The 72,089-nt window shown below is 35.8% G+C and overlaps 2 protein-coding genes across 4 annotated transcripts; both read left to right on the forward strand.

Moving 5' to 3' along the window:
• Window positions 1-27,170: 27,170 nt before the first annotated feature.
• LOC145630884 (uncharacterized) lies at window positions 27,171-46,519 on the forward strand. 3 transcript variants are annotated; one of them, XM_081683008.1, is made up of 15 exons: window positions 27,171-27,340; window positions 28,098-28,198; window positions 30,938-31,039; window positions 31,139-31,277; window positions 31,459-31,716; window positions 31,840-32,099; window positions 34,143-34,296; window positions 40,496-40,605; window positions 40,687-40,774; window positions 42,873-43,211; window positions 43,286-43,360; window positions 43,488-44,065; window positions 45,268-45,376; window positions 45,459-45,638; window positions 46,034-46,519. In XM_081683008.1, the coding sequence occupies exons 5-15, from the start codon at window positions 31,549-31,551 to the stop codon at window positions 46,211-46,213; spliced, it is 2,241 nt and encodes a 746-aa protein (XP_081539134.1). In that variant the 5' UTR covers window positions 27,171-27,340; window positions 28,098-28,198; window positions 30,938-31,039; window positions 31,139-31,277; window positions 31,459-31,548; the 3' UTR covers window positions 46,214-46,519. The 3 variants fall into 3 exon arrangements, with proteins under 3 accessions (XP_081539134.1, XP_081539135.1, XP_081539136.1); XM_081683009.1 differs by having other exon boundaries at window positions 28,104-28,198; XM_081683010.1 differs by having other exon boundaries at window positions 28,121-28,198.
• A 2,346-nt stretch (window positions 46,520-48,865) lies between these two features.
• On the forward strand, window positions 48,866-49,657 carry LOC145633038 (protein FAR-RED ELONGATED HYPOCOTYL 3-like). The gene has a single exon (XM_081685345.1). The coding sequence runs from the start codon at window positions 48,866-48,868 to the stop codon at window positions 49,655-49,657; it is 792 nt and encodes a 263-aa protein (XP_081541471.1).
• Window positions 49,658-72,089: the final 22,432 nt, after the last annotated feature.

A 72,089-nucleotide genomic window follows, 5' to 3' on the forward strand; every position in this document is an offset into this window, starting at 1 on the left:
CGTTTTTCGTCGAGTAGAATCAATTCTCCGTATCTTGCCATAGTCCATTCAACTTCATCGAGTTTACTCTCTAACGCGATGCGTAGAGACGGTATTTCTAGTTCGACAGGTTGTACGGCATCCATTCCATATACCAAGGAAAAAGGCGTATTTCCTGTTGATGTACGGATTGACGTGCGATAACCCCACAATGCGAAGTGAAGTTTGTCAGGACAATCCTTATAATTTTCCGTCATTTTCTCGATGATAGTCTTTAGATTTTTATTAGCTGCCTCGACTGCTCCGTTTGCTTGAGGTCTATAAGGGGAAGAATGATGATGTTGAATGCCATATTTTTGTAGCAATTCTTCACATTCGGCTTGAAAGTGAGTTTCATTGTCACTTATCATTTCATGTGGGACTCCATATCGACAAATAATATTTCTCTTGATAAAGAGTGCTACATGTTTTGCAGTGAGTTTAGCGTACGATTGCGCTTCGACCCACTTTGTAAAGTAATCGATTGCTACTAGGATAAATTCGTGGCCTCCTGTTCCTGGGGGAGTGATTTTGCCAATGATGTCAGTTCCCCATGTAGAGAATGGTCATGGCGATGTGTAGGTGTAGAGCAAAGATGGAGGGACATGTTGTAAATTGGCGTAAATTTGGCACTTAGGGCATCTTTTTACGTATTGATGGCAATCTCTATTCATTGTAGTCCAATAATATCCTTCTCGTATTATTTTCTGGACTAACATTTTGCCATTTATATGTGTCCCACAGATTCCTTCGTGGACTATTTGCATTGCTCTTTGTGCATCCTTCTTTCCTACGCATAGGAGAGCTCGACCTTTAGGTACCCTTTTATGTAGCTCGTTGTCTATGAGTACATATTGAGAAGCCAAAAGTCTCAACGCTCGCTTTGCTCTTTTGTCAGCATGAGGAGGGTATTCTCCATTGGTGACATAATTGAGTACATCCGTGTACCACGGTTCTTCTTCTTCTTCTTCTTCTTGGACTAAGTCGTCGTCTTCTATAGCTTGGATGTATGCTGGTTTATGCCTTTTTTCGATAGTTAGAGGCATTTGCTCGATTTCCGTGGGAATCCTAACCATTGAGGCTAATCTTGCCAAGGCATCAGCAAATTGGTTTTCTTCTCTAGGTAGATATGTGTATTCTACCTTCTCTAACTGATCGGTAAGAGTTTCCAGATAGGTTTGGTAAGGGGCTAGGCTTTCGCTCCTTACTTTTCATCTTTTAGATATCTGATTGATGATCAAAGAAGAGTCTCCGAATATCCTTAACTTTTTCACTCCCAATGCCAAAGCTGTTTCAAGGCCTACCATGCATGCTTCATATTCAACAGCAATGTTGGTAACGTCGAAATCAAGCTTTATGGAGATTGGAACATGCTCCTCTTTAGGTGATACTAGTAGTACTCCGACGCCACAACCCTTTTGGTTTGAGGCTCCGTCGAAATACAAGGTCCAAGTATCATCTTCAGTGACCATTAGGTCTTCATCTGGAAATTCATTGTCCTGTATTGGCGTCGAGTCTTCAATTGGAAAGTCTGCTAGAAAGTCTGACACCACAGATCCTTTAATAGCTTTTTGTGGCATAAACCTTACATCGAACTGGGCTAGATTGACTATCCATCTTGAAATGCGTCCATTGAGTGTAGATTTCTCGAATAGATACTTGAGTGGATCTAATCGGGAAACTACGAAAACGGTATGCACCAACATGTAATGTCTTAACTTAATTGTGGCCCACACCAAGGCGAGACACAATTTCTCAAGCGGTGTATAGCGTGTTTCGTATTCGAGCATCTTTTTACTTAGGTAATAAATTGCGTTCTCTTTGCTTTCTACCTCTTGTGCTAGCATGGCTCCCATTGTTTCTTTGGTAACCGTCAAATATAACCTAAGAGGTATTCCGGGAAGTGCTGGCGCTAATACGGGAGGATTTGCGAGATAGGCTTTATCTTTTCAAAGGCTTTTTGACACTCGTCATCCCATATTACTGGTACATTCTTCTTGAGCTTCTTGAAGATTGGTTCACATATCGTCGTCAGTTTTGATATGAACCTACTTATGTATTGCAACCGGCCAATGAATCCTCGAATCTGTTTCTAAGTCTTGGGCGGTGGCATTGACATGATTACTTTAATCTTGGCTGGATCTACCTCTATTCCTCTAGAGCTTATGACGTATCCCAAGAGCTTGCCTGAGGTGACTCCAAAAGCACATTTTGATGGATTCAACGTCATGTTATACTTTCTTAGCCTTTTGAAAAATTTCCTTAAGGCTACTTGATGGCCTGGACGGTCTTTTGATTTTACAATCATGTCGTCGACGTATACCTTGACTTCTTTGTGCATCATGTCATGGAGTAAGGCAGTTGCCGCAAGTTGGTAAGTAGCACCCGCGTTTTTCAACCCGAATGGCATTACCGTGTAGCAGTAAGTGCCCCATGGTGTTATAAAGGTTGTTTTCTCCATGTCTTCTTCTGCCATGAGAATCTGGTTGTAACCCGCGTATCCATCCATAAACGAAAGAAGTGCGTGATTTGCCGTGTTATCTACCAGAATATCGATGTGTGGCAAAGGGAAGTCGTCCTTTGGACTTGCCTTATTTAGATCTCGATAGTCGACACACATCCTTACCCTTCCGTCTTTCTTTGGAACTGGGACGACGTTGGCGACCCATTTGGGGTATTTGGATACCTTGATGAAACCTGCATTTATTTGTTTTTGAACTTCTTCTTTTATTTTAAGTGCTACGTCGGGTTTCATTCGACACAACTTTTTTTTTAAAGGTTTCATTCCTGGAATTAGTGGTATAGTGTGTTGAGCTATTTCTCTATTAATGCCTGGCATATCTTCATATGACCAAGCAAATACATCAATAAATTCTTTAAGTAAGTTAATTAAATCGGTTCTTTCTTGTTTATTCAATGTTAATCCGATTTTAACTTCTCTTTTATGAGTTGAATCATTCGAGATGTCAACTGTTTCAGTTTCTTCAATTACCGGTGTTTTCTTTACGACTGTTTCCATTGCTTTAATAATTTCTTTGTCTTTTTCATCGTTAGCTAAGCAATGCTCGTCATCTTGGGTTAGAGAAGAACACAAGAAGTAAAGAGAATGAGAAATATTATTGTACTCTGAGATCATTACATCAAAGAGTGATATGTCCTCAGGGACTGGATCACTAACTAGGAGAAGAAATAGGAGGGGGAGGTGTTACTAATAAAGACTTAGAAGACTCTAAAGGGAAAGACTCTGACTCAGACGACTCCTCAAACATCGGTCCTTGCCCTGTCGTGATTGATATCTTCCTTCTGCTTGGAGTAGTCACTTTGATAGTCTTGCGCCACCCTTGCAGTGATCCTTCGGCTGGAGTAATTAGCTTTGAGGGGTCGAAGCTTTCACTTTGTAGGACTGTTTGAATTAGCGAGGAGTTATCTTCTTCATAAGTTGGCTCATTCTTTTCTCGCCCAAACAGTAATCCCATGACGTTAAAGTCAAAGCATGGAGGTGCTTTCTCCTTGTAGACGGGAGTTGGGATTTCGTCAGTGAAGTAGCAGTCCAAGAAAATCTCGAATCCCGGTTGTCTTATGCCGTTTACAACAAATGGTTTGGGAAATTCATGGCATGGATAGTCCTCTCCTTCTTTTATAAACTGACCATTAAGCGTAAGAGGGTACTGATCCATTGGAATTGCTTTCTTTTGAATGCGAGCGTCCCTACGTGCTTTCAACTTTTCCTGGGCTCGCTTGAGATCCTTCCGAGTCGGTTCAAAACCAAGTCCGAAAGTGTCTAACTTAGGGAGGCCATGTAAATCCAGCGGTTCTGCCATTCCTTTCTTCTTCCCTAAGGTCATCCCAGGAAAGTGTCCTTGTTTCTTCAGCATGGTGTTGACAATCATGTTGGAATGGGGGTCATGGCAAAGAGGGGTCCTCTCATCTTCCTGGATTAAGGAGACTTATTCGTTAAAGCCCCATAAATCTTCATCATCCTCGTCGTGCTCTACGTTAATGATTGGATTCTCTATGGATTTAATTCTCATCGGCGAAGCATCGATGGTGATTGGAATTCCTCCAACTATAGCTTTTACTTGTTGGTGGAGAGATGAAGGGACGGCCTTTAGATCATGAAGCCAAGGGCGTCCCAACAATAATTTGAATGAGGCTTTGATGTCCACTACTTGGAAAGTAGTAGCATGTTCTATTGCTCCTGTCGTTACATTTAGGGTAATTTTTCCAAGAGTTTGACGACGAGTATTATCGTAGGCTCTTATTCCTTGTTTGGACGGAGTTAAGTCTTCATCCCTTATGCCGAGCATCCTCGCGGTTCTAAGTGGACAGACATTGATAGCCGATCCATTGTCTACAAAAGTCATAGGAACATTCATCCTTTTGCAAACTACCGTGAGTTTTAATGCCTTGTAATGTTTGTTACCTTCTGGGGGTAAATCTTTGTCAGAAAAGGTGATCAAATTAATCAGACTAGGAAGGTCACTTGTGAGGAAATTGGCTAGTCCCTCAGGATTAGTGTCAGAATCTATCCCGATTTTATCCAAGGCATTCATTACAGCCAACCTATGTTCTCGAGATGTTGCCAGAAGTTTCCACACATTCATCTCAACTTTTGTGTTCTTAAACTGTTTAACAATGTCATTGTCTTCGATGATAGGTATGGGAACTTGGTGTACGGTTGGCATAGGTTGTGTTGAAACAGGAGGTTACATTCTCCCAGATCTTGTGAGGACGTCTATTGATGAATCTTCTTCACCCCAAATGGCATATGTGGTGTATGACACAGAAGGTGAAGGTCCTACTATGTCCTTTAGATAGACATCTTCTTCATCACTGTCCCAAACTCCATTATTGGTTGTATCCTCTTCTTGTTGAACTTGGACTAGTTTCTTTTCATCAATCATTTTCTGTACCAAATCCTTGAATTTGAAACAGTTTTCTATAGTGTGACCCCCTGATTGATGATACTGACAGTAATATCTATCTGTCCTTTTTAATGACTCAAATGGTCTCGGTTCGAGAGGTTTGACCTCACCACTCTCGGAGAGCATTTTGAACATTTGCGCGTATGGGATCCCAATCGGAGTGTAGATTCTATTGCTCTTCTTGGGTTTTTCAGTGACTTGTAAGGGAAAGTGCTTTGCCTCATAAGTCGTTCTCACTGGTGTGAATTCTCTTTTAGGTTCTTCTTTTGGAAGTGGAAGCTCATCATATTTCTTATGGAGTCCGTTCATAACTTTGAGAGCTTCGCGTAGTAGTTGCGATGCCTCCTTCATAAACAGTGTGAGCAATTGTATATCATCTTTATTTGCCGGTTCTGGAAGGTTATCCTCGACATCGAAAAAGATCTCCTCTTCTTTTTCTATGGCATTGATTTCTTCGACGGGTCTAATGAGAGAGGAGGGGTCAACCTCGTTTTCCTCATCGGAGATAGCCAGGGTATGAGCTAGAGGTGCATTGTCGATACTTGGCTTCTTACTGGCAGGGGGCAATGGCAGTTTGTTGTTGTCGATTAGGTCTTGGATAGCTTCCTTAAGCTTCCAACAGCTTTCAGTGGAATGGCCCCTACTTTGGTGATACTTGCAGTGTGCATTGGGATTCCAGTTAACCGACCTCTTCTCAACTGGTGGGTCCCCAAATGGTCCAATGGGAGTTATAAGACCTTTTGCATTTAATCGATCAAATGCGGTGTCATAGCTCATGCCAATAGGAGTGAAGTTCCTCCTAAATGGTTTCTTCTGTCCTTGGTTGTTCATGGCAAGAACTTCTCCTAAATTAAAGGTGCTAACATTATTTGAGTGGGCAGTTTTGGAAGAAGAAGGATTGTCGTTCTTCTTTCCTTTCCAGCCACTTTTGGAGTTATTGTTGGTAGCTTTTGACTTAGCCAAGGCATCTTCAATATTGATCCCAATGTCATAAACGGCCTTGAAAGTATGGAGATTATTTTGATATTTAAGATGCTTGGAATATTTTTCTTGGAGATTCTTGATAAACAGTCTCACGGACTCTTTCTCACTTGGCACCTCAATCATCTTAGCTGAGGTTTCTCTCCACTTGTTAAAGAAAGAGGTGAAGCCTTCATTCTCTTTCTGCTTGAGGATTTCAAGTTCTCTATGGTCAGTCTCGACTTGAATTTTGCACTTGTACCTATCAACGAAAGCGTTTGCTATTGACTCCCAGGTGGAGGTCTTTTCTTTCTCGAGAGAAAAGAACCATTGTTGGCAAACGGTCTCGAGAGATAGTGAGAACAGAGAAGGGAAGACCTTCTTATCGATACCCTTGATACTCATTATGGTTTCGAATGCTCTTAAATAGAAGTAAGGGTTGTCAATTGCTCTGAACTTTGGGATGTCGTTGGCGTTGAACTTCTGCGGAAGAAGATCCTTGTCCACCGAGACCCCTTGTGATGTAAGCTCTTGAAACTTGTAGTCGCTAGACAACTTGCTTAGGCTCTCTTGCATGAGGTCCATTTGTTGTTGCTTCACGGGATCGTCGATCCTAAGTGCAAAAAGCTTCAGTGTCTCAGTCACAGTAGCCAGTTGGTTCTTAAGATCATTGACTTCTTCTTGTGTTGCCATTATAGTCTTAGCTTTTTTCTTGCGAGCTATGGGTTTGTCGAAAAGCTGGACTTGTACGAAGAGGTTATCTTTGATTAATCGTCCTTCCTTTCTTGACCACGCGCTGTAAATTAAACCATTTTGCGTTTTAATTGCTTGAATCGAATCAACTTGACTTTATGATTTATTTTAAGGGAAAAAGAAAAAGAAAAGGGTGCATATTTTTGGCAAAAATAATGTACATATTTTTAGGGAACTAAGTATTATTATTTTTATATTGGAGGATTAATATCCGACTTACCCCCCCTAAAAAAAATGACGAAAAAACACGCACACAAGACTCTCTTAAACATGGTCAAAGTATGTGTATTGGTGTGTGCGTTGAGTGTAAGTGACATGCTTGGACTCTTGTGTAAGACCATGGGACTTAGTGCCTAAACTCGATCATTGATTCAATTAAATATTATTGACAGCAAAATTAACCGAATTAAACAGGAGACTGATTAATTAGACCCTAGGTGATGACTCGACCAATAATCCGAACTGTCGGCCAAGCGACAGGACTGGCGTCACACTGTGGAGCTTGGCGCCAGGAAACATAGCTGTCGTCAGGCGCTACACTCCATAGTGTGGCGCTACAGCTCAGACCTTGGCGCCAATATTGGAGCTTCGGTCTGGGACTGTTTTCGGTGTTATTAGTCAACTAGGGTATGCCTAAAGTCGTAATAGGTCAATTCCGATTAAAATATTAGACTTTATTGACTCAAATTAATTAATTAGGCAAAGTTATTTAAGTCATTAGTTTATTTAGTCTCAACACAAGTCAACAAACGGTTAAGAGAAACATAGAATATATATGCACAACAAATAATGCACAATTAGTCAAGTAGGCACAATATGATGTAATGCGTTTGCAACCTAACCATGGCTCTAGTTCTCTAAAGTTCGGGATATGGTTTAGTTAAAGAGGGTCCATGGTTAATTGTCCGGATGCACCGCGCGGAAGCCTAACCGTGAAGGGTTGGCGCGAGTGAATGGGACACCGCGAGTTTTAGAAAAAACTCGCTTCCATGGTTTGGTGAATTCAACATCTCGGATGTACCCTTTGTTGCACGAAGCGTTCAATCGGGTAGATGGAGCATGAATTCCCAGAGGGTTATGTCCATATGTAGAACACATATGGGTTTCAGAAAAGTGAGAAAAAATTCAATCAGGAAGTAGGATCGAGCAAACAATACGAAAAACCGGTCGAAATTAGAACGCATATTTCTAGCTCGGTATTGGGGGAAATTTGCGCCAGCAATCAGAGACTAGCGCCAGTTTTTAACTGTAGCGCCTAGCGCCAATACTGGTGTCTGGCGCTACGGCTAAAAGTCTGGCGCCAAGCTCTGGCCCCTGACGCTACTTCTCACATGCCTCAGCAGCTTTCTGTGCTCGATAAAATTTTCCAGTTTCGCGCGGTGTTATTTCAGTCCTAGTTGTGAAAGATATTTCTCAAATTTCCTACGTGTAAAATCCTATGTTTTTAAATCATTACGAATGGTCTTTCCAATGAGATCTTTTTTATGCATATGACAATAATGTTAATCAAAATTACGCACATGAAATACTTAGAACTTTTCGAGTCTCATCCACTCATTCTAAATCATTGCCGAAACAAATTCAGGAATTAAAATAGAAATCCTCCCCAGTGAAGTCGCCAAAAACAGTAGGGAATATTTTCAAGACTTTAAAATCCCACTAGCTTGAACCCCACTGTGATCATACACTAAAGTACGGTGGCATCCAAAAGGGAAGAAGATAGAGCAAAAGAGTCGCCAACAAGTTTTTAAGGAACTTGTAAACCGTTCACGAGGTGAAGGTTACACCCCTTAACGATCCAAGAGATCGTCAACTCCATAAGGTCTAGAACCAAATAAGGGTTCGGGGATGAAGGTACAAATCCAACCTAAAAGAGATTGAACCTGCCCTAATAATAGGCCTCTACTTTATTCTGATCGTATTCATGTGCGCTTTCTGACTAACATGCAATCAATAGGATTACCCTAAACCTGTTTAATCTATGTTGGTTGAATATTAATGCATAAATAAACTATTATTGGCGATCACTTGAATTATAATCACAATTAACCCTAACAAGATTATTAATTATCTTATTAAGCGTGATTACAAGTACAAATTCCCTTTAAAAATGCAATAAAAGGTGTGATCAAGCAATAAATAATAAATAAGCATCAAGCAACATAATAATAAATAATATCATGAATAATAATTATAACAATATAATCATAAATAAAATAATCATCATAAATAAAATAATATTCATAATCATCATAATCATAAATTATAATAATTATAATCATAATCATGTTCATGTTAATATTAAAGCATAATAATAATAGCAAGATTCTAGGCATGATACTAACAAGATTAATAACAAACCCTAGCATGTCACTAAGCAATAAAAATCAAATCTTTAACCCTAACATGATACTAACATGAATAAATATTAGGAAGAACATAGAAAGCATCATAGCAATCATATTTAATATTAAAAATACCCTAGACATGATACTAGGAATATCATAAGAACAATGTAAACATGATTTCTACATCATAATATCAATAAAAAAAACCATTAAAGCACTTACTTTGATGTCTCGTACCTCTTTCTAATTACAAAATACACACGTTAGTAACTTCAAAGAAAATAATAAACAAAACAATTAAATTAAATAATTGAAATAGAGATTTGGGACCAAACCCTCAGAAATTAAACCTTTCACGTCTAGGGCGAAGGCAACTTCGAATATAGCTAGGTGTTTCTAGATCTTGTGAATGCGGAATTTTGTATTAAAAGCAAAGTTTGAAGAAAGAATTGAATTATTAAGAGAATGCTAAAGAATTAATACTGATTGTAGAACTTGTGAATGATGAGAATTGGTGAATGATTAGTGAGAATAGGTGAGAATTGGTGATGAATGAATAAATAAAACGGAGTATTTAATACGATATTTATAAAGAAAATCAACCAAAAAGATAAATTAGACAAAACAGAGTCAGACGCACAAAAAACAGAGCTGGCGCCAACCCTGGCTAGCTGGCGCCAGGCACCAACGCCAGCGCCAGGCGCCAATGGCTAGCGCCAGGCGCCAGGCCTGGTTCCAGGCGCCAAGGCCTGGGGTTAGGCGCCAAGCTTAATTTAACGCTTTTTCGAAAATCCGATAAGTTTACCGTACTGGAGGATAAAATCATATAATTTCCTCAAAAATGCTATTTGATTTTGATTAAAACTCTGAAAAGTCAACAAAAGTCAATTTATCAATGCTAATTGAATTAGGAATGAAAAGAACCTTCTAGAAGAATCTAGAAGACTAAAACCATTCCTAATTGCATTAGGAATGATAAATCATATTAGGCCCTCCCCAAGATCATTGGGCCGTATATAAAGCTCAAACCGGGCCCAGTTTAGTTAATTTGCCATAACTTCCTCAATATTCATCAGAATTGGGCTTATAATATATCGTTGGAAAGGTCTTTGCAAGCCCCATCCAACTACACTATTATTGGACCCATATCATGGACCAACCAAACTGGATTGGCTGTTTTCTTAAAATAAGTTTTCAAAAACAGAGATAAGAGAAAAGAATTAAAACTTTCCGCAACACTAGACTTTCCACACTTTCGCTTCATTCGATTATGATTCGACGTGAAAGGTACTCATCACTGGGTTTGGTTTTGGGTAGACACAAATGGGTGTCTACAAACGCGTTTATTGTTTTATAGTTGCAAGCAAAAGCAATCAAAGTAAGGAATTATTTTTCTAACGATTTTTATTGTGTCTGTCATATATTAATCGTTATTATGGCTAATTTGCTTTCCAATGTTAATGATGATTTTATTGTTATTGTATTAATCACCATATTACATGTTTAAAAGGAATATTTAATTGAATATAATGACTAATAAGATAATTTGGATGACCGGTTTAGGTTCCTTTTTAATCTTGTTGTTAATTTAAGTGATCACGATATTTCGGAATTATATGTGTTTCATTAATATTCAACTAATTTAGCCTAATTTAGTTTGGAGCAAATTGAATCTTTGTTTGGGTGCCTTTGAGATCGTAGGAATTACTTTTCACGATAAGAATCGTATAGAGGCCAATACGGGTGATTATGACTCCTTGACTCACTTCGTACCATCATCCCCGATCCTCCTTTCGTAGTTATGAACCAGATAAAGTTAGTAATCTCATGGATAATAAAAGGGGTGTAACCTTCACTAGTCAATCGTTGTTGTCTATCGTTGTCCCTTATTCGTGGTTGCCTTATAATGATTCGTGAACGGTTTACAAGTCCTTAAAAACTTGTTGGCAGCTCCCTACTTTATTTGACCCTAATGTTGTCCCTAATCGTATATGTCAATTCCCACTTCTTAAGAGTGCAAAGCATATTCACCACATGTCTAACTAGGCGCGCTTCGAATGACGACTACAATAACCATGGTTAATGATTTTAGTTAAAATAGTAGTTATCTTTGGTAATTAATAATACAAGTTTGCCAAATGTAATGATTTTTTTTGCAATTCACCAAAGAGAAATATAAGAAGTTCGGTGTTATCAAAGATAATTTCCCTATTGGATTTGTATGAATGTGTTTCCCATAATTTTTTTTATTAATTTTCTTTTTTTTTGGTGTTCCATCTGGTTCACCCTTTGGGCTAATCCAGATTCGGGGATTAGTTTTGGGTGGTTAGGTTCCAGTCCTCTCCCACTTGTTGTTGCGGGAGATTGAACACAGATCCTCTCTACCAAGTTTAGTGTCAATCACCACTACACCAGGCCAACATCCAATTGGTATTTTTTTTATTATGCAATTAAAAATATCTATAATATTATCAAAATTCAAAGGAACAACATGGTACCTCCATGTGTCACCGTTTTTTCAATAATGATTTAGCACCAGATGTAAGCCATGTGTGACCTTACGTGCCATCACTCATCAAGTTAAAAGGATATAATGACGTCATAGTTGGGTTTAATGGGGGTTTGGTAGTATTCGCAACATCTTAAAAAATTTTGCGGTAGTAATTCACAACTTTTTTAATTTGCGGTAGTAATTTATAAAGTGGTATTAACTTGCGGTAGTAATTGGCAAATTATCCAAATTAAAATGAATAATAGCACCCATTAGTCTTACAAATAATATGTGTTAAAAATTAAAATAACTTACACATTATCTTATATGTGGCCGGTGGTCAACCATCATGGGGTTAATGGGTCAGTGTTACAGGGGCTAATCATTCAATGTTATAGGGGTTACCTTGTTCTTTTACAGTACAAGCTAGACGTGTCATTAATCTTAAATTTATTAGGGAAATTCTACATGGTGGCCTCAATGATTTGTAAATTTTATTTGGTGGATTTTTTTTGGCGGTGTCATATTATATAGTGATCCCCTAGAATGGTATAAATCTATGTAGTGAGCTTTTTTCATTTAAATGGATAACTATTTCTGATTTTGAGCTCATTTTAAACCCTATTTATTAAATTACCAAACTACCCCCTATATTAGTTAACCAAAACCCTTTGTTGACTCACCACCACCACCCAGTTGCCACTACTAGTCTGCCACCCACCATCCAGCCACCTCACCATCCATCTTGCTGCTAAGAACTAAGCTACTCACCTAACCCTAACCCCCAAAACCATTTCACCACCACCAATCGCTGCCCTTGACCTCATACACCGAAACCATTTCACCTCTGTACCACCAGTCGTTGCCCTCCTATAAATCCCTAAAAACCTTTTTCCTAGGCCACTATTGAAAGGTAAGGTCGGTGTTTATTAATTTCATGGTGGGGTTCGACACTAAGGGTTTTGAGGCCCGATAGGGGAGTTCGATGGTGAGGATTTTATGGGTAAGGATTGTGTGTGGGGGAGGAAGGGGGAAACCTAAAAACTTTTTAGATGTAGTGACCGAATATCAAAAGCTCGAGGAAAGGAAGGATGATCTAGAGACTCGTGTGGTGGTCACGCAATTTGGTGGCTCAAGTGGAGGTCACGCAATCTGGTGGATCGCAGCATGGTGATCAGGGTGTGTTGGCTCATGCGAGGTTGCTTCGATTGGTGGGGCAATGAGGGGGGTTGGCCTGATAGAGAAATGGGGAGAGGAAGGGAGATGGTCGGAAAGGGAAGTGGGTAGGACAGGAGATGGCCTGAAGTTATGAAAGGGGAAAGGGAAGAAGAAGATGTAAGGGGAAAAAAGGGCAAAAAAAAGTTTTCTTTTTTTAAATTAGGGGTAGGCTAATAAATTTACTACATTGGATTAAAAATTTAGCCATAATTTGTTGGTTAGCCCAATTTAATGAAATAAGTGCAGTACATAGAGTTTTGCAAATATATATATATATATATATATAAATTTTACAACGGTCCAAAAAGGAGGCTAGCTCCCAACTGACTCAATTACTATAAGGAGAATACTTGAATCTCTTAACTAAACTAATACAAGAACTATTTGGGGTTACAGACACTATGAACTGCTTGACAAAGTATATAAGAGGATTAAGGTCCATCATCGAGACGAGCCATAAGCGGTTCCAAACTTGTTCCCTTGCGTTTATTAATCCTGCAAACACAAAAATTAGGATACATTTACATGTCTTGTTCTTCACCCTAGACCTAATAGGCCTTTCATGTTTTCTTGATAAGGCAAAGACATGAAGGTAGAGCGTGGTGGAGAAGACTACACATGGTTGGGATCAACTGTCATGGGGTCTGTGTCATTAGAATGAACCTACGGATTCCACTTCATCGATGTCAGTGGTGGTTAAATCTCTCGCAGGTATCTCGCTCCCCTCCTTAATGTTTGACCCCCCCCCCATTGCTGCTAGAAGTTAGGCTAGTGGATGGTTGATCATCTAACTTCTCAACGGCAGCGGTGTTGGGCTTAAGAAGACCAATAACATAGCTGACCACAGTGGCATCAAGGGGTTTCTTGGCCTTGTTCCTTTTGCCCTTTCTTTCATTACTCCTCTTTTTTGGACCCACCATCCTAGTGGGAATGGACAAGGTTTATGGAGTTTTGAAGTCCTTTTCCTTGTGAGATTCAGTTCCCCCATCATAGGTGGTCTTTTCCTTTACTCGTATAGTCATCAATGAAATAGCAGAATGCTTGATGAAACTCAAGGTTTTTACTTGACAGAGATCTGAATAAGATAGCTCAGATATCTTAAGGCACTTATTAGTTCTCGAACCGTTGAGAAATATGTGAAATTTCCTCGGTCTCTTGTCCTTAGCTAGTCTAGAATATTGGTTGATTGGGGGACTGGTAGTGTCATTGTTCCCCTCTTCCAAAGGGGTGAAATCATTTGATTTAGTGATAAGGCTCTCTACCGTCATTTGATTAACATCTTACATGGTGGGTAAAGATGTAACATCACTACTAAGCAACCTGTTAGAATCTAGACTGATAGAGATCTTTCCTTTTTTGTTGAAGATGGTATCGGGAAAATCTGAATTCTCAGTACCCCTTTTGCCTTTGATCTTGCTAGCTTTGCTTCTCAACCCCTCCACCTTCTCCATCTTACGAAGAATGTCCTAGTTTTTAGGCTCGGCCTTAGATGCTTTGCCTAGGTCCTAATGGGCCTCTTCAAGTTGATAAAGCTTGATTTCTATAAAGGGCTTTAGTATTGTTACCATCAAGCATAATGACTAATGAGCAAAGCTCCTTAGTTTGTTTGAAATCACGGACTTTTAGGGCACAAGCTGCAAGGTTTAACTCAAGGGATATGGCAAGGTTCCATAGAAGGACACAATCATCTTCATTTCTTGGTAGACAAAAACATAGAAGTTTCAGCCCTCTGTCATACTTAGCCCTAGCAAGAACGAATTCACCTTTATTGAAGTAAGAATTTCCCTCATCCTCCAAGGCCTTAGCTTGATTCAGAATTTTCTAGGGACAATTATTTTCGGCAAAGTTGACAATGCTTTCGTCATAATCATCGTTCAAGTGGGTATAAATAAGGGACCTACTTAATTTGCTGCAGTCAATACTAAAACTTAAGAACGAAAAGGAGATTGACTAAGAACTTCACGGATGAAGTTACACGGTAAAAGAACCTTTTTATTAAGAAAAGATCAAAGGTCTAAAGGCCAGAAAAATTATTAAACTAGAGGAAACATCAAATCATTTGTCCTTAGTGGAGGTTGGTGGAAAGAGAAAGAAATTAAACTATCAAAAATAGATAGCTTCTGCTTGATGCGTCAATAGTTAAAAATGGAGGTCTAAGATCCGGCTAAGAAATGCCAGCACTTGCAAGAGTCGTAGCATTCTTAATGCAAATTGGTAGTTTTAGGGATTTCGATGCAGCGCATGAGGCGCGTTCTTAATGCAAATTTAATTTGGGATTGTGTATGTTAGTTTTGCAAATTTTTAGTGCCACTATAAACTATGCATTTTTTTCCGCCAAATAGAATTTACCGTTCTAGAGGGCTACCATTTAGAATTACCAATTTATTATTGTAGAAAATATTTCAAGCATCCCAAACTTGATCCCCATTGTGATCATATACTTAAGCATGGTGGCATCCAAAGGGAAGAAAGCTAGAGTAAAAGAGTCGCCAACAAGTTTTAGGAACTTGTAAACCGTTTACAGGGTAAAGGTTACACCCCTTCACAATCCATGAGATCGCTAACTCCATAGTGGTCTGGAACCATGACTGGATATTCGGGGATGAAGGTACAAATCCAACCTAAAAGAAATTGAACATGCCCTAAAAATAGGCCTCTACTTTATTCTTCTCATATTTATGTGCGCTTTCTGACTAACATACAATCAATAAATTAACCCTAAACTTGTTTAATCTATGTTGGTTGAATATTAATGCACAAGAAAAACTATTATTGGCGATCACTTGAATTATAATCATATTACCCTAAACAAGATTATTAATTATCTTATTAAACGTGATTACAAGTACAAATACCCTTTAAACATGCATAAAAGGCGTGATCAAGCAATAACAATAATAATATCAAGCAAAATAACAACAATCATCATCATAATAATAATCTTAATTTCAAAGCAATAATATTATTAGCAAGATCCTAGGCATGATACTAACAGGATATAAGAAAAGAATAGGAAGCAACCTAAACATGATACTAGGAATCATAAAGACATCCTAACATGATACTATGAATTAAAATAATCAAAGCATGATTTCTATATCAAAATAATAACAATTAAATTACTTACTTGGATGCCTCGTATCTCTTTCTAATAACAAAATACACGCGTTAGTAACTTCAAGGAAAATAATAAAATAATTAATTAAATTAAATAATCGAAATAGAGATTTGGGACCAAACCCTCATAAATTATCAACCTTTCACGTCTTAGGCGAAGGCAACTTCGAACTTGGCTAGGTGTGTCTAGAACTAATGTAAGCGGAATTTTATAAAAGGGGAAGGTTTAGAAAAAGAATATAGAGAGAGAGAGAGAAAGCTTCTAACTTAAAGAGAGAAAAGAATAGAATTAGATGGTTGTTGATGATTGTGAATGAATAAAAACGGAGGTCAAGGACCCTATTTATAGAAAAAAAAAAGTCCGAAAATTAAAAGAAAAGAGATCGAATTCCATTCGGAATAAAAAATCTCATGTCGCGAACGATAGGAGCCAGCGCTAGACGACAGGCATTAGCGCCAGGCAACAGGTATTAGCGACAGGCTTGTCGCCTTGCGCTGACTCAGAAATAAAACGCGCTTTGTACGCGAAATCCTCTTCTTAATATGATTAAGCAGCAAATTCCATGTTTATCAAACTAAAATCGGGTTTATTATAAAACACTTATTTTATTCCAAATAAAACTCTTTAAAAATATAATTATCAATCCTAATTTCATTAGAATTTACAAGAACCTTCTAGATTATTCTAGAAGATTAAAGTCAATCCTAATAACTTTAGAAATTATAATTAATAGGTCATCCTCTAGATCATTGGGCCGCATATAAAATTCATTTCGGGTCCAATTTAGTATTTTGGCCATAACTTCCTCATTATTCATCGGAATTGGGCTTATAATATATTGTTGGAAAGCTCTTTTCGAGCCCAATCCAACTACACTATTATTGGACCCTTATCATGGACCAAACTAAATTGGACTGGCTGTTTTCATAAATAGATCACATTTTCAAAAAAAAAAGAAAGAGAGATATTTTAATAAAAATAACCGCATCACTAGACTTTCACACTTTCACTTCGTTCGATAATCAAATGGCGTGAAAGATATTCATCAATGGGTTTGGTTTTGGGTAGACACATTTGGGTGTCTACAATTATTATAAAATTTTATTCACTTATAAATATTGTTGAATACTATTCTTCTAAATTTTGTTTCGATCAAATTCCAGGTCAATAACTAGTTGTTAATTAATTAATATTAGTTAATATCTATTATTAAAACTCAAAGAAAATTGTATAATAAATTAACTGCATAATAATTAATTAATTCAGTTGTTTCAAAAAAATAATTAAATCAATTTTCATGACTCAAATTAAGTTTTGTAACCGGTTGTATTTATTTTGGGCTCAATTAGAAAGATGAATAATTACAATAATTACAATGTTTTTAAATTTCTTTGACCCATTTAATTTGTAACTCATATGTATTCAACAAATTCATCCTTATAAATCAGACCAAGGAAATGATACATTAAACAGTCAAACCTCTTGGAGTCTTGGAGAAACATTTTACTAGATGAGATTATGTTAGGTGAGTATTTGTTTACTATACCTTATTTGGCATGCAGTAGATACATTTTATATGCTTAACTCATATTTTACATGTATAATAAATCACCCCAATTTAAAGATGGTTTGTACATGTTTTATGCTATTATTTGCATTTTGACTCAATGATTATGTAATATATAGGATTTGTTATATTTCAATATGAGATTCCATTGGTTGATTTGCTTCATAGTCGGGTTGTTATAAAAATATTCACTCAAACCTCTCGAGGTTAGTGTAAAATTCTTCATTATTCACTACTTATGCTAGGTATGTAATTGAATACTGGTTTAATGGCTCATTTGTGCGTCTTATAATTTGGAATGGGTATTACATGTATTTTTTGAAAAAAAGGATATAATGCATGCTAATTAGTTTTGTAACACCCCCAAAATTCGAGTCTTTTAAAAACAATTAGAGTAACCTTTTACTTTCAAAAACCCAACCATCGAACCCCGGGAGTGATACTGCTACACTTATTTTCTGTAGAAAATAAATGCAAAGCAAATTGAAATAATAATTAAATAATCTAAGTGGTCTAATTGGCAGCAAAATAAATAGTCATTACATCAAAACTGCAATTATTTTGAAACCAATAGTTGAAAGAAAATAATTAAATTCGGAAATAAACTAAATTGTCTTAGCTACGTGATTATTCTAACGTCTCCTCACACGTGACTGAGTACCCTCTTACCAACCTGCAAAATAAATCAGATACAAGAAAAGAAAGAAAACTCCCAAAAATCAGATAAACTGAGTAATTCCAACTCCACCCCGTAAAATAATAAATTTTAGTTCAAAACATTTTATACATAATATAGTCTCATAAATATTTTAATACTCAACCAAGTTCAAATAGTCACATAACATATTATTACTTTATTTAAGAAAGGGAAAGAGAACGCCAGTAAGCCGGGACTAGTCCCTGTCACCACCTACTTTATAGAGGGTCGCGCGTTACCCCAAATGGCCATGAAATAAACAGATGGTCCCTAGTTTGCACACCCCTCACTAATACCCAGTGATTAGGAGGAAAGACTAACAACAATATACAATAATTTAAACAAACTAGTAGCAACCATAACTACTAGTGGGCAACCTGTTCTTCACCCTTTCGGGTTTCATTTCCCTTCTTAAATTAAATTTCACTGTACATTTTATTAGATTAAATCATCCTATTACACTGTACACAAGTATTGCACAAATCAATTTAATTTCAAGTAACAATACTTTAATTTCAGTATTATTAGACCATAGTCATCCTACATGACATATAGACCATTATCAATCATATATAATCAATCATCCAATACCCAAGATCTTATTTATTTTTTTAAAAGAAACTCATACGATATCAAATAATCAAATTTTTTGAAAGTACATATACTAGTACACAAAATAGAAAACTAATATATAATATGATTCCATAATATCATACGATATCACACTCATCACATATAATTACATAAGCACATAGTTGGCACACAATATTTCAAAACAATTTCCTAACGGGATTCTAAAGATGATGGACATTGAAAATTACTTTGATTGAGCGTAAAATCTCAAGGTAATTAACCTCCGAAACGTTCACCTAGTAGCCTCCGTCTAAAAGTAAACAGAGGGTCTAAGTTAGCATCATTGTACACGTATTACCTACTACTAAGTTAGAAATCTAAAAAAAAAAAACCAATATAAAAAAAATATAGAAGTTACATACTAAGGTTTGGCTTTATAAAAACAATTATTTGTAAACCAAGATCAACAAATTTAATGAGTAAAACAACTTTTTTTTTGAAGGGGGGAAATGAGAAACAACTTGAGGCTATCATCGAAATTTTTCCACCACTTCTTACTGACAACTCCTATACCATAAAATCCCTTTTCTTCTATTTTGTTTTGTTTTTTTCTAAAACTGTAAACGTAAGTGCAAAAAAAAATCACAAAATAATTGTATAAAGTAAGGAACCAAAATCCTTTTCCCATTGTGAAGTATCTAGCAACGGAGGAAATTTTCTTTTGGAAAGCAAGCTTAATTAAGAGCGAATCGGTTGATTACGAAGGCACGACACTCTCGTCCAACCAACCGACACCACTCCAATTTTTTTTTTATCAAGAAGGTGATTTAGTTTGAGCCATTGAAGGGATTATCAATTGCTTACCAAAATAGAGATGAGTTTATAAAATTGAGATGATGGTGAAAACAATGGTTTGGGGTAGATGGGTATATATAATTTATAGTTCTTGGGTTTAATTATTCTAGAAGATTACTCAAAAGATCAGATAAGACTCAATTCAAAAGGTCAGATAAGATTATCAAAAAGATTAGCTTCTTTTTTTTTTTGGAAAATTCTCTTTGGTAACACTTTAGTTTTTATTTTTCTCAGTGGTAAATTGGAAAAAAATTTATTATCATTGGTAAACTTTAACTAGTTATAAATTTTCAATGGTAAACTTAATGAAATAATTTAGTTGGTTATTAACTATGGTTAAGATTATTTTAAAATAAAAATAATAAAATACCCTTACTTAAAACACTCAAATACCTAAAATGCCCCCACTTAAACATAACCTACCATCATCATCTTCATCCTTACATTTCACCATCTGACAAACAAGCTCCACCCCATTGCCACCGACCAGCCACTTCTCCATCACCTCCACCCACTCCAGCGCCCGCACCAAGCCCTTCCTTTGCTTTGGGCTTGCAGTAGAATTCTACTAACAATAATTGATTTTTGCAAATTTTTGTAATTGATCTTCAAATTGCAAAATCAAATTTTTTAGCCAACCCCATTGATCTTCTTGTTGTTGCTATGATTGTTGCATTTAGGGTTGAAATTAGGCTAAATTACTAGAGAATCGTCCTACAAATTAATCAGAACATCAAACCTTGCAATTAAATTTGGGGAAATTAGGTTGATAATAAACTCAATTGGGGCTTTATATGTTGAAATTGACGAGCCACTATCTTAATTGAAGTGGGCTAGTTGCGAATTTCGATTGGTGCTGCCTTGAGGATCTTATGTTGGTGGCGAGTACGGTTGTGATTTTTGCTAAGCTGCGGTGTTGCCATTGTTGTGGCGTTTGCGATTGTGGAGCAGTTGATATGTGGGTCAAATCGGAGCAGCGCCAGTACTAATTGCGGTAGGTTGTGGGCTGCAGTTGGTGGTTCAATGGCGAGGTAGATTTGGTGAAGGTGAATTTTGTAGATTGGTGGAGCAAGGGATGTCTGGTGAGTTGGTTGTTGTTGGTGAATGGTGGTGTTGCTCTGATGCGTGGAGTAGCGGTTGGAGAGGGCTGAGATTGGTGATGTAGGGTGATGTAGGGGGTGTATTGGGCAGCAAGGCTGAGTGGCGGTTGGAGATGGTGGGTGACGGTGGTTGTGGTCAGGTGGTGTGATAATAGTTGAGATTGGGTTATGGTGGAATGGGCTCGTTTGAAGGGAAGTGGTTCTGGGCGATGGCGGCGGCTAGGCGGTGGTTCTGGTTGCTGGTAGTAGTTTTTGGGTTGAAGGATTTTGGATGAAAAGCTGGAATTGAGATTAGGGCTAAATTAGTCATTAGTTAACTATGGTTAAGCTTAGAATTTCATTAAGTTTACCATTGAAAATTTATAACTAGTTAAAGTTTACCAACGATAATAAGTTTTTTTGCAATTTACCACTGAGAAAAATAAAAATTAGAGTGTTACCAAAGAGAATTTCCCTCTTTTTTTTCAGTTTTCAAAATCTGTTTTTGTTAAATATCCAAAATCAGTTTTTTTTTTTTTTTTTTTTAAAAAATCCGAAAAATAATTATAAAATCTATTAATATAGCATATATAATTAAAGTAAAGTTTATACTAGCTAGAAAGTTTTGGGGTATTACAAGTTTTCATGTAATTGAATATGTAGACTGTCGTGAATCTCGTGATTGGTAAGTTTAACACCATTTAAAGTAAGATCAACTTTTTACAAGACCAACAATTTGACGCAAATAGGGAAGCAACATTACAAAAAATTAAAAAAAACTTCATATGATTCTTAATGTGATTTATTTATAGAAGGTTTTCCTATTAATATTTAAATATTTTTTAGATGTGAAAAAGTATTTTACCAACATATAAATCTATATAAAATTTTTTTTTTTAAAAAAAACAAATATTAAAGTGATATCCGCAAACTTCCATACCAAAAATTTAAAAAAAAAATAAAGGAGAAACAAACTCGAGGCATCGATTGGGTCACTAACTAGCTTAAATAATAAAAATCACATATAAAATACTACGTAATAGAAATAGTGTGAACTTATGTTTTATATATAACTAGATTAGGTCCCGTACCATGCACAGTTATTTCATTAAATTTAATCAATAAAAAAAAAAACAAATATATTAAAAAATAGCATAGATAAAATACATCTATAACATATTTATTGTCTTCTTACTTTGGGTACATATTGAAATGAAACATGAAGTATAACGAAAGAGTCAGCTGACAAATGAGTATTAAAACTACATCTACATGTTAGTCAATATGCGTGTTTTAAAAATTCAATGATAAATTAGTATAAAATTTTCTTTTTATTAATCAATTCATATACTCCCTTCGTTTCAATATGATAGTCCCATATTGAATCAATCACATAAAATAAGAAAACAAGAATATTTGGAATCTAACATTAAAGTAAAAAAACAATTCATAATAGTTTTGTCTTATTAAATTGTTTTGATTTTTTTAGGAAACCATCAAACATAATTGCATAATTCAACGGAATAATTTCTTTACTTAGAGTCATGTCATCAATTCACAATAATCAATTAATTAAACCAATAAGAATTTAATATGTATAAAATAGGAAATAAAAACTAAGTTAAAAGTGAAGTACATTCAATATGGGTAGATCTTTTTGAAACGCCCAAAATAGTATATGGGACTAACAAATTGAAACGGAGGAAGTAACTAATATATAAAGCTAAACTTTGAGCCAGGTCACGAGGCAGTGATGACAGGCTAGAATCGTATCACCTAATCAAAAGTAATTCCTAATACACTAACTAAAATTAATAGGGAAGTACGGTTGAATCCACAAGGAAACAACGTTATTCTATTCCTAATATCTCAATGGATTGACGTAACTTTTCCACCGCATGGATGTTCCCATAATGGTGGTGTTTTTCCAAAATCAAACTTTGCTGCTCAGCATCTTGGACTAGCCATCCGGATCCAAAAAAAATGGGTTCGAATCTCCAGAAATGTATTGAATCGATTCTTGGTGTTCCAAAAGTTCCCTTTCGAAGTAAAAATAGGTGACGGCATTCTGCCTAAATAGTAGACAGCTAGACACGGGTAATAAAGAAGAGAATATTAAAGATTCGAGCCATAGAATTTCTCAATTTTGACACAAGGAACTTATTAGACCGAATAGATTATTTTGCTTTAAATTATCAAGAAATGAGGAAGAATTGTGAAAATTATACTACGAAAATAATTAAAATAAGGGAATAAACAATAATAAAAAGACATAGGGTCATATGTTCACCAATAATTAATACTCCGGGAAAAAACATAACAATAAATCATTAATGCATAAATTAACCAGATTATAAAGAGTTTTCACTACATATTATAATCACATAATTAATCTATTGGTATTAAATCGTATCTCTCATATCTTGACTTAACCATTTATAAATTAACCTGCCTATTGAAACTAAGCCTTAACACCAATTCTTACCTCTCAAATCTCAAATTAATATTGCATAACTCATACAATTAAACCTAGGCAAATCTAATTGCATAGCATTATAACAATCAATAGGAAATTAACCAAAAACATTAACGATTAAAAATAATAAATCATCCCCTTATATTAACATGGATCCCCAAGAACCCTAAAATTAAACTATTCACACATACTTAAAGCTAAACTAACCAAAACAATTAAAGTAAATATAAATTAAAGCCATAATTAAAATAAGAAGAATAATAGTATTAAAACAAAATCATAAATCTTGATATGTAAAGTAGAAAAAAAAGGAAAGAAAAAGAAGCCTAAACTAAACTAAAAGAAAAGAAAGCTAAAAACTACCTAAAATCCCTTTCTACGTAACTCCTACATCCTTTTATAAGGATTAGAAAACTTATCTTATTAAAAGTCAATTAAAAAAAAGAGAAAAATGCGTTCAAAAAAAAAAAAAAAAAAAAAGAGAGAAAAATCTGTCAAAAGATTAGCCCGGCAACACACTCATTCCCGCGGCCCAGATTGATGTTTGCCTGATTGGGCTTCTCAAGCTTGGACTCAAAATTCCTTCCTTGGTGGTTGGTCCTTAATAATAACTTGTATAATCTTGTAAAATTATGGACCTCTTTATATATCGATACCTAAATCACCGAATTAAGATCCTTTAACTCAGTTTTGGGCTTAAAATGTCCGGTCTTAAAATATGATCAAGCTCCAATATCTTTGTAGTGGCTCAATATGCTCAGGAATTGTCATAAATCTGCAAATTAATATAAAATAATATCAACTCTACAAAAACACTAGAAAACGTATATTAGTAATAATAATAACTTCTTAGAGCTCAAATTAAATAAGCACAAATATGACCATGGGACGAGGAGTAAAAATTTATATAAACTAGTTTTGTGCCCCAAGCGATGCTCGGTTTGTTTATTGAACTTTTATATGTCAAATTTTAAGATATATCATTAATACAAAATTAGTTAGGAATTGATGTGCTTTTGTGACGATTTGGTATCTAATAGGCATGTAATGACTAATAATAATGTTGGTGGAAATGTTCGATTTAATACATTAAAATATAAAAAATTTGCAAAATAAATTAAATAAAATAAATTTTCAAAGTCTGTTGAGTTAACCCGAACCCAAAACTTTGGGCAAGGATTTTCAAAGTCCGTTGAGTTAACCCGAACCCAAAACTTTGGGCAAGGATTGAACATTTCTTGAATTTTATCCAAAAGTGACCCAATTCGAGATGACTCATGACCTGACCCTAATTGACAGGTCTACATGGTAATAAAATTTATTAGATTGTGAAGTATATTATTTTAACCGATTAGTATATATTTAAATGGATGTGTTTTACGCTTTGAACTACTTCCTTCGCTCAAAAAAATTTTATGATATAAAAAATAAATTTATATGATTATTTTTAAAAATTATAATCTAAAAGTTTTTTTGAATAAAATTATAATTCAATTTGTACATCTGAGATATTGGTATATTATCAAAAATAAAACTTTAAACTAACAATTTTATCCTAAAATTCTATCCAAATAGAATTCTAAACTAAATTTTTTATCCTATGAAGGCTATTTAAATCTATTCAACGTGGCGCAACACTTGGCGAAAAGTTGGAACGCCAAGTGTCGCTATCTCATGACCATTCTAAAAGTTTAACTTTATATATTAGTTATATGAATAGACTCGTCAAGCGATACTTGGCGTTCTAACTTTTCGCCAAGTGTTGCACCACGTAGGTGACAATTAATTATGAATCTGACATGTAGGATTTATTTGAATGTATTTTTTTTGTAGAATAGGATAAAAGAGTTGGATAGATTCAATAACTAGGATAAAAAAAAAAAAGAAGTTATTTTAGTGTTTTGTTTTCAATAAAATTTGGATGTTTTATTAGGATAAAAAAAAGTTATTTTAGAGTTTTATTTTCAATAAAACTTTTGGTTTAGAATCTTATTTTCAATTAAATACCAACATTTCTATACAAATGACGGATCTAGAGAGGTACATAAAAAAAAAAAAAATCAAAGAGACCTGTTATTATATATAACCATTCTCTTAAGTCTTAAATGTTCAGAAAAAATGAAAAGAGATCACAGTGTTAGACAATGGGACAAGTATAATTGTGAAGTGATTATTAATGCATGAGTAGAAAATTTGAATGAGGCATCACACGGGCACAAAAATAGTAAGTATTTAAAATTGTGTGTTACACTTAATGGGCAGGAATGATAACCCCGTTTTGATATTTAGTCAATGTTTTCCCTAAATTATGATACTATATGAAAGTATTGGAGATACAAATACAAAGAATTAAATCAAATTATCTTACATGATTACATGCATAGATAGTATTTATAATGTGATGCTATGTTGCTAAACTCTCTTCATATTTTTATTAAGCTATTCATATTAGAATTCGGCGAGAAACCAATTAAAGTATTAAAAAATAAAATCAAAATTCCCATTTAATAATAATTTGTGTAATACAAATCTATTATTTAATGGAGAAATTGGCGTCAACAACACGAACTTTTAACAAGGTGCAAGTAGCAGGCTAGCAATATGAACTTTTATTAGTAGACATAACAACACAAACTTCTTTATTAGGTGCACAAAATATCATAAATAAAGCTTGATTTGATGAAGACATGGTATCTAATATTTTTTTATCATAAAAAAATCGTCTTACGTGCCTCAAATTTTATGCAGGAAAAAAAATTATCAAACGAGATTTTTGAGGTTAATTTAGTCAAATTTGAGATCGAATTTAACAAAAAAAATTACAAAAAAAAAATATCGATTTGCGTGATATAAAAATGTATTGGTTAAGGTCTTGGGTCAATTTGGACCTTCAGGACTAAATATGATATCAAAGTTTTCCAAAATTTAATAAAATGTTAATATTCGATAAAATTTCCGATCCTAGGTTTCACTTATGATATTTTGTGCACCCGATGAAGAAGTTGGTGTTGTTACGGCTACTAGTCAAAGTTCATGCTATTATATGCACCTTGTTAAAAGTTCGTGTTATTGATGCCAGTTTTGCCTTATTTAATAGATTCATCATTTTAAATTATATTAGTCGATTGAATGAAAAAAATAAATAAATGATGTATTAAGGATTTGTCATACAAAGTAATATATGTGGAAAACAAAGTAATACATAAAAGGAATATATTTACTATACAAGATACGTATAAAATATTTGAAATAATATTAGGAAAATTTTTAAATTACCACCCAAAAATGTATCTATTTTAAAAATAACCACCCGTTTAATTTTTTATTTTATTTTACCACCTCTTAAATTAAAAAACTACTCAGATTACCATCCATTTCAAAATTTTGGTGGATTTTTCTTATGTGGGCCCTACCCAAAAACTCTTAATGGGAACAGAAAGAAGATGGTCAGTAGTAGTGGCAATTCAGATAGCAAGCTTTTGGTTTTTTTAGTTGTTTTCTTTTGGTTTTAGGTTGTCTTGTACTCAATAAACTGGTTTAAGGGGGAGGTGGAGTGAAGATATGACTGATTGTAATGCTTAGACATAGTCGTTACTAGCCGTTGGATGGGTCCCCATAACAGAAATCCACCGCAATCTTGAAATGGGCGGTAATTTGAGTATTTTTTTTTTTTTTTTTTTTTTTTTTTTTTTTTTTTTTTAAGTAAGGGTGATAAAATAAAATAAAAAACTAAACGGATGGTTATTTTGAAAATTGATACATTTTTTTAGTAGTAATTTACAAAATTTGTATAATACTTCCTCCGTTCTTTATTACTTGACCCGCTTCGACTTTTACATTATTCACCACCCCTCCTTTGACCGTCTTTTGTGAATAATATGTAAGGAAAAATATATTCATGTATGATCTTTTTAGATTCTTCTCAATAAATACTATCATAATATATAATTTTTATAATTTTTACTTATGGAGAATTTAAGTTATTGATTGTTAAAGTTTTGCATTGGCCAGCGTGATAAAAGAAACAGGTCAAGTTTCAAAGAACATTTTAGCAAAAAATGGAAAAATACATCAAAAATTAACGTATCATTCCTCATGTATAAAGTATTATGTTATTGATTTGAACAGAAATCTGAGTAATTTACCTCCAACCTGGTTAAGGTCTTCAACTCAACCCTATTGTGTTTTGTGTGCACCAGAATATATTTAACCTCCATTGTCATCTCTCTCAATCGATCTTTCTGCTTTTCCTAATTTCCAAGGTTAGTAATTCTCTCATAATTATCTGCAGTTAATTCTATTTTCTGATGATTTTCATGTTGTTTTCAGACAATTTATTTTATTTCTATAATTGATCCTTTAATTTGATGATTCGATAATTTTGGAGGTCGACTGATGTTGAATTGTGTGATTAATTGTTAAAATTTGATTTATTTTTGTTGACAAAGTTCTTAATTTGTTATTGTTAATGGATTGAGTTGATCCCAAACTAGGGTATTCGAATTCAATACTCTGGTATGATTTTGTCTGCATTTTGAAGAAATATGATAATTATTGGTATTTCTAATTGGATTCAACGATTATGCTCAGGTTATTTGTAATTTGATAATCTGGCAACAATTTTATGCTATCTCAATGTATGTATTTGACTGGTTATAATTGTTGATCTATCAATGGTGTCTAGTAATAAAGAAATCTATAACTACGGGAAATGTGCTTTAGTTCCGGCACCGGAGCTGAGTTCGAGTTTATTTATTTGATCTCATCATGGTTGTGACATGAAAAGAAGTTGAAATCATCTAGGATTATCAAAGGGAATTCATTCTCTTTAAAAATTGGGGGATTAAAAAAAAACTGTCACTGCTTTATTACTCATGATGTGGAATTGTGGAGTGAATTATTAGTTTTATTGCTATGAGATAGCCATTTTTGTAAGACTATAGTATACAGAATGGTTTAAATTTTCTAAATGAGTGAAGTTTGTCATTTTTATTTATTTTTTTTATTGATTGTTTCTAGTTTTAGAAAACATCTTTATTTAGGTATGCATCCATGAAGCCATGAAGGAAAAGAAGACTACATCGACATTGCAGCGCATCTTTGTCAATTGTAGTGCACAGGTATTTAAGTAACACAAGTCAGTTATAAGATTCATAATTTTGTGCCCGGTTCAATTTATGTCATAGCTTTTAAACTACTTGATTAATTGATGTCCGTAGATTAACTTAGAGATGGAACTTTTCTACGCGTGGGTATGATGGAGTTGGTTTGCACCAGTCAAAACGACTTTTTTTTTTTGGGTTCTATTTTGAGGGGAAGATAATTTTATCTTACACCAACAAAGCATTAAGATTAACCTATGCATATCTAGGTTTTCCTGCTGACAGTCCTCCAATAATTTCAGCATCTATCAACAATTCAACACTGTTGTGTGAATTTTCCATTCCAACAAAAATACTCTTTTTTTTTTTGGTTAAAACAAAAATACTCTTTATTATATGCATTTTCTTATGTATTGTTTATAGATGCCTCTGATATACTTGGTAAATGTTGTTAACAGTCAAGCCTTCAAGGTAGTGATTTATGATTTATGTGGTCATGATTTATTCAAGTGGTCATGATTTATTCAAGTGGTCATGATTTATGTGGTCAATTATGTGATTGACTTGTTTCTCAAAACAATGATGCTCACCTCTCTTTGGCACCAGAGTACCAGACACAAACATCTCTTCAGGAAACATATAGGGAGGGGATATGCTAGGGCCATTAGTCTCCCTCCCTAAGAGAGATTATATTGTTGTTTTTTTCAAAATTAACCTCTGCTATTATCATTGCAGTTAATATTTGTCAAAGCATTGTTCCCATCTTTCTTAGTCTTTTTTTTAATGAATTGGACTCTCTACTTTATTTATTTGATACAGTTCACCGTACCAACATCACCGACCATCATTTCCCTTCTATGGGCCACCTTATACAGATCTTTCTTCTCTTCTCTATCTAGTTTGAATTTGAATTTAATTTTATGTTTGGCTGTCAAAATTAAAGAAAGGCAACCAATCAGACCTCCTCCTCCTTTGAAGTTTTGTTTGGTGCTCTCTCTGTTCAGTGACTACTTTACTCTTGTTCAACCAAGCTGCAACAGTGATGGAAGTTGAATCTGTAGCCTTAGGAACTGCGGAATTTAGTTTTGATCCAGTTGCCAGGCCGGCAGTGCAGTTTCTCCAAATTAACCATGGTCTTTGAAATATTAATTATTCAACAAAAAATTCCAACCTATTTGATTGTGATTTTGAAATTGATTCGGGGATTGATGTTATGTAATTGAGCTAGTATGTGGTCTTTAGGTTGTTTTGAAGTTGGAGTAATATATGTCAAAATGTGTGATTGTGGAATTGAAAGAGATAGAGAGGAGTGGGCAGGAGTGAGAGATGTAGGAGAGGAAAGTTTGCTATCTAAAGTGCATGATGAGCAATTGAACTGCTGCTTGTTCACTTTACATATGCTCCTGTTATGGCATTCCATGATTGAAATCATCTTTACTAAGGCACCCCCTTGACTAGATAGAGGATCTCACCTTGATTATTGGAGGTAGAGAATACTAGGAGGATGGTGGCAGGTGGGGGGGTGGGGTGGGGGCGCTATTCGGGCAGCTTTATGTGCAATTCTTTGGTTTGCTTATATTGCCTCCAGAATATACCCTTTCCCCAGTTGACAGATAACTTTAGAAGGCTTGTGTTCCTCTGAAGATGGCAACTTTTGTGCGGACCTTTGTGTCAGGTAGATTAACACTAACACTTCGCTCCAAGGATTGCTATGTTGTCAAAAATGTGCATGTTTTCTCATGTCTATAGTGAGTCCTGCTCACTTGTCTTCCTTCATAAAGAGAAAAGAAGTAATATTTGGAAGAGCCTTTTTGCTGTCTATGTAGACTGTGGAGTACTGGAGTATCCTTCAATCCCCCATACTGTATTTGTAATTGCTGCAAGTTCGATTTTTGGGCTTAGGTTGGGCAAAGGAGATGAAGATGTTGTGGCATAATGCTTTTATGGGGATTTTCTAGTGCTTATGGGCTCTTGGCTAAAAAGACTGCACATGTTTTCTTAGGTTCCGTGCTAATTAATGATTTTTCTTTGGGATTTAATATTTATCTAGCATCTTCTGGGCTAAGGCAGCTGGATGTTTTAACAGTTAGTCAGTGGGGAAAAATTCAGTGTTTCGATTTGTGTTCTGAGTACAATTTGTTCTGTACAGTTATATTGCAATCTGTTTCAGCTGTTCACTTTTACAATATCCCTTTAATAACAGGAGTTGTACTGCCGTCTTTGAGGGCGCTTCTGGTTCATTAGTAAAGGGTACTGGCAGCTTCAGGCTGGGTAGAGAGGCTGGGATGGCTTACAGAGGGTGATGGTGAATGGTGATAGAACATTCTCTGTGAATCAAGTAGTGTTAGATGACAGAATTATGTAAAATCAACTAGCCAAGTTGCAGGAATTAAGATCTTTGAGGGAGGGGAGTGAAGGGAATGCTGACAATTAGAAGGGATTATAGATGAAGTATAAATTCATCCCAACTACATAGTATAGTTGATTTTTAAGAAAAAAAAATAGTGAACCAATTATTCAGAGCAAAGAAAATTCCCTTTCCTTTCTTAAAGATCCTAAACCAAACGACACGTAATATTTAGCCCTGTATTTATATCTGTCAAAATCAAGGAATGTTCATTATGTTTTCTCTTAGCTCTTATTGATGTTTTCTGATAGAATGTCATATTGCATTTATCATAAGGTAAAAGTTTTCGTGTTGCGGTTTCATCTTTGTGTTTGTTTTGTTCTATTTTAATCCATTTGCTTTATATCTAGGCAAAGAATTATGGAAGCTGTGTTGCAGCAAAGATTCCAGAAGTTGAACATAATATGTGCGTGAAAGAATTTTGTGCTCTGAAGTATTGTATGCAGAACGTGGTACTGTTTCCCGTAAATAGTGAATTGGTGGCTTTGAGCAGTGTTGAAACCTTATTGTTCTTCTTTTCGTATTCATCTGATGTATTTGTTCTCTTGTAGCTTAAAGGGAAGCCTTAGTGTGGCAAATTGGACAGTGGGGCATATCTGGAATTGCAATCAATAGTTTTGATAGTTGATTTAAGAGACCATTTCAAAGGAGCTATACGTGATTGTTGTGTATACCAAAATACATACTTAGGTAACTATGCACATGACTTCATTCTATTCATTAAAATTAGAAGCTCGTAGATATATCTTTGTGGAAAATGTGCCGCAGCAGTGGCTTGTCTATTAAATGTCTGATGTAATTACTATCTTGCCTTTCTTTCTTCTATTTTCTTGCTCATTATGGTTCCTTTTTTTTTTCCTTCTGTTTGTAGGCTCTCAATTCGTTTCTTTTTCATAGTGATCCTTGGTTATCTCTACACAGCAAGCAGAATATTTTAGGGAACAAGAGAGAGCATATTAATATGAACAGCGAAGCATCAAGTTCCCAAGCCAGCATTGGCTTAAGTGGGTCAGGTGCTTTGTCACATGTTTATATTCAGTATCCCCCCTTGAAATGCAGCTTCCCAGGTTCAAAGAGCTTATTCTATGATGATGGGAATAAGTTATTGCTATCCCCAACATCTGATCAGGTAATGGTGCATAATGAATCAAGATGATGTTGTAAGGATTTGCATATTGCTTCATCAAATATTACCAGCAAGTTATTATTTTCCCATGATTTAAATTTAAGGTAATTTGGTTTTTCTTGCTAGGTTATTTCGTGGAAAATTGCACCTTTTGAGCCTAATGTTGAACCTACATCTGATTCCGTAAGTGAAGGTCCTGTATTATCTGTTCGCTACTCTCTAGATAATAAGATTATAGCAATTCAGCGGTCAATCCATGAGATCCACTTTTGGAACAAGGAAAAAGGCAGCTCATTTAGCCACAGGTGTAAGCCCGAGTCAGAGAAGATACTGGGCTTTTTTTGGACAGATTCCTCTGCTTGTAATTTCGTACTTGTAAAGACAAGGTATGTATTTAAAACTTGAAGTGTTGTTGGCTCTGATTGAGTCTATTTTAGAACCTGATGATATGTCTTTGCCAACTTCTTTATTACTAAGGTATCAATGAAAAAGGCATGCCCATTATCTCAAGAATCTGTCTAACTCTCCATGTAAGATACAATCTAAGACCACTATTATATTGAACATATTTCCGCTTTGCGGAGTAAAAAAAAAAAAACAATGTAGAAACAAATAATTAACAAATCATTTACAGTTGAAACATAAGGAGCTTATCTTAGGCTATCTGTAGTCTTCACAACAAATCTAGGAGTTCAGAAATAGAATCTTTGGATAGCAGTATAGCACTCCCTCTTCACCAGTATTAATAAAGTGAATAAGAAAATAAAAAAAATCATAGGATCTTGTTCGAAACAATTTGTGATTGCAGTTGTAATTTGTGATAATATTTGCATCCTTGGAAAAAGGTTAAGTTGTAATGTTACACTTCATAATGTGAATTTTACATATTAGAAAATTTTCACTTTGTCATTGTAACTCGAGAGTTTTGGTACATATCTTATACTCTATGCTAGATGTAATACAAAGTATTTTAAAGGTATAAACTTGTAAATTTGTGAAGAAAATTATGGATTTAAGTACCATGTGTGATGGTATAAATAAGGGATTATAATGGCTGATTACATAGCACAATGATGTATGAAGGATGTTTGGCATGAGTTCAAACAATATCATCACAAACAGCTACTTGTGGAAAGCCAAATTAACGGTGACTCAAACAGCAAATTTTTGTTTCCAATGTCTGTCACATAGTCAACAATGCTTTGAATGGACATGCTACTCCGTCTCACTCTGCTGTCCTCAAATTCCTTGCTGTTTATATATTGTTGTATAATTGTTATAGGACAATTTTTTGCCTATTATATTATGCTTTGCTTGTACCAGAAAAGAAAATCTCTGTAATGCTTTGATCCCTTCGTTCCATTTTTGCCTATAGCACTATTAGAAGAAGTCATATATCTCGTAGATTCTGCATTTGATTTGAATCTCAATTGTCATATAAATGCAAGTGGGATGGACATATGGTAAGAAGACAAGCTGAGAAGTGCTTATAGAAGCTATTAATATCATTATAGTATAGACCTAGAAACCAGTTTCACTAAATTACACTGCTCAAGTGTAATGCATTATTTCTCTGGTCCAATATACTACGTATATCAAAATCATCTAATTGCTTAACTACATCCATAATTACCAGTCTGGCATCTGCAGTATAACTTTGTAAGATTTGTGTCAGTTTAAGATCTTAGCCCTCGTATAGTCCTCAAGACAGCTTACAAACTGCAGGTTCTTAATCCATTTTGATGGGCTTAATGCCATATTACATTTCCTTTGGTGAAAGCTTTCCTGCATGTGTGTAATATGTTCTACAGACCATCTTATTATTAAATACTTACTAGGATGCAAGATTTGGTTCCTTAGAGAAGTTTCTGAGATATTGTAGCATTGGATATAAATAAAATAAAATAAAATATAAAAAAAATAAAAATAAAAAAATAAAAACATTTCTGCAGACGCTAATGAAAATTTTTGAATGCTCAAGCCAATAATCTTATATATTTTTTAAAAAAAAATTCTAAGGTTTACACTTTTTATGAAAGTTGTGTTTAAACACATTTATATTGTCTTGACAAAACGTTTTGAGTTGTAGATTCTTTGTTTCATCATTCCAAGCCTTCTATGTACGCATAATCTGATAATCATAACTAAATTCTGTGTTTGCTCTATGACTGGTCTTTTAAATGTAATAAATTATCCAGTTGTTGTAGACTGGTGTAAATTGTTTATCTAGATTTAAGTTTTTTATATGGGGTATGTGTGATCATGATGATGTGAAAGAGACTTGTAATGCAAATGAAATTTTTGGTAATTTTATCTTTTATGTTTGTCTGAGGTTGTTGGTCAAGCTGTAAATGCTATATGGAAAGGCACATAATATTTTTCTGTGATATTTATGTCGTTTGATTTACCTGTTGTCTTTAATATTGCAGTGGGCTGGACATGTTAACTTATGATTCTGAATCACAAAATATTCAACTTATCGAATCCAAGCGTGTGAATGTGAATTGGTACATCTACACACATGAAAGTCGTCTTGTTCTCCTTGCTTCAGGGATGCAATGCAAGAGTTTTACTGGATTCCAGGTAATGAATGTTCATAATAAGTTTTTTTGGTCTGGAACTTGAGAGAATAATATCATAATCTGTGCTGGAAGGTCTTAGTGCAATATGACAGCTGATCAGGTTTTATGGTGTTTGGCAATGCTTATATTTTATATGGTATAAAGGATAAAAGGAACAGTACATTTAAACATGTTCCCTGATATATGGGACTAAAAGTGAAAGTGTATTTGGTATTAACCCTTTTTTCTTTGGATTGGACCATCTTAGACTTATAGTCCAAGTACTATGGTAAAAATCTCTTGTGATCTATTCTACTCTGCTGGATGGGGCTGGATGTGAGACACTGGCTTCAATCTGTATGCCTTTTTCCAATAGATTTAATGCTTGTAATCTTGGACAGTATGGGCATGATAGGAGGATATAGAATTCTTATAGCTGATTGAGGATATATCAAAAAATATGTTAGGATAAAGATTGTTGACAACTAGTGGAGTTATAAATATAATGCTTTTCTAGTTCTTATTGTATTATTATTTTATTTCTTTCTGTAGGTTTTATTATGACTATGGTTGAGATCTTCTTTTTAGCAATTATCAAAATCATCAATAATTAGAGTATTCTATTATAATAGTGCCATAAACTAATTTATAATTTAGTATACTCCCTTCGTCCCAAAAAAACATACCATTACCCTTAGGCACATAGTTGTAGGAGATGATTGGTGGTGGGATTTGATGAACATAAGTGAATAGAAAACAAGGTGGTAAGTATTATTGTTTACTCAATTGAGGTGAGAAAAGTGGTGACCATAATGATTAACAGCTTGTTTGGATACATTATCAGGTAGGGAGGGGAGGGAGGAAGAGATTCAACTCCCTTGGTTTGGATAGAGGAGAAAAGGAATGAGGGGGTAGAATAAAGTGGAGAGAGAAATTCAGAAGAAAAACACATGAAGTAATGGAACTGTAGTAGCCTACTTCCACCACCAAAGTAGCCTACCAAAAAAAAAAAAAATTAAAAAGATGACACGGTCACACGCAAGGAAGAAGAATCAGTGTCTTGAAGATGAGCTAAGAAATATTTATATACTAGATTAGGTCTCGTGCCATGCACGGTAATTTCACTGCAATTAATCGATAAAATAAAAAACAACTTTTTATTAAAAATAATACAGATAAGATACAACTATAACATATTTATTATCTTCTTATTTTGTGTATATAATGAAATGAAACATGAACTATAAGAAAAGAGTTGATTAGACAAATGAGTATATATTAAAACTACATATTACACCATATAAACGTTTTAAAAATTAGATAATAAATTGGTATCAATTTTCTTTTTATTAACTAAAAAAGTATGTAAAATTATGTAATACACCTAATGAGAAGGAATAATAACCCTGATTAATGATTTTTGGTCAATTTTTTTTTCCTAAGATATAATCATATATGAAAGCATTAACAAATAAAAAAAAAAGAATGAAATTCTAATCAATCAATCTTCTTACATGATTACATGCATAGATAAAGTGTTTATAATTTTAAGATGTTGTTGTACTTCCTTCATTTGCTATGTTCCTCGTATTAGAAATAGGCGAGAAACCAATTAAAGCATTTTTAAAAAAATATACTGAGCTGAACCTATACTGTATTGACTGATTGGAGCTAAACTAAAATGAAATGAATATTTTATGAGAGAAGGAAATTAGGAACTGAATTGAGCTAAACTCAACTAAATTGATTGCAGCTGAATTGAATTAAACTAAAATGAAATTAAGTTGAAGAGAACAAGCCCTAAGTAGGAAGATTCTTTATAATTTATACAAGAATATTTTGAAATTTCTTAATGAAAAATGCTGAAAGAACAAATAAGCAAATGAAATAATAATAATAATAATAATAATAATAATAATAATAATAATAATAATAATAATAATAATAATAATAATAAAAAACGATACTTATAAAAGATTTACAATAATATTATGACAGTTATATTATACTATAATTCTCGAAGAAGTTTTTGCAAAAAAGGAAGGAGTGATTTGGAGGGAAAAATAATTGCACCAGAAAATGACATGCGTAATTCTTGTGTCTATTTTAGTATATTGTTATTGATTTTTCTTCACATTTTCTTAGAGAGTGAAAAAAGCTTTGATGAAGAATTTTAGGAACTATCTTAGTTTAATCAAATGAAAAAAAACAATCATTGCTTAACTAGTTTTTTTGGAAGATCTATCGAATCGAGTGTGGTTAGGGCATGGTTTGAAAATGCGGTTTCGGTCGCGATCACAGAAACAGTCGCGGTAATTCGGTAACGGGCTTGATGCGTTGATCGCGGACTTCATCGCGGTTGTCGCGCAAGAATTTTATTTTATTTCATTTTTAAGTTTTATGTATTCTTAAAAAAAAAAAATTAATTAAAAAAATGGACTTTTCTTAAAAAAATAAGAATAAAAATAAAAATAAAATATGGACTTAACTCTAGACTAAAGGTGAATGTGTAATAAGGGGTTGGGATTCACGTGGGAAAGAAAAAAGATAAAGACAAAGGGGAAGAGAAGGGGTAAATTCAGATGGTGCATGGTGGGGTCAAGATAAAAATTACTATAAAGAGAAACTAAAGAATATTCTAGGCATCCAGCTGTCATACTTTATTACCCAACCACTCCAATTTTCTCAAAAAAATAAAAAATCGCTTTTATTTGCCACAAAGTCGACTTTCACGGAGATCTCGCCGGAAAAGTGGTTTTAAATCTTAAAGTTTGCGATTTTTTTCTTCGAATCGCGGTAAATAACGTTAGATGCGACCGATTTTCAGCTTATAACGGTCGTACCGGCCGAAATCTCGGAGCTTCAAAAAGCAGCGTTATGAATTGGGAAATATCGGATCGGCAACTTTGAAATTCGTTACATCTCGGCCGATTCGCGACGTTACGACCGAGTTTTTACACCATGGGTTAGGGTGATAATGGAGTGATCAATCAATCAAAGCCTTAATCCCATAGTGGGTTAGCTATATGAACCAAAAGTGATTATTCCGTGTAATCCTCGACAAAAAACTTCCTCCTCCATCCCTTACGATCCAATGTCTCATCCTCATCCTCATGCAGATCTATATACTTCATATCCTTCCTAATTCCTTCCAATCAAGTCATTTTCCATTTCCCTCTCCCTCGTTTAACCCCTCCATGATTCCACTCTCCCACTCTTCGTACCAGTGCATTCTTGGTTCTCCATCTTACATGTCCAAACTAACGCAATCCCTTAGTTTATCAGCAATGCCTGCCACCCCTACTTTCTTGCGAATAACCTCATTTTTTATTCTATTTCTTAGAGTGTTCCCGCACATCCACCTTAACATGCACATATCCATAACCTCCATCTTTTTAATAACATTCTTTACCATAGAGCAACACTAGTCTTATGGCAGATTTTTTTCTTCAATTGTAAGGGAATGCTTAAGTCACATAAGACTCCCGTGGTTGCTCTCCACTTAAACCACCCCGACTTAATCTTGTGGGTCATGCCTTGATCAATGTCACCATTTTTATAGATGATTAATCTAAGATATTTAAAACATTCACTCATGGTCAAGTCCTTTCCATCCAAACTCACTACATCATCACTTGTTTCCCTTTTAGTACCAAAGCGGCATACCAAATATTCAATCTTACTCTAACTTAGCTTAAACCCTCTAGATTCCAACCTTTGCCTCCATTGCTCCAATTTGACATCAATCCCATCATTAGTTTCATCCACCAAAACGATATCATTCGCAAACAGCATACATCATGGAACCTTATCTTGAATTGGTGTGGTTACTTCATTTAGGAACCATTGCAAAAAGGAAAAGGGCTTAATGCATACCATTGATGCAATCCAATTGTAATAAGGAAATCTTTTCTCAACCCTCCATATGTCCTCACATTTGTTGACACATCCCGATAAATATCCTTAACCAGGTTCACGTACCTTCGTGGGATACCTTTCTTCAACATTGCCCACCAAAGTACCTCTCTTAGCACATTGTCATATGCCTTCTCTAAATCAATAAAGACCACATAATTTCAAGTGATATTTTTTATTAAATTTGAAGGTATTGATAGTAAGTTGCGTTTGATTTATATTTTAGTTACTTTTCCTTTTGTTGTTTTTGGTTTGAGTTCAGTCCAATAATCCCTCCATTGTTGAAGAGCTTGAGCTTTAAGCAAAAAATGAGGAGAGAGAGTGCTTTGTTTAATTTTAGGAAGAAAACAAAGGGAAAAAGTTTTCTGGTCATAACAATTCAGTTTGTATAATCTATTTCCCTTCCAAATATTTTCAAATTTGAAAAGATTTTATTCTTAAACCATTAATGGACCTTCTATTGCCCTCCCCTCCATTTCCCTCACCCCCTACAATTGTTATCCTAGGAATGGAAAATGCCCCCCTCCCTTTCCCTTCTCTTCTTTTCCTACTCTTTCCTACTATCCAAACAAACTGTAAATGGAGTTGAGAGAAGATGGATAAAATAAAGATTAAAGAGGGAAAGCAAAACATTAATAGATTAAATGGACCCAGCTTTGGAGTAATGGAAAAGTTTGGACAATTATTCAGAGAGTAATACTTAGAGTGTGTTTGGATCAATGGAAATGGAGGGAAATGAAGGGAAGGGAAGGGAAATAGAGGGATGGAATATCTTTCATTTGGATAATTAATAGAGGATGAAGGGAATTAGAGGGGAGAGAAATGAAGGGATTAATTTGTAAGAAATTGATCGCTCCAACCATGGAGAGATTTGAAAGGAAAACTCATTATTGTTCCCTCTTCTTTTCCTTCCCTTTTCATTACCCAAATAAGTTGTTAGTTTTTTGTTTTTAATGAAAAAGAGGGACTTTGGATCAATGGAAATGGAGGGAAATGAAGGGATGGGAAGGGAAATAGAGGGATGGAATATCTTTCATTTGGATAATTAATAGAGGATGAAGGGAATTAGAGGGGAGAGAGATGAAGGGATTAATTTGTAAGAAATTGATCGCTCCAACAATGGAGAGATTTGAAAGGAAAACTCATTATTGTTCCCTCTTCTTTTCCTGCCCTTTTCATTACCCAAATAAGCTGTTAGTTTTTTGTTTTTAATGAAAAAGAGGGACTCCCCCCTCCCCCCCCCCCCCCCTCTTACCCCTCTTAAGTGCCTAACTCTAAAATCAAGATAGAGAATAGAGATGTGATTAAACTGATTAAGGTTTGTAAGAAGCACGATCTAAATTTGTTTTGCTAAGGTTGCACACATACATTTATTTGGATGAAAAAAAAAATACATACCATGAATAGTTAAATTCAATGCAACCAACCAAAAAAGCTTATGCAACCATCATAAAGTTTTTTATACTTGAAAGATTTTTGTTGTTCATCTATAAGAATTCAAAGGGTCTTGGCTTTGCAAGTTTGTGGAGTTAGGAGAGAGAAACCTAGAATGGAGTGCCATGGTAGTTGTGTTCTTGGTTTGGATTAGGGTTATCACAGGAAATAAGTCTTATGGCAAATTGGTAATTATGTGATGTGGGTTTACTAAACCAAAACTACTAACCTATTGACCCTTTTGATGCACAGGTTAATTATATAGATTATTTTTCTTGAGGTGTGTTTTTAAGAAAATGTAACACCTATTTTGTTACTTAAATCATGCAAGTTACGTAATGCCTAAAATCTTGAACCATTTAACGTTATGTAATCTATATTTAAGTTAATGGGAGTGTGAAAGAATTAATGTTGATTACATGTAATGAATTGACTTTATTGATGATTTTAATATTTTATTTATAAATAAAAAAAAAAAAAATTAAAAAAAAAAGGAAAAAAAAGGTTAAATGGTGAGTGTTGATTTCATGTAATGAATTAACTTTATTGATGATTTTATAGATAGATAGATTTTTGTTGCAACAAAAGCACCTCATATTTTAGGTTGTATTTTGATAATTTACTTCTTATAAATAACTTACTGAATAAAGGACTTTGCAAAAGAGTAGAAAGGAAATATTGGGTTATCTAGGCTTTTTTTTTTTTTTGAATTTTTCTTATTGAATTTGATTTTATTGGTGCTTACTTGCCATGCCAGTGGCTGGATACAGTTTATATAGTCTTTAAGAAGAGATCCCTGTGAATTAATGCTCTTTTATCATTTTTATTTGCTTTCATAATTTGTCTGAAACTTGCCCATTTCCTCTATGTAGCTCTCATCTGCTGGAATTATTCGCTTGCCAAAGTTTGAAATGCTGATGGCCAAGTCTGAGGCCAATAGTAAGCCAATCCTAGCTGCCCAAGATGTCCACATAATCACGGTGTAAGGCTTGCAGAGCTGTTACTGATTATTCTCCTTAGTCTGAATATATGTGAGCTCTCTGAAATATTTATACCTTTACAGTTATGGAAGAATATACTGCTTACAAGTTGATAGAGTGGCCATGCTGCTCCATTGCTATAGATTTTATCGTGATGCTGTTGTACCACAGGTACTTATTCTTATTTGTTCTTTTTCTTTCCTCTAACCTCTGTTAAATATTGTAGAACTTTTATTCGGCATTGAATAATGATTTTGATGCTGTTTTTTGGGTGATGGGAACATTTTCTATTGGAAGTCACATCATAATTAGGGCTGGAATACTGGAATTACAAATTTGAAATGACAGTATCTTCTGTCATGAATTCATGATCACGGTTAATAATCGGCGCATAGCACCTATTGATTTCAGCGCATATAGGATGGCAATTTTGCAATTAAAAAGTATGCAAGGAATCAATATTTGAGGGAGGGGCACATTAGTCATAGCGTATTAGTAGTGTCTTGAGGAATAAGTTAGAGTTAGTTATGAGACTTTTTCTATAAATAGGCCTCATTAGGAGGAATAATGATCATGCTGAAAATATTGTTAAGCTTTGCTTAGTTTTGGAGAGCTGCTCTTCCTCTCGAATGAAGAGTGATTGTATTGTTTGATTACTCTGATCATCAATACGAATATCTGGTACTTAGCTATTTTTTTCTGCTTAATCATCTTCCTAATCTCTCTGATCTGAGCTAATTCCTAGTAAAGTACTATTCAGATAACTTATACTTTAGTGGTACATTATACATGCATAATGGTACATAATGGTACATTATACTAGAGAGTCAGCTTTTTCCAGAAGTTGAAACTTAAAGGATGTTAAAAAAGTACCACTACACTCGTAAATTCGTAATAGTCCACAAAAAGTACTATTCAGACAGCTTATACTTTAGTGGTACATCATACATGCATAATGGTACATAATGATACATTATAATGTATCACTAGAGAGTCAGCTTTTTCTAGAAGCAAAAATTGAATCAGCGGAAATTACTTCCTTACCCTCCTATTTGCATAGCTCGCCCATAGGCGCTATGCGCCCAGACTCACTCCATGATCACAGATTTGCATTATCACAAACTGACACAATTCATGAAGTTGCAAAATTGAGATGAAAACATGTTATCTTACTCTTCTCTGATTTTCTGCTGGTGGTGGGTCTATAATTTGTTGTATGTTTCAGTCACTTCACCCACTCTAAAAGTTACAGCCTATTGTTTCCGAAAGTTCTTCAGTCTTCACACTCTGTTTCGTTCATTTCAGAAAGTATTTGACTCAAACCCCTTCTACTACCTCATCCTCTTACTGTAATGGACTAACCTAAGGAGGGGTAGTATGGGTATTCTAGTAATATTAGTTTACTAGGTTAATAGTCCTTAGTATAAGTAGAGAGGGAGGGGAAAGATAAGGTAGGCAGAAATTTGGTGAGAACCCTTGAGAGAGTTATGACCTAAAGCCATTGTTAGAGAGTTGTGAGCTAAACTCATTATTGGAGAGTAATAGCTTGAAGCTACTAAACCTATCTTTTGTAGTCCTTTCTCACTGTCAAGCAATATTAAAGCATTCATTTTTGTTATTTCATCATATTAAATCAATTTAATAAAAAAAAAATCAGATTATTTAGGGCTTGTTTGGCATCAATTTTGGTTTTCAGTTTCCTGTTTTTTTGAAAACCAAAAACCAAAAACAGGAAACAAGAAAAAGGAGTTTTCACTTTTTAGTTGTCAGTTTTCATAATTATCATAATTTTAATAAGTTTATATAATTTTTGATTCATTATGGGACTCGTATCATATACTTTTAGAGAACAAAAAACCAAAAAACAGAAAACCACAACAATGCCAAACGAACCCTTAGTTAATCAAAGAATCAATCTTTTCTGTGGGTTCGGTCTGTGAATTTCAACCATATTTACTTTTTTCCATTCACTCTCTTAATTTATCAACCTTTTTCATGTACACACTTACCTTTTTACACTGTCTTGTACTTTATCCACCTTTTTGTTACACCCACTCACCACATCAGCATTCTCTCCAATTGTCTTAATATGTGTGAGAACTGTAGATGTTAAGAACTTTCAGCAACGGAGGTAGTAGAATTTTGTGTATCGCTTGATGGGTGGAGTCTAGCCGACACATTTATGCTCATGCACGTGCTTATGATGAAAATAATTTTCAATTACCATCTAGCTAAGTATGCTTTTGTACTAATACACTATTAATTTCAGGGCTCTTTACCCATTTATTCCAGCAAGGTTTCTGTGAGTGTGGTTGATAATGTACTGCTGGTTCATCAAGTGGATGCAAAGGTTGTCATACTGTATGACCTTTTTGCAGAGTCTAGGGCGCCGGTATCTGCTCCACTTCCTCTGCTTTTAAGGGGCTATCCTAGAGCAAGTATGTTTTCTACTTCTAGTCCTTGTAGCAAAGGTGATGGACGTTCAGAGCCACAACCGGTTGATGAAGATGAGACAACAATTTATAGAGATGGATGGACATTTTTGAATCCAGATCTTATCTGTGATACCAGAAGTGGACTATTGTGGAAAATCCATTTGGACTTGGATGTGAGTACTACTTTTAATTTTAAAATTGTTTTAAGTGCAAAATGCTGTTGTTACATTCAATGCCTTTTATGCAGTCTATATCTGCTAGTAGCTCAGATGTACCCTCTGTACTGGAATTTCTTCAGAGACGGAAGTTAGAAGCAAATAAGGTATACTATATAACCTACTTCCATTTGGAAATCGCATTATGAAGTAAAATTTTATTCCCAATTTTTGCAAAAGGTTATTCAGTCAGCATTCACTTATGCTTTATTTTTTACTTTTTCTCTGACTCAGGCTAAGCAATTATGTTTGGATTTAGCAAGGACTATCATATTGGAGCATAGGGAAGTGGGTATTGTTGCACAATCAATGGATGTTCTTATGACTTCTTATTCCCGTGCAATTAAGACGGGCAGTTACTTTAAGGGGATAATAGCTGATAAAATCCTTTCTTCTGATGTCCAACCTGCCCATAACCCTAGACCTGCCACTGATGAATTCTCCAGAGGAGATTCGAGTGGAGTACCTATTAAAATGGACTCCTCTGTGATCCCTGATGAATATACTAGATCTTCAACCATTTCACATTCAGATTTAGAGGGAAAGGTTGGTCTGAGTTCAGCTAGAAGTAAACTGGTTGAAGGTGCTCAAAGTTCTGGTACAAGGATTCAGCAATCATCCTTAGAGTCTGAAGTTCCTGGTCCCAGTAGTGTCCCATTGGATGCTAATAATTTAGAGCAGCAAGAATCTCAGATCACCACTGCAGCCATTTCTCCTGATGAGCTATACCGCTTTGTATTTTCTTCTGTAGATGAAGAGATGACTGGGGATCCTGCTTATTTGGTTTCTATCCTTGTTGAGTTCCTTCGCAGGTATCCAAATTGATATTCTTATACTCTCATAGCTCCACTTCTTATTTTGCTTCTCCAGTGAATTTCCCTCCCCGATTTTATGTTGATCATCCTTACTGCCTGCGGAATACTAAAGGAGAGGAAAACAGTTCAAATCTTGGAAATGTTTTAAAGAAAATAGTAAGACGAAGTAATTGTGTTGATGGTTCGTAGCAATACTTAACAGTAATTATGCGTACTGTGGTATTTTAAGAAGTTCAGAACAAGTACTCCCTCTATTCTCAAAAGTTCGACTCACTTTTCATTTAAAGTTGTTTCACCCCTCCTACCCCATACTATTTACACCTTAACTCTCTCTTACTTTATCCACCTTTTTCTTACACCCACCCACCTTTTTACCCCATCTCTTTTACTTTATTCGCTTTTTTTTTTTAACCCCACCACTTTTTCCATTCATTTCTAGAAACAAGATTCTACAGTAAGCAGGTCGAGCTGTCGGGAAAGGAGAGAGTATATTAGTTATACTCCGTATAATTTTTGTTTAAAGCTCCATATTTCTTTTGACACCTTGCCTACATTTTGTTTTCCTCCTTTGAAAAGAGGTTTTTTGTTTTAATTTTTTTTTTTTAAAAAGTAATAATTCTAGCTTTATTTTCCATGTTTGTCCCTCTCTTTACTCTGCATGAAATTCAAAGGTTTTATTATCTTATGTCATTTCTATGTTTTTACGTTGATGGTTTAGATTTCTGAAAATTAGAAGCAACAATGTTAAAAAAAATCATGCGAAGATTCTTTTGAAATAGTTGCTAAGATTATTCTGTATTTCTGTGAATTGTGCATTAATTTAAGTTACCTTAAACATTATCAAATGCAATTTGATAACTTAGTATCAGCTTTGCTATTGGTCTGACTTTCCAGTGATTTATGTACTCGTATTAATGTAGGTTGAGTAGTTTTCTTCTTGAGGATGTGGTTATTTAAACAAGCAGAAAAGCTAATGTCTAAGATAATCACTTCATTGGCTGTAGCATGTAATAGTGGGAGGATGAATACAGCTTCTGAGAAGGCCATTGGAATAATTCTTTCCTATTTTATATTCTACTGAAATTTGCTTGTTGCTTATAGTGATGAAGAGTCGAGTAGTTTTTTTTCCTGTGATCATGCACAAGGTCGTATAAATAATAAGCTACTAAATGCTTGTCAATTCTCTTTATTATTGATAGTGCTACACTGGAAAGAATCAGAGTGTATCCAAGTTTATATGTTCTGATGATTCAATTGCTAGCACAAGGTGGGCGATTTGGAGAACTGGGCTTGTTCGTCATTGATAAGGTTTTGATGCAAATTCAATTCTAGTTTATTTTACTGACCTGCAAAGAGTCTGTATCAATTTACAAATGAAATTACACTGCAGATTATTGAACCTTCAAAAGAAGTTGCTTGTCAACTACTAGAATCTGGCCGTCAGCATCCTCCAACAAGAAAACTTGGAATGGACATGCTTAGGCAGCTATTTTTGCATCATGATTACGTACTGTCACTGCTGCAGGATGGATATTATCTTGAAGCCTTACGCTATGCGCGTAAATATAAGGTATGCTTTTCTCTCTCACACACACATCTGCTGTTACAACTTGAAGCATATTAACTAGTAATTTTGTTTTTGTGTTCCAATTAACGGATCTTTTTTTATTTCATCTTCTATTTTTCATAAGAATTGGCAAGATAATTACAAAAGTATCTTCCTTGCACTCCTCTGCTTTTTCTTTCTTCTTTTCGTTGATTTGGTCTGCCTAATCATTAAATGTTCTTTTAAAAGGAAACCTAAGTACATACTTGGTACTGTGAGTCTGTAATTCCTTCACCTGTCCTTTAAAATACACAATTCTACTGTGTAAGATGTACCATAAAATGCAGAAAAAGATGTATAATCTCAATGTATGGAGTTCATTTAATTTCTTTTAACAAAGCGACATATGTGATTTTCAGGTTGTCACGGTCCAGCCATCTTTGTTTCTTGAAGCAGCCTATGTCTCAAATGATTCTCAACATCTGGCCTCAGTTTTAAGATTTTTTTCAGACTTCATGCCTGGCTTCAAAAACACATCAGATCATGCTACATATGGCGAGATTCTGCGCCAGATGAATGCTCCTTACGTAGGTGCTTAGTCGTTGATGTTTCCTTTATCAACAAGTAGCCCCTGCAACAGGACACTTTGATGTTGAAACTTCAAATGGTTGATGATGCTGTATTTATGGTATACCCAAAACAAAAGCTGATGACTATATAGTAGGTATAAGCCACAGGCTTTGGTAGAGGAGCACTGGCGCACTGCTCGGTAAAAATAGATTGAGTTCAGTATAATTACAAATTTCGTTTTGAGCAATTGTGTGCTGTGTCACTTTCAGTATAGACATCAGTTATTCATAGTTAGGGCCTGTTCTCTTCCGTTGAAATTCAGTTTAGTTTAGTTCAATTCAGTTCAGCTCTTAATTTACGTCTAATGATATTGCTAATGATATAAAGCCAAATTTCACAACAACAACAACAACAATTTAAATAATAATAATAATAATAACAATAATTTAAATAATAATGATAATAATAACAATAGAGCAGGCCCAGGTTACACACGGTGAGGAACAAGATTGTTTCTCACGAACACGTGGCATGCCAGTTGGCAACCAGTTGGCAAGTTCAGTTAAAGATGTTACACGTCATCAGCCTCTCCATTATTTCGTTAAGTCACGCTGTTAGTGTTCCACCACTAAACACCTGAGTTTCTCACGAGTTTCAATTAAAGAAGCTCCCATCTATGAATTTGCTACTGCTGTCATTTTGCTATACTTGGGTATGTATTTTGTTAATTTCTGTTTAGTATTTGATATTAGATGGTATTTGTAGATGGACATGGATGTTAATTTGGTAGGTGGGTGTGCTGAGGCGGGTAATTTGATGGAAGTTAGTGTAGAATATAGTCAACACGAAGGTTGTGTTTTGAATTCAGAGAACCTTAGTTCAATGGGAGGTGGTCGTGATGATGGGGTGGGTAATTTGATTGAAATTGGTGTAGATGGGAGTGACAGTGAACATGAGGGGTGTGAAGTTTTGAGTGCACAGATATTAAGCTCAATGGGAGGTGGGTGTGATGAAGTAGGCAACTTGATTGAAATCGTTCTTGATGGCAGTGAACAGGAAGGGTGTCAAGACGCGAATACACAGTCCTTGGAGAACATCACCCTTACACAGACCATTGAAAACACTTCACCTTTGCCCACTAGAAATGATACGGCTAACAGTCCAGTGCAGAACTGCTCCCCAAATGAGACAATTCAAACCGTTGAGACTAATGTGTCAACGAATGAGTTCTGTATGATAACCACTATTGACCCTCCAAAAATCGGTATGGTTTTTAAGTCCTGGAAGGACATTGAGCTGTATTACAAAACATATGCAGAGCAGTGTGGATTTGGGGTTAGCAGGGTGCAAGCTGCTCCTAACAGTTCCAAATCGATTAGCAGGATCACATGGAAGTGTGAATGTTGGGGCCCGCCAGACATGAGGGCTAGGAGGGAGGCAAGGAAAAGGGCCAAGTTAATGGATGTTGGTGGCTCTGCTAGTAATGTGAATGGTGACATTGGTGAGGATGAGCTTGCACGTGCTAAAAGGAAATCCAAGAAATGTTTCTGCTTAGCTAGGATATACGCCAGTCTTTCGAGTGATGGCCTATGGGTTTTGAAAACCGTCCACCTAGAACATACTCATATTCTTTCTCCAAGCATGGCTAATTTGGTGAAAGAGTATCGTATGAAGAAAATGACCTCAACTGTGCGAAAGAGGTTAGTTAATTTTTATGGGGAGGGTGTTAGTGTTTCGCAAATTCGTGGGTGTTTAGGGATGGAGAACAAGAATTTGCCGAATGTGAAGGATATGCAGCACGAGGTTTACAAGCATATGCGCCTGAAGATGGCCGGTGGAGATGCACAGGCAATGATGGATTACTTTGATTATATGCAGGCTGATAATCAAAACTTTTACCATGTCCATAGGTTGGATAAGAAGGGTCGTCTGAAGGATGTGTTGTGGGTTGATGCAAGGAGTCGGGTGGCTTATGAGGAGTTTGGAGACGTGGTGTGTTTTGATTCCACATATCTAACAAACAAGTACGAGCTACCATTTGCCAATTTTGTGGGAGTAAATCACCATGGCCAGTCCATTTTACTAGGTTGTGCTCTAATTTCACATGAAGACTCTGACACCTTTCGTTGGATATTCCATCAGTGGTTAGCCTGCATGGGGAACAGAGCGCTCGGTGCTATTCTCACTGACCAAGCAACTGCAATGAGGAAGCCTTTAGCTGAAATTATGCCCAATACACGTCATCGTTGGTGTATATGGCATATACTTAGGAAATTCCCTGAGAGACTTGGAAGCTGTGCCTTTTAAGTAGCCTACCGTAAGCTTCGTTTTATACCCATTTAAAACCTGCTGTTCCATACACCTAATTTTTATCTTTGTTTTGTATCATAGGTATAAGAAGTTCAAGAACCCTTTGAAGGAAGTAATATATGAAAGTTTCACTGTTGAAGAATTTGTCACTCGTTGGTGTGATGCAATGAAGCTGTACAAGCTTGAGGATAATGAATGACTACAAAATTTGTTCATTGAGAGGCACATGTGGATACCGGCTTACATGAAAGAGTACTTTTGGGCTGGTATGAAGACAACGCAGAGAGAAGAGAGTATTAACAGGTTTTTTGACGGATTTGTTACGCGCAAAACTAAGTTTTGTGAGTTTCCTAGAAAAATATTGCAAAGCTATGAAGAAGAGGACCTCCGATGAGATAGATGCTGATGCAAGGGATTCTAAATACATAAGGAGGCTTGTCAGTGGATTCACAGCCGAGAAGTTTTTCCAAAAAATCTACACAGATTCCAAGTTTCAAGAAGTGCAAAAGGAATGTTCAAGGATGCTCTATGTTGTTCCTAAGGGTGAGAGGGTTGTTAGTGAAACAGAAATACACTATCTTCAAGAAGACAGAGTTTGGATCGTTCCTGAAGGAGCAAGTGAAGAAATCATTACTGAACGCCGGAGGTTTTACTCTCTTGTTTTCAATCCTATTACGAAAGACACTACCTGCGACTGTCGCAAGTTTGAGAAGGATGGTATTCTTTGTAAGCACATCATTAGAGTTTGGGATGATAACAAGGTCAAAGACATTCCATCAAAGTATGTACTTGATCGTTGGCGGAAGGATATTCCCAGGAGGCACACACGAGTTAAGGTGGCTTACCACGACCCCAGTGAAACCAAAGAATGTAAGCGCTGGAACAGCCTGATTCACGATCTCGAGGCTTTGTGCGACGAGGCATCAGCGGTGGATGATGATACGGTTGAGGCAGTTCGCACAGCAGTGTCAAAGATACGAGCGGAAATAAGGGTACGCCGTGCTAAACACTTGGCAGCCAATGCTCCAACTGAGTGTTCAGCATTCCCTTGTTCTGAAATTGGATCATCTAATCCCCAGCCAGGGCCAAGCAGTACACCAAAGTCAGTGTCCAAGGCAGCGATACCTGAAAGTGGGACTAATCACAAACCTTCCTGTGATTAGTGATCCCTTATGTCCAAAACGTCGTCGTGGCCGACCGAAGGGCTCCAAAAATAAGAGCCCAGCTGAATTAAGGAGCACACCCATGCCTGTTAACGAGCCAGATCAACCACCAAAGCCAGGCACCGGAACTCATCAAAGCCATACCCATGGTGAAGGAAACGAGAACTCTGCATTTGTAATTCATGAACCTGTGGGCCAAGAAAGGCGTCGTGGGCGGCCGAAGGGCTCAAAAAATAAGACCCTGGCTGAATTAGGTAGCACACCGATCACTAAGCATGTGACCGAGTCACCGCAGCAAGTACTAATGCCAGACACCGGAACTGACAATTCTGCTTGTGTAATACATGATCCCGTAACTGCAAAGAGGCCTAGGGGGCGTCCTAAGGGATCTAGACACAAGACCCTGGCTAAATTAGGCTACAATCACAGTAAGTCGAAAGCTGCAAAGGTAACAACCTCAAATACCCTCCTCACTTGTCCTATCGCGTCTTCATTTGCTATTACCAGTCTCTTAATTACCTGTTATGTGGCCATTTCAAAATTAGGCCTCAAAACCCAGAGTCGTCACAGGACAAACATCCGGAAATTTCACAGGACAAGCTTCAAAGTTACCGGTAATTTTAGTATGTAACAATTACAGGTTGTTCACTAGTAATGCAACTAAAAGTCAACTAACTATGCTTTGTGTAACAACAGAGGAAGCGTAAAACAAGACAGAACCCATACACTGAATTTAACACTGCCACTCATGATGCTGAACGTGATGAATTCGACCCATGGGGTGCCACGGAGGAAGGTCTCACAGAGCACTGGTACGAGTCTCCTAACGATTGATCACTAAGTACCATGACTTGGGGTCGTGGTTTTAAGTATCAAATGATGACACTGACTTTAAGTTTTCAATCAAGACAATATTTGTTTCACTTTGAAGTGATGATTTTGTTTGTCTGAATCATTTTCAACAAGATATTAGTTGCATCTAAAACTTAATTAAGGGGATGGAAAGACCATCATGTATTATTCGTAATGGAAGTGCTAACTTCGGTCACTTGACTAGTTTCGGATAACTCATTCTGTTACTTGTTATATGTAATCGTAGCATTGATTTGCCTCATTTTGTAGTTCTGCATCTAAGATTTTGATCAAAATATTTGCAATTATTTTTATTCTTTTGGTTAAAAAAAAAACGATATGGGCCTATAACCTATGACCAAATCAGGTGTCTGTACAAAAAATGTTGAACAATTTTGGTAAGTAACCATTTTGCAATATGGGCCTAATTAAAATATTGGAAAATGTTTGGCCCAATCTCCAAAACAAACATAACCAATGTGATATGGGCCTAGTTATAAGTGTAGCCTATTTTTAGACCATCAATATTATCATGCAAAAGGGTTCTTTCACTAAATGGTTACCAACCAGACCCACAATACCATACCCGACCCTCCATGGCCACAAACATAGCTGCAAATTCCATTGGTAACAAAACTAGTCCGAAGGGATGTAAATGTAAGTTGCAAATACCTTACACACTGTTGTAAGTAACTACGTCACTTACTTCATTCATTTTCATTAGATGCAAAATTAGTTTCTAAGGATTCTGGTCGATCCATTACATCAAAACTTCAAAAACCAACCTTAATTAACTAAATAGGTTAATTCGTGAGATTAAATGTCACCAAACACAATATTTTACAGCAAAAGGGTGACTACATATGAAACTTTCTACTTGCATTTAAATCCCAAAAGGCACATCACATTAGACGAACGTCAAGCCACAAAGGCCACAACTTAATTCTCCGGAAACGCATATACAAAATCCTTGTTCTTGATTCCTACATCCCTAACGTTTAGACGCCTGTTCAGTCTCACGTCCTGATGCATCAAAACAATGCTCCAGGGATCCTTGTTCACCTAATTAACTACACTTGTTTAGTATAACAACAACACTAATGAAGTACGATTGAGATTACATACCACCCCAATAACGTCGAGGACATCACCAGATGTTATCCTCAAGCTTGCAGCCACATCGGTTGGTGAGATGACTATGTCATTTTTTTTCAGCACAATATCATGAGGCAATAGATCCACACGTGATGCGTAATCCTGGTACATCTCTTCAAAGGTTTTGTCATCCCTCATCTCATACACAACCCCCCAGTCATTACGCTGCCTGCTCTTCACTAGGACAGTGTGAGTGTCCGAAGAGGGCTTTCGATCTGCAAGAGGAATACGCACATCCTGTTCAACAACAGGACCTGTTGGTAGGTCTGGCTCAGAGGATGATGCTGGTGGGCAGTTGAGTGCCTGGCGTAGCTCAGCCACGGCTTTGCCATCACTCATTTGTCCCATCAGCCTCTCTTGAGCACCACCTGCCATGATTTTGTAAGGGATAGCAGCTCGCAGCCTGCTTAAGGCATTACGAGTGACGACTCTTACAAGAAGACTTCCTTTCTTCCTTGTGAAACGCCTATTACACCGTGGCTTAATTAGACGCCTGGGTTTATGGTAGTTAGGAGAGCGATCTGGGAATGAAGCGGGTTTGGTTAAACCAAGTGGCGAGGGCAAAGTGGTGGAGGAAGTGTTTGGAGCCATGGTTGCAAGCACACAAGCTTAGGGTTTTTAGAAAGGATGCTGTTAGTTTGGTGGGAAAATAAGAGTTTTCCCTCCACCACTATTTATGATGATACTCACCCAATACCAAGCTGCCACCTAACATAAACTTTTGGCGGGAATAAGTATTGAGTGTGCCCTAATAGGGTTGCCATTTCTATACATATGCAATAACCTAATCAAGTTTTACTAAACTCACTATTAACTTTAAGTGAATGCTAGTATAAGATGTTTTGGCAATGATTGACCCAACTACTTGCCCTAACTGAATATCATTTCCAATCAATAAACGAACTTAATGCGTACACTAACATGTCGAGAATATTAACACCTACTTTTAGGATCAAGGTGTGCTTAATTGTTATTATTTAAGTTTGCATTTGATGATGAGGGATTTTGGGAAATAACGGGTTTTTATTTTTAACTACGTACTTTTACTTTACACCCACCGTTTTAATTAATATGGATATGTAAATGGTAATCGAGATCGAATTATCTCGACATTTGCAGTGAACACATTACACTCAAGTCCTTTGTCTTCAAATTTTTTTTTCTGTTACTTTTTTTTGTTAAGGATAATAATCACCAAGTGAGAGTAGCAAGACTAGCAACTAAAATTAAGCCTTTACATAACACTTTTAACATACCCTAGCTTCGATATCATAAATGTTAAGTAAAAAAAAAATCCGTACTTTCACTAAAAGAGGTATTGCTCATAGTACATTGCTGCAGTCTATGCCTCACTAGGAGGGTAGAGCATGGTTTTATCCATTGGACGGTTGAGGCTGATGGAGACAAGTCCCTGCTACCCTTTTTCTATATCTCATTTTCCTTCTTCTCAGCTGAATACAAGTGCGAGCAGGCTCTATTTGGTCTACAACTATAGCATATGTGTACTGTCGACTATGCCCTAAACAAATACCAATACAACCCTCCTTCAAGAAAAAAAAAAGGGGGAAAAAAAGGGGAGAAAAAGAAGGTGACCACACATCCCTCTACTTCATGTAATACCATTTTTGTTTTGTGATTTCTCTTATCTTGTTTCCAAATAGCTCATTACGATTAACTACATAAAAGGCTATTATAATTTATGGCACTATATTCACATTAGTAATACTAGTAAATTATATTCTTATAATCAATCATGATCAAGATCTCTACTCGCAAAAAGATCAAACTACTAATTAATTCCCTGTTTTGGATTTATGTTTAAAGCACTATCGAGGTTTGTCCAGCATCTGGATACATAAACTTTGGCAATACTCAAATGACCATGAGATTAAACTATGCTACCACTTCAGCTATAAGCATACACCAAGCTCATAACTAACTTGGTCGAGCCATAATCACCTTAGGTCGAAGTTATACACCATTGGATCTAATTAAATTAAAAGTACTCGTACTCATCACTGTCGGAATCTTCCAAAGTCTTCCCCAAGCCTGGTGAACTCGACAGATCATCAAAAGCAATCCATAACCGTGGTCGGCCCATAACCCACAGTGATTTCATAACGTTGTCTAGGACAGCAAATCAGCTTATATTTGATGTAGACCTAGTGCTAGTTTAGGTGTTTTCTGCACTTGTTTTTCATGTGTTTAAAAGTCTAGAACCTACGTCCTAAGCCGAAATTGCTTTTATGATTTCAAATGCAATCTTATGCATCTCTATTATCTAGTTGAAATGACTATCCGATCCCAAAATCCCAATCAAAATATTTTGTAATTTTTTGTCCTGATTATTTCTTTATAAATGCTATAATAATTCGTTATTTGAAAGAAATATTTATATTCAACATTACATATGTTAAAATAAAATCTAAATTCACAAGTTTACCAACAATCAATTCACAAGTTAACCAAACAAACAAAATATAAGCAATAAAATCAACAATTCACCAATTCACCAACAATTCACCAAGAAATAAAACATAATGTCACAAGTTTACCAACTAATAATTAAGCAAAGAATACATAAGTTACAGATCTCCAAAATGGAAAATGACTACTAATAACAAAAATTATACAAAAGAAGACATTAATCCACAACTTCATAGTCTAAATCAAAGTCATATAAACTTACTACACTCACCCTTGCTTTCACATCCCTTTCCTTTGACAGCCACAATTCTTCTCTTCCTGACTGGCTCCTCATCCGTATCACTATCAAGATCAATCGGAGACTTAAAATCGCTACCAATTTCTAAATCCTTACCTTTATTTTCGCCATCATCAACACTTTTTGAGTTCTTTTCTTTGTTTTTGTTTCTCGCTTCCTTATCACATTTAGTAAATTCAGCATCAATGTCTCTCATCTCTTCCATAAGCGTTTCAAGCTTTTGCTTTAGTTGAAAATGAATTTGACTGGATGCTATGAACTGCCCCTTTACATTTTCTTTTCTTTTTACAAGGAATTTTCGGTACTGATCATTGTACGAGGTTTCATCATCGCTTCCTGCCATAGGAGAGGTTTGAAGCTTTGAAGTAAAAACAATGGAAGAAGAAGATTGATATGAAAAGGCGTTTCTGATTGCAGAGGAATGATGGGTAGATTTGTTTAATTGCAAAGGCAAACAAGCCGTCAGTTATTAATTGTCCTTTCGAATTCCTTCTTTACGATACAAAAGGGAATAGTTGACACTTTTTCACTCAGTGCACGTAAAACGAAGTCACACTTATACGATAATAATAACTAAGAGTGTCAGTCGGGTTTTTCGTTCAGTTTTCTGTTGGTTTATCGGTTTTTGGTTTGTAACGGGATGTTTTTAAAGTGTTGAAATTATTAACTATTAACATTGGGTCGCTCTCTTAAATGGTTTAAATACTTTATTCTCGGTTTGGGGTTGTATTAGTGCGGCTTGATATTGGGTACGGTTCATTAGTGATTGAGTATATAAATCTTTTAGTGATTGCTAAATATTTTACTGGTTTATTGCATGCATTTTTTATTGATTAGAAACTAATGCATTATTAATTCATAATAATTTTAATAAATTAAATAGTAATATTATAGTATAACTGAACATGGTGTGGTTTAAACCGCAAAATACATTTTGGTCAATTTTCCAAACCAAACCAAACCAAACCATATTAGTATCGAAACCTAACCAAACCGCATAATACGGTTTGGTCAATTTTCCAAACCATATTAGTATCGAAACCTAACCAAACCAGGTCAAACTGTAATAATGTGGTTTTGTGCGGTTTGGTATGCGGTTTATGATGAGACGACATTTTTTCCTAAAAATTGTCAAACATTATTAAATTTTAGCCCAAAACCGATTATATTTTTATATTTGTCCATAAAAATAATTATAGTTATATTACCTATTGAATTTTAAGTATTGATATTTGAGATTGAGTAAAGAGTATAGAGTAAAGTAGTACATTAGTATAGTATATTATTGAGATTATTGATATAGAGATTGAGTATATTAGTATAGAGTATAGAGTATAGTAGTATACTAGTTTAAATCCCGTGCAACGCACGGTTTTTATTTAATAAAAATTATGAATCAGTGAATTATAATGTTAATACAACATTATTTTTTTTTAAAAAATAAACAATATTTTTAACTTGAAACAAATACTTGAATTTCTTTTCAAAAAAACAAAAAAACTTGAATTAATTATTAAACATTTAAACATTTAAAAACAAACAAAAATTTAATGATTATAGTGTTACATGAGAATGCAATTTATAATCATAACCCGTGCAATGTAATTATATACCCATATGTCCCTAATTTGTTGGCATGTTTTGACCGGCACAATATTTTATACGGAGTAGCATACTATAACTGGCTAAATAATTATCAAGATTTTTTCATTTTGTTTTATATTTTTGTTTAGGGTTTTGTTATACAAAAAACAACTATTTCATGTTATTAATGCCCTTTTCCTTGTTTCAATAAATTCTAATTTATTATTGACTTAAAAAGGTTATTTAATTAATGTAGTATTGCCCATTATCCTCCTCCCCTCAAGGATCCTCAATAATTCCCAGCATCAAAGAGGATTGTCCACCTAAGCAAAAACCACCTTCAAGAGGATAGATATCCTCTCCAATATTCATGCTCTTATGTCAGAAGAATAATTTTTTTCCTTTTCTGTAATTTAACAAAACGTCGCCGTTTGCATTGTATTTTTGCTTGAAACGCTGTATTTAGTCATCCTCTTGACACGGTAGACGAGGTTCACTTTCCTTCAACAGAAGAGGATTCATGAGCATCCTCCTCCCCTCAAGGATCCTCAATAATTCCCAGCATCAAAGAGGATATGTCCACCTAAGCAAAAACCACCTTCAAGAGGATAGATATCCTCTCCAATATTCATGCTCTTATAGCCAATTTTTTTTTTATTTTTTTTTGGTTAAGTAGTAGAACTTTCCTGCAAATCGTTTTTTCTTACTTATAAGTATTACATAAAAATCTTTATTTCTCATTTTCAAGGCCCATCTTTATGTAGTCCGAAATTTTTATACACATCTTTTCTAATTATTTTCCGATTAGATCAGCTGTCAATCTTTCATAGTACCGTAAAGAAAAATAATTACTGAGTAGGTCTACAAAAATTACGAGTATGTAAAAAAGAAGGGGTAAAATACAATCTATCTAAAAACAAAAATGAACTACTCATCTGCATATATATTACAGTACCAATTCATCTAGCCTTTCCTATTCCCTAGCCCTTTTGTTATACTTCTTCAAAACCTCATCCAATTCCTTTTTTGCATTATGTTTATCCTCTTTCAACCGTTCAAGTTGAATAGCACCTACAGCCGTTGTTTTCTCTACTCGGTCTAAAAACCTGACAAATTCAGGAACCACATGAGGTGCTCGAGCAACAGCTCCTTCTTGACCTGCATACGCATTTCTCAGAATGGAATAAGCTTCAGCCGTTTTTCTTTCAGTCTCCATCTTCAGTGAATGCGCTCCATCTCTAATGACCTCCATGATACGGCCATGCACAGCACAAAATTCCTCATACTTAGCAATAGCATCATCAAGCTCCTTTGAATCTCGCATCCTTATATTTTTTTGCACAAAAAAAAACTTAATAGTAAAAATCTTTGATGCTAACATTTAATCACCTTCTAATAATAGAGTTTCTAAGTCAAACACTACATTAGGATACCAATAGCATCATCTAGAACCTCCATATTTGTATTGCACCACATATTTCCTCTAGAAATCCAACCTTCCTTATTTATTTCCACACTTCTCTATTCTTATGTCACTTTAAATTAGTATTTTTACAATCACATCAATTCAATTACCTGATATTGTATTGTATTGTATAGTTCTCTATTCTTGAATTTTCGACGAAAAAAAGTTAACTACGGTCAAATTAAAAATAAACAATTCGTATTCTAGAATTATTATTCTTATCAAGTTGATACATATCTTCCAATATATATATATAAAGGGCCCAACCATGTCATTTTAGAACAGCAAATTGCAACGGACTTGCACTTCAATATCAACTTCATGCACAACAAATCATCATTACCTCAAGAAAAGAGCACATTTTAAATCCCAGGTAAAATATAAAAGGACTGTAACATGCATCACACAAACAAATTTTAATCATCCACAATACAGAATAATAATTTACAGAAAGTGCATCTCAAGAATAATTTTAGCAAAATCGAATTGCTTAAATTATGCTTGAGATGCACTTTCTGTAAATTATTATCAAAATAAAAAAAAATTTGAATGGCCACAATACAGAAAGTGCATCTCAAGCATCTTTTTATCAAAATCGAATTGCACCACATCATAATTTCCTAAAACATAATTGAACCTCCCATAAGAAAAGCATTCTTTACCCTAAAACATAAGAACGTATACCAGATAATTGACAAAATCAAGTTAAATGTTAAGTACTAACCTTAATCAGCCGATTGTCAAAGTGATTCAACACAAATTTCGCTTCACTGAGCTTCACAATTCACAGGGGAGAGAGTTTGGAAGTTGAACGTCCAAAATGTTTTCCCTATTTTCTTTTCTTTACAAAATTAGTTTCTTTTGTGAGGACGGCAAATTGGAATACATAGAGGCAAGGGGTAGCACGTGCTACCTTATAAAACTTAAAAAAAAAAATTATATATATATATATATATATATATATATATATATATATATATATATATATATATATATATATATATATATATAAATGTGAACTTTAAATAGTACAATTAAAATATACTAAGTTTATATATAATTTCTTGTATAATTGTACAAAGTAATGTGTCATGGTTCGGTGGTGTGGAAGTATGTATATTAAAGTTGTACGCATGAACTGGAGGTCAGATGATCGACACCTCTTCGAACATATTTTTTCAAGTTTTTTTTTTTAATCCTATGAAATGAAAAATTCCCATAAAATTCCCTACATAGTGTCCACGTAGGATCCTTTTTTTTGCTTTTGGTTCAACTTAAAACCGCTAATGGTAATAGCGGTTTTAAAAAAGAGACCGCATCTAACAATAACAGGTCTCTTTGCGTCCTTGGTTAATTCACAAGGCATAGACTATAGAAATTTATTTCAAAGAGACCGCCTCTCAATACGACAGGTCTCTTTGTGTCCTTGTTAATTCTTAGCCCACAACAAGAAAAGAGAGCGCTGACAGTTACACTTACTTCAAAGAGACCTCCTTTCAATAAAAACAGGTCTCTTTGACTTTATTTTACAAAAATTGCAAAACCGCTAATACCGTTAGCGGTTTTAAGTTGAACCGAAAACCAATCCTATGTGAACACTACTTTGGGAATTTGTTTTTAAAACGAAGCATAATGGGAATTAATTTCTATTTTAACAATAATAAGTGAAATCGTTCTTTTTCTTCTAATTCTATGAATGTAGACCATACTTAGAATTTTCTTATTGTAATTCCCTGATTCATGGTCTAAAACCCTTTGATTTTCCTTAGAAATTTTCAAGTCCCTCCTTAAAGTCTATATTCTTTCAATATTTCGTAATTATTGCTATTTAGTGTACGTACACTTAATTACAATCAAAATGTGGGATTGTTTGATATACTACATCCCCCGTATATTTCTTCTAATTCTATGAATGTAGACCATACTTAGGAATTTTCTTCTTGTAATTCCCTGATTCATGGTCTAAAACCCTTTGATTTTCCTTAGATTTTTTTTATTCAGGTGTATTTTCAAAGCCCTATTTAAAACCATTTGATTTTCCTTAGATGTTCCCTAATCTTCTGCTTTGTGTTTCATCTTCTTTTTCTAGTTTGTTATTTTTTTAAAAAATCCTAAAAATTTCTTTTCTGTATTATAATGGCAACTAGCACCGGTAGCTCCGCCGCTCCTGGAAGCGTTTTTGCACCGCCAGTTTGGAGATTTGACGAGTCAAAATCACAAGAAGATAATGCTGCAAGTTTCCATGTGTATGTGACCGCTATGTCGAACAAGATGAACAATCACTTAGAATTTCTAGAACAAGGAATTTCAAGGGTGACGAAAAATGAAAAAGAAAATGAAGAAACTACTAGCCAAAAAAAGCAACAGCATGTAAGGTATGGCTGTGGTGAATGGCCAGTTATGGTTGTTGAATCTGATAGTGATGAAGTTCAGAGCAAATCCAATGACGGAAGTACAGCTAAAAAGAAAAAGGAGGATACAAACCAAAAAATAGGAAAAAAGAAAAATCAGAAATGATGAGCCAAGTGAAATAAGGGAATAATTAAAGGTAATTATGTTAGGGGTGGTTTAGAACAGTAGCTTAAGTTTTTTTTTTATAAACTTATTACTTAGCCTAAGTTTTTTTTTTAATAATTTCTAAATAATGTAATATGTCTTATTTTGAAATGTTAATGTTATTTCCCCAAACCTCCAACTTGGATGCCCTACTCTATGATCGATGAAACTTAAAACTGATATACATATATTGGCAATTGAGATTTGTGAATTTATGCATAGCTCTTTTTTCACTCCAACCTTAATTTAGATTTACCGATGTTTCGGGAATATTGTTATTATAAAAATGTTACCTTCATGCCCGTTGGGATTATATAAAAATTCTAATAGGACATATTTTAATTTGAATAAATAACATGATATCTATATTAGTAAAATTAAGATTATGTAAACTACTATTATATAATCTATAATATCGCCAATCGAATACCAAGTCATTGAGTCATCGTCAGTTTTGTAAAAAAAAAAAAAATGGGATTTGGGATTCAAACCAATATACGGGAAGTGAAAAAACGGGAAATAAAATAAAAGTTTTATTATCACCCTATTTTCATTTTTTGTAAATATTATACTATATGAAGGCTTACGAGCTTCCTAGTCGAGTAATGAGCAACTCGACTCGTCTCGTTAACATTACGAGTCAATCTCGAGTTCGAGTCAAGCTCACTCGAGTCGAGTTTTGACCGAGTCGAACTCGAGTACCTCACGAGGTGTCTCGTCTCATTAGCACCCCTACTCACAATGAACCCTTAACTATTAACCCTTAACACTACCTAAACCCTATACCCTAAAGCCTAAACCCTAAACCCTTAACACTAAACACTAAACCCTAAACCCTTAACCCTAAACCCTTAACCCTTAACCCTAAGCCCTAAGCCCTAAACCCTAAACCCTAAACCCTTAACACTAGGTTAGTCGACTCGGTTAACTCTTTGTATCGATATTCGGCTCGAGCTTGATCCGGCTCTATCGTGCTCGTAGCCGTGTAAAAGTACCATGATTTAAGTCTTTTGGTCTTGTGTAACCCTTTAAGGTAAGGTGCAGTGGGGGACCTACTAATTTTACAATGGGGAAAAATTTCGATATTGCAACTAACAACACCCTATTTGATTTACAGCTTACTCTAAATCAACAGCTTACTCTAGAATTGTTTATCCTTAAGGATGTACTAGACGATATACGTTAACGAAACCCCTATACGTAATAGATAACATCAAACTACACCAATATCTTAGTTACTAATTAACTATTTTACAATATATATGTATAATTTGATTTACAAATCGATAATGACTTTCAGCCATTGCTTGTGTTGTACTATGTATTTTGTTAATAATGTTAATCCACTGTACCAGTTACTCTTCATTTCCATAATGGATGCAATGTTCTTAGCAATTGATGCCAAATCTAATGGTATGACATCATCCCTTAAAATAAAATCTAGATTGATGTCCAAGTGAAATAAACGACGAATGCCTGTCTAAAAAAAAAATTATCACATGACTTAAGTCTTTGTTGATTTGACATACAACATGTAATTATTATCTTGTTTAGAGGTGATAAAATTAAAGTGACAAGTTCTTGGTATTCCTTACCGATTTGACAAATTAAGACCTTGTTGTTTTTTCCTTCTGCTGATTTTTTTATTTAAATCAAGGACCTTAACTTTTACATTTTACTCAATAATAAAGTACAAGCTAATCAACTATGAATGTAGCCTAATAGTCTATAAATATATTATGACTACACACTAGTAAGTATGGCCCTTTGGTTTTCATTTTTGACAATTGTGTGTACTTACTCCAACATACAATCTGTCATTATCTTCCATTTATTAAAAAAGGATCAATGTTATCCCTCCAAGTAAGTTTTAGAATTTACCAGATAGACATGTTTCCAGTTTTTGAAATCATATCCTACAGCTAAGAGCAAAAAATCTGTAATGTAAACTACTAATTAACTACGAGCTAAGCCATTTTAAAAAAAGATTAAGAAAAATAGGAGATTTACTACACGATAAGAATGGGTATTGGCTTTTTCTCCATACTTGTTTAAGTAAAATTTTGTTCTTATTAATAGGTGTATATATTCAGCTTTATACTCCGTAGATTATGACACCATACTATTTGCAAAACCTTATGATGCTTCAACTTTTCAACTTATAATATAGACCCTAGGTTATTGAGGGTTGATCAGGCAAAAGTTCCCTTTAATTACATATGAAGTTCAAAAACGCACACAAGTGGAATGCTTTTGATTGATCTTGGTTAAATAAGGGCAATAATCACCAATTACCACATTAAACCACATCAGGCTCTTTAAGTTCAAAACAAATACAAAGTAACACTACAACTACTAGTCACTAACAAAGCAATTCATTCTAGCTTGGCTCGTCAAGGCGAAAAATACATAACATATACTCGTACGCTTTAACTCTACACCAACATCAATCCCAATCGCTGCCCTCATCTTCTTCTGCATGAGTAGTTAAATCATCCTCATTCATCGAAATCACTCTAGGCTGCCAACCAGGCTGTACAAAATCAAAACAAAGGCTGCATATTGTTAATTACCCAAAATTAATACAACAAATAAATATAGAATAATTATAACTTAAATCTTGACTTACACTTATAGTTGTGGACAATACATGACCCAATAAAGTCTGTTGCTTCATATGAATATATGGTATCGCACGTCTATCCCAAATAACTAAAAGGCCCCCTAATCCATTGTCAGGACCAATAACCTCGATGAAGTAATCTTCACCCAAGACCTTGCGAATTAAGTACACAAATGGCTTGTTTACTCTAGCTTCAGTCAAGACAACGACCATAGGCGAATAAGCTTCAAATAGGATGGCAAAATTTTCATCAAACGAAGGTCGATGGATACTCCTAGCATTCCATATCACTAACTTAGAACCCTTCATGAAACATCTAATTTTTAATGAGCCCGTAATTCTTTGAGAACTAATACATACGCTGTAGAACCTAGTTTGACTCAATGAAGCAACAGAAGAGAGGACATTTAAGTGAACATGTGTTATCATATCATCGACCTCCAACACGTGAACACCAAACATATTACTTCCAAACACAACTTCTCTTGGATCCGAAGGGACCGAGAATATTGGAATCTCATCCGGGGACATAATGATCTTCATATCAAAAATAGGTACTAAATCATCTGGAATGAACGGAGGATCCATGTCTTCAACATTGTAGCAAAACCATTTCATGAACACTGACACACCCTTGTGTAAATAAGCATCCATATCATCTAGAAGAGGGATATATGCCAGTAGGAACTGATCCTGTTGATCGTGTTCTACCATCGTCCAAAACTGGGACATAAACTGGGATCCATTCTCTGGATACGTATTAAGCTCAGAAAATAAAGCATATGAAGAAAGCTCATTATCAAGTGTAAAATCACTATCATCGTGATAGTATTTTGTTTTGTTGAACTTCAATTCCGACTCAGTAGATGCACACACAGGTTTGAAATACATTGTTTTATTTCGAGGGTGGAAATTGATTTTGCGCCTTGATCTACCAAGCTCAAGGTTGTGCAATTGGGAGATAATTGATTTTGGATTCTTTTGCATTATGCCAGTAATAAGTGTTTTTTTAATTTTTTTATTTTTTCTTGATTGGATATTTCGGAGGAGTTTATGGCCAAAAAAACAAAGGATATAGCCCATATAGGACAAAGACATGACTAGAAACTTCTCCCTTTCAATCTGGTCCCCTAAAGAAATAGTTATTCTCAAAAATCGTGGAAAATAAACAACTATTAGTCGATATATTTACCATTTTACCCATTTACCCTAAACCCTAGACCCTAGACCCTAAACCCTAGACCCTAGACCCTAGACCCTAGACACTAAAACCCTAAACCCTAAACCCTAGACCCTAGACCCTAGACCCAAGACCCTAAACCCTAAACCCTAAACAGTAAACCCTAAACCCTAAACCCTTAACACTTAACACTAAACCCTAAACCCTAAACCCTTAACCCTTAACCCTTAACCCTAAACCCTTAACCCTAATCCCTTAACCCTAAACCCTAAACCCTAAACCCTAAAACCCTAAGCCCTAATCACTAAACCCTCGACGCTACGAGCTCGAATATAAATCCAGAAGCCTAAACTCAAAACCCTCAACGTGTTAACAATATCATGAATACATACAAAGTTAACATTATGCTCGCCGGTTCATCAAAATATTACGAAGTAACAACTCTGAAATTGATTTCAAGGTGTTCTAACATTATGTAATTCTCATTGTCGGGTTGGTCGATTTAGCTAATATAATACATGCATTTTGTTGATAATATACTTACCATTACCGTCAATTGATTTGTGTGGATTGATCGGATCGGAAATAATGGTACCCCTCACTACCATAAGTCGTGTGATCAATAATCAAAAACGATGTTATTAATTCCTAACGTCGGTTTATTTCACATCGCGATTTATTTGCATCGTATATTATATGCACACCTAGGGGTGTACAAAAACTGGTCCGGACCTGAAAACCGACCTGAACCGGACCTGTTGGGACCGGACCTGATCCGGACCTGTAGATTCAGTTCCGGTCCCGGTCCTTGAAATTCAAGGATTCCGGGTTTCAGGTCCGGTCCGGGTAAAACCCGGAAATTTCAGGTCCGGACCTGAAACCGGTAAAACTACTTTTTTTTATTTAATAAGTTTAAATAGGTCCATAAACAAGTCCAAACAGGTCCATAACAGGTCATATCAGGTCCATAATAGGTCCAAACAGGTCTAAACAGGTCCAAACAGGTCAGCACTTTCATATTATTTAAAAAAAATCAAAAAAAAATAATCAGGTCTATTCAGGTCCAAACCCGGACTGGACCTGATTTTTCAGGTCTGGACCGGAATCGGACCTGTTGATTCAGGTCCGGTCTCCGGTCTTTAAAAATCAAGGATTCAGGTCCCGGTCCATTCAGGTCCAGGTCAGGTCCGGACCGGTGTACAGCCCTATGCACACCACCCCAAAGATGACCACGCACTGTATGCTGGTGTATGTAGCCGACACTCGCACTTATCAAGTATATACACACCCGTCCTATTCGCCGTGTATTGTGAATCATAAACAATGTTTCCTCACATAATATATTTCCTCGCCATCATCCTAATATGTTTTTAAATTACAAAACTGATCACGCGTGTAACTAGTATATTCTTACGGCCGCTTCACAATTAATTCATTGTTTAGCTCAATTTAACTCCCTCACATTCAGCTCGGTTCAGTTCATTTCTAGACAAATCAATGTTGGGGTTTGGTGAGTCTGACTCACCGCAGAAACAAACCCCGACCCAAGGAACCACTCGCAATAATTAAAATCATAAAGCATAAATAAATAATCACCAAAAAAAAGATAACGAATCTTACCCTCGAAGCGAGCTTCGCCCAAAAACCGGGGCTCTTACTTGAAAGCTACGAGCACGTCAAGCGCCGCGCCTCCGACGGTATCCACCCACAAAAAGGCGAACACAACTTTAAGGTCTACTACCTGGGGGTTAGCGAGGTCCGACCAAAATCCGAGTGTTATATGAGTTTAAGAGTTTTTCCAATATTATGGAATGCTCTTTTTAACTCCCACTCAAGCATCATTTCCAATGCCCAAAGTTGGGTATTTATAGGGAATGATGGGAGTATGAAAATCTCTCCCATCAATGTGGGACAATGAGATTTTCTCATTTTATTTTAAAGCTAAAATAAAATTATTAAGCAAACTAGTAATAAATCAACAAGTGTCAAGCATACATGAGAGAGTAGGTGAGGACCACTTGGAGATGGGGACCAAACTTGCTCCCCACTCTCTCCCTCACCTTGTGCCACATGGCAACCCACTTGCTCCCATATTCCAACCTTCCCCTTATTCACGGCCCTATGGCCCGAGCCAAGCCACGAGCCAAGCCCGAGCCCGGCCCGAGCCCAGCCCGCACCAGTTGCTGCTGTGGCACGGCTGCTGTTGTGGCGTGGTGCGGCTGCGGCTGCTGCCGTGGCGCGGCGCGGTTGCTGCTGTGCCTAGCCGTGGCTGCAACACGGTGCGCCGGCTCGTCTTGCCCCTAGCATTCGGATGCTCGGGGCACTCCGATGCTAGGGGTATTTTCGGGAATATTGTTGATTTATTATTATTTTGCACGTCTCGTCTTTTATTATTTAGAGTCGACTTCCGACGATCGGTTTCGACGCTCTAAGCTCGAATTACCGATGTCTAATTATTTAACACTCGGGCGACGAATTAATTTCTTCTGAATTAATTCGTCGAGTTGGTTCGCATATATTTGCTTGGGTGTGACCCAAAGGGTTCAGTCAAGATTAAGCTATAATATTAATTATATTAATATTACTGATCAGAAGCGGCCTCCACCCAGGCATTCCGATCACTTGACCTTGCTGAATATATTAGCTTTCTAATAATTCTGAACCCACTATCAGAATAATACACTTGTTCGAAGGACACTATTCCTTTCAATCTCCCACTTGTCCTTCCGGACAAGTGTGCATTTAGTGTATAGCCCTTATCCTATGTCTCTTCATGTCTCTTCATGAACTACAGAGTAAGATTACTAGTCATCTCTGTTACGTCCAGAAGTGTTTCTCGAAATCCGAGTTTGACTGTCAATAAGCAGATGATTTCTAAAATCCATCTGAGCACGGCCATGCATTTTTCACAGTCTCGCTCTTCGAGAGGCCTTGTTAACAACAAGACATGTTCCCTATTGTTAGTAGGGGGACATTTCCAGTCTTGTAATGTAGCTTCTCTTACTAAGAGGACTCACCCGCCCAATATCTGTCTTTATAATCCCCAGTTACGACGAACGTTTGGCGGATACCAAAGCGGACCAGTACTCAAACAAGAGATCTCCCACTACTCATGGTCAAAGGAAAAGAGTTCCGATAGTAATAATGAGAAAATACTTATGACGATTTTTAAATCTCTTAAAGTATCCTCATAGGTCGATCCAGTATGGTTCTAAACCAATACCTGTGCAAATGATTTATATCCTCATAGCACAAGAAACTGTGCTACAAATCATACTACACACTAATCTCTGATGGTCATCAATCGTCCACAAAATATGACCTTGATTAGGGATAATTTTCGATTAAAATATTCAATGTTCACTTAATAGGTGTTTCTTTATCCAAGCCATTGACTTGATACCCTATTTTGAATATTTATTAAAATCGAATGGACTCATTATTTAATTCTAAACCACAATTAAATAGAGACGGAGTGATTTAAATTGCATGAAAAATTTTAATTACTCCAAAACTGAATGGTTCATCATAGTGCTTTACATCAACATTGTTCAAAATTTGATTAAAACACTATAAAATGGAATTCAAAGCCAGTTCATGACATGCTTGATTCCCATTGCCTCAATGTGTTTGTTGTGCTTCACTTGAGGCAAAGGTTTAGTAAGTGGATCGGCTACATTGTCATCCGTTCCAACTTTGCAAATTCTGATTTCACCTTCTGACTTCCATTCTCGGATCATGTGAAATCGCCTCTGGACATGTTTGACCTTCTGATGTTCTCGTGGTTCTCTAGCCTGAGCAATAGCTCCATTGTTGTCACAATAGAGGTCTATTGGACCCTTGATGGAGGGTACAACACCAAGTTCATCAATGAACTTGCGAATCCAAACTACCTCCTTGGCTGCCTCAGATGCTGCCAAGTACTCGGCTTCAGTTGAAGAATCAGCGGTTGTGCTTTGCTTTGCACTCTTCCAACTAAACTCTCCTCCATTGAGACAGAATATGTATCCTGATTGTGACTTAAAGTCGTCTCTGTCTGTCTGGAAGCTTGCGTCGGTATATCCCTCAACAACCAATTCATTTTTACCACCATAAACCAGGAATTTATCCTTGTTCCTTTTCAGGTACTTTAGAATATTCTTGGCCGCAGTCCAATGCGCCTCTCCTGGATCTGATTGGTATCGGCTCGTAGCACTTAAGGCATACGATACATCAGGCCTAGTACATATCATGGCATACATGATCGATCCAATAAGCGAAGCATATGGAATTCGACTCATCCTTTCTCGCTCATCAGGTGTCTTTGGACACTGCTTCTTGCTTAAGGTTATGCCATGTGACATGGGTAGGTGCCCTCTCTTGGCTCCTTCCATTTGGAATCGAGCCAGTACCTTATCGATGTAAGTACTCTGACTCATTCCAATCATCCTTTTTGATCTATCCCTATAGATCTTGATGCCTAATATGTACTGAGCCTCTCCCAAGTCTTTCATTGAAAAACATTTCCCGAGCCAAGTCTTTACAGACTCTAGCAATGGAATGCTATTTCCAATGAGCAAAATGTCATCGACATATAAGACTAGGAAGGCGATGTCACTCCCACTGACCTTATTGTAAACACAAGACTCATCTGGATTCTTGATAAAACCAAACTCATTGATGGCTTCATCAAATCGCAGATTTCAACTTCTGCTTGCTTGCTTTAATCCATAAATGGATTTCTTAAGCTTGCATACCTTCTTAGGATTATTCTGGTCGACAAAACTTTCAGGCTGTGTCATATACACAGTTTCTTCCAAAATCCCATTGAGGAAGGCGGTTTTGACGTCCATCTGCCATACTTCATAATCGTAATATGCAGCAATCGCTAGAAGAATTCGAACGGACTTAAGCAAAGCAACTGGAGAAAAGGTTTCATCATAATCAACGCCGTGAATTTTCCTGTAACCTTTTGCTACCAGCCTTGCTTTGTAAATAAATACATTTCCATCTTTGTCGGTTTTCATCTTGAAAATCCATTTACATCCGATAGGTGTATAACCTGCGGGTAAATCAACCAAGTCCCATACTTGATTTTCAAACATGGAGTCCATTTCGTATTTCATGGCCTCTTGCCATTTTGCAGAGTCGGGGTCGTCATAGCTTGCTTGTAGGTTGCCGGCTCATCTCCATCCACTACTAGGATGTCCAGATCTTCGGTTAATACAACACCGAGATATCTGTCAGGTTGAGATCTTGGCCGAGTCGACCTACGTAGGGTAATGGACTGAGCATTTGCATTGTCGGGTTGACTTTGCATATTTTGACTTTGACCAATAACAACAGCTGCTTGGTAAGCACTTTGATTGTCAACTTGTCCTTGTTGCTCGTCCTCTCGAACTTCGTCGAGTTCGATTTTCCTCCCACTTGTCATTTTGGAGAGATGCTCCTTCTCCAAGAAGACACCATCACGAGCAACAAACACTTTGTTCTCGGATTTGTTGTAGAAGTAATACCCTTTGGTTTCTTTTGGATAACCCATAAAGTAAACCTTGTCAGATTTCGGATGAAGTTTGTCAGAAATGAGTTTCTTGACATATGCTTCGCATCCCCAAATCTTGAGAAAAGACAACCTTGGCGGTTTGCTTGTCCATAATTCATATGGAGTCTTTTCCACTGCTTTTGACGGAGCACGATTTAGAGTGAGTGCCGCAGTTAAAAGTGCATGTCCCCAGAAAGAGATTGGAAGTTCACTAAGACCCATAGTAGATCGGACCATGTCTAACAAGGTTCGATTCCTCCTTTCAGATACTCCATTCCATTGAGGAGTTCCCGGAGGTGTCAACTCTGAAAGTATTCCATGTTCTTTCAGATGGTCATCGAACTCTTGGCTCAAATATTCGCCACCTCGATCCGATCGAAGCGCTTTGATTTTCTTGCCGAGTTGGTTTTCAACTTCTTTCTGAAATTCTTTGAATTTATCAAACGATTTAGATTTGTGCGACATTAGATAGACATAACCATATCTACTAAAGTCGTCCGTGAAGGTTCTGAAATACCGATAACCACTCCTTGCGGGTGTACTCATTGGTCCACATACATCGGTGTGTATTAGTCCCAATAAGTCATTGGCCCTTTCTCCTAACTTGGAGAATGGTTGCTTTATCATCTTGCCTAATAAACATCCTTCGCAATTCTCAAAGGATTCTCAAAGGATTCTAAATCAAATGAGTCAAGAATACCTTCTTGTAGAAGTTTCTTGATGCGTTTGATGTTAATGTGGCCAAGGCGACAATGCCACAAGTAAGTTTGACTAAACTGTGTAGTCTTAGATTTCTTTGTATTGGTATCAAACATTTGTCTAAAACACGTGAAAGTGTCATTCCATAAATATGTTCAAGACATCAAAACAAAAGGTCTTGATTTGATGAAAATGACGTCCAACGTCGGAAATACATCAAAAGTATGGTAGATAAAACTAAATAAGTTCTACTTCTTTAGACAAAACATGAGATTACAAGTTTCTCTTGGATAGATCACTTCCATCCTACTTGTGAACTCGATTCCTCTTGAAAAAAGCACCGCTCACTTAGTTCCTGAAAAAGGAGTGTGTTGTGAGTCAATTTTCCCGTATCTAATACCTTTTAAAATTGCTTATATTCAAGTGTATAAGATGATACCAGAGGTTGAGGTTACTTTTCCTTTCGCCTCATCATCCAGATACATGCCGCATTCTCTTTTGTAGTGTCCGGGATTACCACAATAGGAGCAGCGCATCTTCCTCTTGTCTTTGAACTCCTTCTTCCTTGGTCTAAGGGCAAAGTTAGCCTTCTTGCAAGAATAGGTCTTTTGGAGCTCTTGGATGACTTCCCTTAAGGATAGAGTATCCCTATTGGCGGTGAGACGCTTCTTAAGCCCCACATACCCCGAGTGAAGAGAGTTAAGAAGCATGTGAGCCGCTTGCTCGTCTCCACCGGTTTGCCAATTAGCTCCAGATAGTTGAATAACCTTGTCATGTTAATTACATGAGCTTGAAGTGGCATTCCGGGCCTAAGTCTCGCACTGTAGACTTTTCCCCATACCTCTTGTCTTTCTTTCGAGAGACATCTTTCTTGCGGTGGCTTGATCCTCATTTTGGAGAGTGACCTAGTCACATCCTCCACATGACCATCATAATTGCCCCTAGCACTCTTGGTGACCCTCATATTGACCACATCCTCAAGAGCTTTGAGCATCATGTCCGGAAAATAGCCGGAGAAAACCCTTCTCCATTGATCCGGGATGGAGTTTGCCATGAGTTTGGAAACTCTCTTGCAATCTATACTCCATTCTTCATGAGCTTCATCACTCATGATCCCTTTCGAGTAGAAGCTTGGGATCGGAGTGTCCAAGATATGCTCTAGGTAGCAATTACTGAGTGTCTTTCGGAGTTCATCTTCCCATTCCTTGAAGTTCACCAAATTGAGCAAAAATGGTAACTTTTCGGGAAGTTCCGGGTACATAAGGTCGTTGTCATTAGTTGAAGACATGATTCTACAATTGAAAGAATTTTAATGAAAAACCATTCAAAAATACTTAAATAAGATTGAATTTTATTCATGCAAATTTTCAATACTTATTTAACGTCTTATTCACACGTAAAATTTGTCCCTATTTTGTGAAAATAAGGCGATTCCAAGATCCGAAGAAACAAAGAGTGGTTAAGCATGCTTTGGCTTGTCTTAAACACTCAATCTTCTAGGGTAAGCATTGCCTTGCTAATGGCTCTAAGCCACTCTTGGTTAGACAATCGTCGCATCTAATGCATCTTTGACGATGTATCTCTTTTGCCACGGTATGTGAGGACTCTTCACCCATACCGATGAGTTAAACCAAAACCAACGTGCACACCCGGTGTGCCTTATGCCTCTTGGAGAAGTGATGGCACCTCGCTTTGGCGTGGCCTACCATTACTCTCGTTCGGTTAGTAAGTGTTGTTTTGGAAAGGCAAGTTTGACTCAATATTATTAGGGACCTAGGATTTCTATGTTGGTTGATTTAAGTGAACTTAACTAATCATCGCAACATCAAGAAAACCTAAACATGCATCTAACGAATAATTCACACATATATATATAGGCATAAAATATAAAGCGAAATTATAGATGCATATTGGCAACTAGCATGACCCCTTGAGATCTTCATATCTTCAAAAGGTCTTCATTTGCAATTCAAGGCTTTGTCTTCCAAGATACGCCGTCTTCAAGACTTCACCAAACTATGCAAAAACTAGTGTCTACAACTAGGAATGATCTAAATATTAAAGTACAAAAA

The sequence above is a fragment of the Chenopodium album genome, chromosome 5 (genome assembly GCF_948465745.1).
Source record: "Chenopodium album chromosome 5, dcCheAlbu1.1, whole genome shotgun sequence".
Lineage (NCBI taxonomy): Eukaryota > Viridiplantae > Streptophyta > Magnoliopsida > Caryophyllales > Amaranthaceae > Chenopodium > Chenopodium album.

Bases quoted from the DNA above. Each gene is read 5' to 3' on its own strand.
- LOC145630884 (XM_081683008.1), top strand. From the start codon at position 31,549: ATGAACAGCGAAGCATCAAGTTCCCAAGCCAGCATTGGCTTAAGTGGG. The intron at 34,297-40,495 runs GTAATGAATGTT...TCCTCTATGTAG, and splicing joins AGAGTTTTACTGGATTCCAG to CTCTCATCTGCTGGAATTAT. The intron at 45,377-45,458 runs GTTTTGATGCAA...ATTACACTGCAG, and splicing joins GCTTGTTCGTCATTGATAAG to ATTATTGAACCTTCAAAAGA.
- LOC145633038 (XM_081685345.1), top strand. From the start codon at position 48,866: ATGAAGAAGAGGACCTCCGATGAGATAGATGCTGATGCAAGGGATTCT.